We start from the raw sequence: 71,657 nt of genomic DNA on the forward strand, positions 1-71,657 counted from the left end.
TAATCAATTTCAGAAAAATAAATCATAGTTAAAGTTTTAAAAATCAAAACCTAATTTTTTTTGTGTTGTAGAAATCAATCTAAATCATAAACAAAGTTGAAGGAACAACAAAAATGATGAAAACCAAAATAACTTACTCTTTACTGTTGATGATGATGAACGAAACCAACAATGGATTCTCCCTCTCTCCTACTCGATGCTCTCTCTCTCTCTGTTAGGTTTCTTTTGGGTGTGTTTAAGATAAGAGTTTCCCTCTCTCTCTCTTCGGTTTGATATTTGAGGAAAAGACAACTTTTTTTTTTGTTATTTTTTTGAAACAGAAAAGGCTACTTTTTTTTTGTTATGCTAAACGGAAAAGGCAAATTTTTCCGGGAAAAGAAAGTTTGTTTTTGAAGAAATAATTTAATGAATCTCTATATATTATGGTATCTTTTATTTTGGGTTGTTTTTTTAAATTAGGATAGGTTAGGCAGTAAAAAGAATAAGAGGATAGACATGTAATTTACGTTGAGTGGATTTATTTTTTATTTCAGATTATCTTTGGTCTCTAGACTCGTTGATCATGCGATTTTGGACTTAAATCCCATCCCCCGTTGTTGGTAAGACCTTGATTTGGGTATAATAAGAGTTGGTGTTAAACTTGCCATGATCTGCCGGTTTCCAGATTAGGTTAGCAGTAGGAATAACCTGGTTGATGTTAATACTTATAATCGCTGGTACTGTCTCTGAATTGAAATAATAGTTGATAAGCTGTGGATTCCATTTAGGGTTGTCTAATGAAAGATCTGCTACCAAAATATGTTTTGAGGTAATTCTCTTATCATGGTTGGTATTTCTGGAATTCAGGGATCGTACTTGATTTTAGCTGAAGACCCATCCCCTATTAACCAAATTACATTAGCTTGCATTGTATCCTTATTTTGTAAGATTGATTGCCACATTGGAGATGGTGACCTCGATTTAGAAGAAGACTAAAAATCATCATTTTGTACATACTTTGCTTTCAGTAGTTTAGCCCATACGGCCTCAGGTTGAGTCAATAATCTCCACGTGAGTTTGGCCATCAGAGCTTCATTGACTTCCACTAAAGACCTTGTCCCGAGACCCCCATTCTTCTTTGGGCTTGTAATAATATTCACTTTGTAACCTGTAAACTTACCATTATTTTCATAATGAGATATGAGGAGTAAGCGAGTCTGTGAGGTGAGGATAAAGAGATAGGGTGATGAGATAGGGTGATAATGGACACCCTTGTCTCAGAGCTCTAGAAGCCTGAAAATTCCCATGAAGTTGAGCATTGACCTTGACCTTAAAAGAGGTCGAAGTGATGCATGATATTACAAGATGAAGAATATGTCCTCTAATGCCTGTAGCCGAAAGGACCTTCTCTAGGAAGTCCCTGTTCCATTTTTTCTTGATAATTTTTAGTAAGCCTTAACTCTAGTAAAGGCTTCCATTCTTTCATTTGTAGACATCTTGCCGATGTGATAGATACTAGATGAGAAGTTTCCTCCTTTAGTTACGTGGAGTTTAAGTTGGCTTAAACACTTCGAGATGTGTAGCCGACTGAGATCCTTCTGGAAGATTCGGGATTAAGTCGGTAGATCGCCTAGCGCTGCTGCATCCCCAGTTCTGGGCGTAAGACATTGGCCGGATCTGCTTGGACCCCCCTTACTCCTCTGAAGACCCCAGGGCTGATCTGTCCATGAGGGTGTTTTGCAGGGTTGACCTCCCAGTTAGGGGAATGTTTGGAGGACCATCAGGGGATCAGCGGTCCTGCTACCTTAAGCCGGGTGGACCCAGTAGACTTCAAGTATCTTGACGACAGAGAAATATGTCCAATATTTAGACTTCAGGCCACTGTGGTCTAAATATTGGACATATTTCGGCCACAATAGTCTAAATATTAGGCATATTTCTATTACTTCGTCGGAAATATTTCCTTCAAATTTAATTTCATCATTTGTTCTGAGATTTTAGATAGAGAAAGAGATCTTCAACTATTTAAAATGTTTTATCTTTCAGTGGGTTGATTTTAAATAGTATAAAAGTATTTTCAACATACAAGCATTTTTAATATAATCTTTTTAGAGTGAATATATGATGATTTACTAACTTTTTTTGGGAAAATGTCTACTTACTAAAAGGACCAGTGCCCCTTTACTAATTGAGCCCCAATACACTAGAGAAAATCTTTATACTGAAGACCTCTAGAAATTACCAATGAGATGAATGATATTGATTTTCCATCGGTAACTAAACATTGTATGTTATTTTTCAAGTATTTATATAAAACATAAAAATTAGGCCGAAGACCAAGTTTTAGACTTTTTTAAGTTAAAAGACAAGTTATATTTTTTTTGGTTAAAAATCTAAAATTTGAATTTTTCTTTAAATAACTCAAATATATCTATTTTGTTTGGTTAAAAATCCAATATTTTATGCATAGTTGTTGAAAAACTGTTGAAAGGTGTTATAAAGTTGTCGCAAGGAGTTGCAAAACTGTTTCAAGTTGTTGCAGATTAAAAAAGTACCTATGATGAAGACAAAAAACAAATTTGACTCAAAAAAAAAAATTGACCGCATTTCCCTCCTACAAACTCTTACTTGGAACAGACCCATTTATATTATACTATTGAGTTTATTAAGTCCAGTTACTATAAATCTTGAATATTTTCGACAAAAAAAATAAAGCTTGAATACCTCCAAGTAAAGTGCTTTGCTCTTTAAATTTAACAAATTCCGTATATATATTTTCAAAAGACAATCTAAAGGGCGTGGGAAATGTAAGACTAAAAGATTGCAAGTTGTTAGGAGTTAAGGAATCAAACTTACACATTGCTTTACAACTCATTTATCATCTTGTTATAATAGTATGCTTTATTTTATTCTAACAAGAACAAAATGACAATCTCTCTACCTCACAAAAATGCAAAAAGCCTAGAACCCGTGTGGCAACTGTTTGTATTTTTCTTTTTCTTTTTCTTTTTTTTTGCCAAATTAACACCATCACTTGTCATCCATTAAGTCCCAAAAAGGGCAAAAACAAACTCATAAACAATAAGAATGAGGCATTCCTAATCTACCTCTCTAACTGGCCACTAACTCAAAGTCTAGCTTTATAATTTAGAGATTGCCTCTCTATCCTTTTTATGGAGTGTTTTTCCTTTGGGAATAATATTACCACCCATTTTAATTTTGATCTTCTGACATAGACTGCAAGAATTATTACAAACCATTAATATATCAACTCTTAAAGGTCATCCTAAGGAGCTTAAAACCCATCTACTCTGTCTTTTATTTCATTTATGTCTAAGTTCAATCAATTTTGAATTTCTGTTACCATAGAATCAAAACCTGTGACCTCCGAATTATGGAGTGGGTGTCAACCACTATATATCAAAAATAAAACTATACAACACATAAATTGTTTGAGATCAAATATAGAATAAGTTTATGTTAAAAAGATGATTTAATTTCACAGTTCGATCTTTGTAAAAAGGTTTAGTCATTTACCATTGGTGATATTAGTCAAATTAAAATAATAGAAAATGACTCATGCCTAATGAGTATTTACACTTGGAGGTTCCAACACCTTGAACCTGTTATTAGACACTCCTTAACGTTACATGTATGGTAGTTAATCTAAAAGGCTCTAATTGAGTCAAACAAAGAATTTGAAGATTTGTAACACCGTACAAAGCACTCGTGGAAGGTCCAAAATATGGATCCTAATAGCACAATAAGTTCACTGTTAACACAAAATAGGTCAAAAGTCCAAACAAACATAAATTTTCAAATGTACCGAACAAATCATTTTTTTGCATATTTCATTTTTTGGGATTCACCAAAAAAAATCATTTTTGCATGATATTGTTATCTTATTGCATTAAACAAAACGTAAATAACCCTATACATCTTACTATTGAACTTCACGCAATTTAGTTTGTGTTACGTACAAAACAAATCTATTGGTACACATTCACAAAACAATCAACACATCAGTGATGCATTTATGTATTTGTACGAGACAAAACAAATATACAAAAATACGAATTTTTGCTTATTTAATATTAAGTGTGGACCTTAAACCTAATTTAATTTTTATATTGGACTTTTTGCCTAAGAGACCATAAACCATATACTCTTTGTCTGCCACAATTTTGAACTAGTGGCATTGTAGTGATTAGTGAAGGGAAATACTAATGGGATCGAACATTCATTTAAAAGTTGATTAGAGTTTGTATCATAAACCAAATCTAAACTCTCTATTTACAGAACCCGCCATTTATTTAAAGGGACTGAGGAGATCACTGAAAAGAAGAACAAGAAGATGGAGAAGATGATGAAACTCTCTATTCTAACTGTTTGTTTGCAGTGTGTATTAGTTGTCTGTAATGGGATTGAGACACCACAATTTACAGTGATACATACTGAATCTGATTTCGAGATCAGACTCTACAAAGATTCTTCATGGTTGTCTGCTCCAGTTAGTGAAATTTCTTTTGAGAAGGCCACTAAACTAGGATTTCACAGGTATTCCCTACATGGGTTATTATTATCATCTTTGTAGAACTCTAAATCTTTCAATTTGAGTTACAAATTGTGAAAAGCTTGCTCTTGTCTTATCGTGTATTTGATTCGTGTGAAGGGCTGAGCCAGATTGATTTTGGGTCAATCTGAGTTAGACATAAAATAGCTTTGAATAAAAATTATATCACATGAAATGAAATAGTCTTGGTCATCCATCTACTTACTCATCTTACTTCTTTTCTTCAGGCTATATGAATACATTCATGGTGCTAATTCTGATTCTGCTGAACTTATTATTACTGCTCCTATCTTAACAAGCATCAACACTAAATCACATGAGCCAGACTACTTTGTGAGGTTCTATATGCCCACGAAATTTCGTGGCGTGGCTCCTCGTCCCTCTCCAGATCTTAATTTGCAGTTTGTAAAATGGAATAGTCACTGTGTAGCAATTAGGAAGTTTCCTGGGTTTGCTTCAGATAATAATATAAGCAAAGAAGTTGATGCTTTGGTAACAAGCTTAGGTAGATTTCAGTCAAGTTACTCGACAACGGCCGTAGAGGAGAAACATTCTTACTCTATTGCTCAGTACAGTGGCCCGTCTGTCTCAATAGGACGGTTGAATGAAGTTTGGATTGATGTTTCTGGTTTTGCCTTTACAAAAGAGGGATGTCGTTCTAACTATTGAATAACTTGGGTTTATTAAGTGTGTTTAGTAGTCTATGCCAAGATGAAAACTTCGAATGTCTGAAATAACGAAGCAGATTGTGATAAGTGTCAAATTGTGTGATACTTTTTTTTTTTTTTTGTTGAAACAATTGTGTGATACTAATCATCAATAAACGATTTGTGTGTTTGGGTGTTTGCTTCTATATAATATTGATATGACACATCATCTCGGTACGTGGTAAGAAAAAACATATCTATATAATAAAACAAAGAGGAAAATGTTGAATGGGACAAACATCATTTCTTAATAAAAGATATTGTCTAGAGACCCTTTGATTTTCACAATAGAATCCTTTTCGATTATTTTGGACAGATAAACGGTCTAAATCAAATCTATTACACAAAACGATGGATACCAATTTCAGACTAAATCTCCACCATCCGATTTCTTGGATACCATATCCCACATTAATACCAATTTCTCATAATTATATCCCTTAACACGGATTTCATTAATAACTATTTTTAGTTTTGTTCTCTACACTTTCTATCTTTGTTAACTTCCTGAATTGTTATTTTCTTCACAATGGAGGGAAATTGATGGAGACCATCAAGATGGGCCTCACGGCCGAACTAGTTAGAGGGCCTCATGGCCGAGCCCATTAGGGTTAGAGTTTAGGAGTTTCCATGTTTTAGTATTTTCTACTAAGTCTAGGTTTAGAAGTTTCTATGTTTGAGTATCTTTGATATTTAGGAATCCTAATTTGAGTCTATCTAGAAGTTTCTAAGTTCCTATAAAAGGAAGTCAGGTCTGTCCTTGTAATTCAGATCAGAGAATATTATGAATCAAGTTTATCGTTTATTATTAATCAAGTTTATCGTTTATTATTAATCAAGTTTATCGTTTTATCGTTATTTCATCAGCTTTATTTCATTAGTTTAGTTCAATAACAATGGTGAATTCCATTACTTTTACGCTTCCGCAACAATCTACATCAGCTGGTATTCAGAACTTTAAAAATCTGGGAACAAAAGATGAAAATTTTTTCATGGATACATCTCTCCTTGAGTGTTGGAAAATTTTTCCACGTTTAGATTGGGATCCCTTTCGAGATTCAAAACAATTTTATGTTGATCGAAAATATGAAGAAAAAATTAATACCGTTTCTAAAATTCCTCTATTTGACGGTCAATATCATATAAATTTTTGGATTCAACATATGGAAGATTGGTTCATAAACCAAGATATTCATGATGAAGATAAGGTTTTTCTCATTGAACAACATATGTCCGAAAGAATCTATGAACAATTCAATGCTATGCAATGCAATGGAGACTCATTAATCAAGGGAAAAAATTCGTCGACGATTGGACTACATTGAAAAACATCTTTAGGTATGTTTTTCTTCCTTTAGATGAATATTTTTCATATGTGGAGACAAAGATTGAATCCAATAGACAGTTCTCAAATGTTATTTCGGTCACCGTGTTCGATGGTATTGAAGAAGAAGTTCTTGACAAAAAGAATAAAATTTTCTCAATGACGGAGGAAAAAGAAGAACAAAGTGAATTATCCTCTTTTAGCTTGAAAAGGTCAGTTCATTCTAGTTTAGATTTAATTAAGCCATATTCGAGTTTGGTTTATAAGCAACACGAAGATGAACGTGGGAAGATCGTTCAAGTGAAGAAATTCAAGGTTAATTTTTCCATAAAGTATTATGTGGTGTTTGTGGTCTTCTTCATCAAATTAAAAGATGATGGGATGTTGCAATTTGTTGGAAGTTTCTTTCCTACATTTATTTTTGCAAGATTCTTTGCACTATGAGATTGAAGCTAGTGATTTCGTCCAAGTGGGCGTCCTTCATCCCCAATGCACTGTTCGCTCGAAGTGGAAATTAAGGATTGCATTGTTGAGTCTCACTTGAGGGCAAGTTCGTTCTCGGTCGGGGAGTATGATGGAGACCATCAAGATGGGCCTCACGGCCGAACTAGTTAATGGGCCTCATGGCCGAGCCCATTAGGGTTAGAGTTTAGGAGTTTCCATGTTTTAGTATTTTCTACTAAGTCTAGGTTTATTAGAAGTTTCTATGTTCGAGTATCTTTGATATTTAGGAATCCTAATTTGAGTCTATCTAGAAGTTTCTAAGTTCCTATAAAAGGAAGTCAGGTATGTCCTTGTTATTCAGATCGAGAATATTATGAATCAAGTTTATTATTAATCAAGTTTATCATTTATTATTAATCAAGTTTATCGTTTATTATTAATCAAGTTTATCGTTTTATCGCTTTTATCGTTATTTCATCAGCTTTATTTCATTAGTTTAGTTCAATAACAATGGTGGATTCCATTACTTTTACGCTTCCGCAACAATCTACATCAGAATTCAATCTGTAAGGGAAAGTTCCTTCTTGCTATCTCATTAATTTGTCCATCAAATCAATTTCTCCATAAATTTGCGTTCTTAGAGAAATTAGTTAGATCTGTCTGTTTACTTTTCCCTCATCCTCTCGATATTGTTGTTTTGGAATTGTGGTTGTTTGGCTTTCCTGAATTTCTGGACTTGCATAAATTATTCTTTCTTTCTAACTTGATCCAACATCAAGATTATAGTTCATAGATTGATTGTTTTATCATCTGATAAATCAATATTTGTTCAAGAGTATATCAAATATTTTGAAGGTTCAAACGCTAAAATAATTTAAGTAGCGTTAGTGGCATAGCCACGGGTTTAACCAAGTATATTTAGGCCACGGCTTTGGGGAATAAAGAAAAATCTTCGGGGAATAAAAAATTACGTCAATAAAAATTGATTTAGAGGGAATATTCTTCTTTTAATCCAAAAATTGACTTCGTCAAACATTGATCCCTAATCTTCATCTTCTCTCTCTCTCGTCCTCCCTCTCTCTCTCTCCCTCTCGTCCTCTATCTCTCTCTCACACACCATCTCTTTCACTCTCATTGACTATCGCTTTATCGTTCACACCCTAGATCTTTCTCTCTTTCATTGTAGATCACTCTTATCCCTCTCGTTGTAGACATATCTCTCTGTAGAATAATTTTTCTTTTTTTTTGTGTCGTAGTTTTTATCTCTCTTCCTCGCAGCCTCTATTTGTTCTCTCTCTCTTACAGTATGTATAGATCTCTCTGTGGAGATCACAGAGTTCGTGACCACGAAACATTTTGCAGCCACGAAACGTTTTGCAGCCACGAAATGGTCAGGGTCACAAAACGTTTTGTGTCCACGAAATGTTTCGTGCCCACAAAATACTCGAAGGGTTTCGCCAAAAACCCTCCTCGAGGTCTGGTTCTGGCGAAGGGAACACTTCGCATCGTCGGAGCAGTGTTTGTATTCCCTTCCCCGGAACAGTGTCTGTATTCCCTTCGCCGGAACAATTTCTATATTCCCTTCGCCAGAACAGTGTCTCTATGTAAGAGAGGGAGAAAAAAATAATGAGAGATCGATCAAGAAACAATGAAAGATTGAGAGAGAAACAGTGAGAGATCGAGAGACATAGATAGGGAGATCAACAGAGATAAATAGGGAGAGAGAGAGAGACTGAGAGAGAGGATAACAGTAAGTGAAAGAGGAGAAGAAAGGAAAGAGAAGAGGAGGAAATGGTAGTCAAAATGGTGGTAGTGAAAAGTTATGGTGGTGATGGTGATGGAGAGGATGAAGATTAGGGGGCAATGTTTGATCAAGTTAATTTTTGGGTTAAAACATAATATTCCCTCGAGAATGTACAGAAAAACATGAATTTCCTAAATAATTTATTCCCCGGAGATTATTCTTTATGTCCCAAAGCCGCGACCTATATTTATATACACACAAGCATGTATAAAAAGTATTTACTTTGTATTTCTCTATATAGATGAGTTGAGTGTTAAGTGAAGGATTACAAGTAAGAAAATATATATATGCCGATGAAAGAAGACAAAATTTACTTCTTAAACAGAACATTTTTTTTCTGATGAAGTTCTTAAACAGAACATGGTAGGCCTTGATAACATTCCGGTTAGGATAGAATAAAGACATAATTTGACATTGAAATATTTTGCAATAACGAAGAATGCCTCCTAAACTGCTCGCAAAAATTTACTAATGGCACATTAAATACACTGAGAGGAAGTACTTACTAACGACGGTTTATATATAAATTTGTTAATAATGATCTACTTCGATGGTTACATTTTCATACGATGGGAAAGTATTTCCTAGAGTGTATAGTTTGTTTCATTTTTCCCCAAAAACTTCAACGAAAAAATTTGTTTCGACGACTCTTTAATGTTGTGAAAATGCGCAACATAAGCCATAACCCAAAACTAGTGTTGCTTATCAGGTCGTGCCTGACTCGACCCTTCTCAACTTTTTTTCCCTTAACACTTGTAAGCATCCGTAATAAAATTGATCAGTTATGCGCTTATAAGTATTCATGTCTCTTTGTTTTTTCAGAAAACTGATGATTTATGCACTTTTAAGTATTAATATCTATTTTGTTGCTTTTTCAGGACCAACCCGATAAGCATCGCTATAAGTATTTATGTCTCTTTATATTTCTCTCAATTTGGTTGAGATGTTTCAGACAAGTTTTAGTGATTTCCATAAATAAACTTTACTTCTGATATTCTTTCCGGGAAAAAAATATTCTGATCAATTCTCTTCCTTTAACAAATTTTAATGAAGAAATTTGAAGTTTTAAAGAAGAAACTAGAAGTTCTTTTACAAAAATCCAAATTTATTGATAGACCAACCAATGCCTCGATCCAGCTCAACCCTCACCGGCATGGGTTTAGTAAGCCCGGTTCCAGGTAGGACTGAGATTTCTAGTTCAATAGGCTAACACTCCATTTCAGTGGCATCGGGCTAAGGTATCTTGATCAGCCACGTGCATCTTAAGAGTTCAGTGCTAGGTGAACTAATAAGCTAAGCTCCATCATCATCCATTGACAGTGCGTTCAGCGTCGGGAATTTGCTACAATTTTTTGCTTCCTTTCTTCATTGGACGGGTTTAAAAAGATTAGAAGTGGGCGGAGCAGTGGCAAAGGACAAAGGATAGGAGGAACATTTTCTCTTTCATTACTAAAGGCTTTCGGCATGAAAATCGTCCCCTATGGACCTCAAAATAAACTGGGTTTAACATGAGCTATAGTTTCAAAATTGAATTCATATGTCTAAGTCGCAATCGTCCCCCTTCATACCTTGTGGAATTGGAAACGGTAGAAGGCTTACTCACTCGTTCCGGATCGGTGGACCAGCCACCTTCCTTTCATGGAAGGAAATGGGCTTTCTTATTTATCATTCATCCTCTGCATAAGTAGTTTAAAAACCGACCTCATAGGTTATGTTGCTTCATTGCTAGCTTAAAAGCTATATTTTTTTTTGGTACATTAAATATGCCCCTGATTAGTGCTCTATATCTTGTGTTTGATCTAGGATCAGTTCATGTTTCTAATTTCGCTTCAGATTGGGGATAAACTGGATCAGTGGATTCAGGAGAAACTGAATGGATTGGCTCTGCAGAAAAATGACCATATTGGTTCATATGGGGATGCAAATTCATCGAGTTCTAGAAAGAAGTAGGTGGGGTTGGGGCACATAATGGGAGTGGTGTGCATGGTATTGCCTCCTTTAGCTCTGGCTTGACTCCTTCCCCTTAGGATCAAGGGACTGACATGATCCTAACAAACCGACAAGTTAGCAAAGGTGGTAACTGGCTTGGGTCTAGGGGTGGGTGAAGAACGACTTGAGGAACAACATCTGTCACCATATTTGATTATGCCCCGCCACAAGCATAAGTTTGGTAGTGACTTTGAGAGGCAGCATTTGCCACAAGCCCCGAGCCTCCAACAATAAGGGAAGTTTCTTTTTTAGTGAAGCAGTTGCTCTTGCCTCCCAAAATTGGCTAAGGGGTAAGTGTTTCATTCCTCACGCATGGCATGGGGTATCTTTCTGTGAGAAGAGTGAGATGTGGCTTCAACCTCACTAGAAAGACCAATTAAAATTAAGATTTCATGCACAACCATCCACGTAGGTGGCTTCTCTTATCAACAAGAAAGCGTAGCGAGAGAAGACTATAAATGAGAGGGAAGAAAGGGTGGGACCTCAGACAGTTGAAGAAGATGAAGTCGAGCATATTGATCTAATCCTGAAAAATAAGTCTTCCATTTAACCTTTCAGGGAGGGTCTACTACGGAGTAGTTATTTTCAGATAATAGTGTATGTCACAATAAGGAATTGAAGTCCACAGTCGCTGCTTCTTCAAAGCAAAGACCTCGACCATGAGAGGGTTTGCCTATGAATAATGACATTCCAAGTTTGCATGGTAGAATTACTTTTTTTTTCGAACGCTATCAATAATTAGGTTTCAAACTTTGTCTCAACTTATCCCGCGGGTGTCCATTCACGCCTAAGAAAAAGGGGGCTTTACAACAGTTCCACAACTCGTGTCTCCCCCTTGAAGAAATCCTCAAGAGTATGCGTTGAGTTTGGAAGTGCTGATCGGTAAACACCGGAGAAGCGGAAAGCCTCGGCTCTATCAACGGGTTGTTCCAGATCATCGGTCAAGTGGACAAGTGGAATGGGCATCGATAACGACGACGTCACTCACTCGTGTAGGCCGTGGGTTGAAGCCCGGGCCGGCCCGAAAAGCAACCCTGGACCAAAACCGAAACACTTTCTTATCCCTCAATTTCAATCATAATTTCTCTCTCAATCTCTTCACCATCTTCCTCTCTCTCTCTCTCTCTCTCTCTCTCTAACACAATTTCTCTCTTCTATCCTCCATCTCTCTCTATCTCTACAATTCTTTTCTATTTCTGATCTCTCAGTCTCTTTCTCAATCTCTCGAAACTAGATTTTACTGGTAGTAAGTGGAGTTGCAGAAGAAACTGGTAGTAATTTTCTACCTCCTAATATTTTTCTCTGGAGTCAAAACTTGGAGTGGTGAAATTCATGACAGAGTTACCTTAGGTTACAAGAAGGTAAGGTTTTGTTTAAGATTCATGATTTTTTATTTATTTAACTTCTCTGGACTCTGATTCTAATCGATTGGTGTGGTGATATATGTATGTGGCTAATCCATGTTACCCCATCTATTTGATGCCAAGACATGGCTTATTAGGGTTTATACTTCCAAGTGGCGACGGATTCTAGGGTCAATTTCTCATCTCTTTTTGTATTGTTTCATACCCTTTGAGTTTGACACTCCTATTATCGAGTTTTGTAATGTTTAATCCCTACTCCTAAATGATTATATTGAAGGAATAGGTCAATTTCTAGTATGTACTGATGAATTTTGATAAAACCTTGTGGTTGTCATTAAAATGTTTAGGTTGTTAAACTTGTAATTACTGTTTCTGTTGAGGTTAAGTTTTACCATCTATTAGGTTTCAACTACACTGATTCATCTTGATCCTGTGGCTAAACTTCATAAGCTAAACTCCACAGCTGTAAATTCATTGTATAGATAAATTGAATTTTGTCAGTAAAGCTTTTTAAGAGGAATCGCACGGTCTTCACAAAATGTCGATAAGATCTTTGTCTACCCCTTCTCAGCTCCCAAACAGGTACTCAGCTTTTTCATCTTCTTATATTTTCTTTCTTTTTCTCGCCATTTTGTTTTACTACATCAAGAATTTCTGTTCCTCTTATCTTATGGGACCGGAATTATAATAGCTACAGTAATTAGAGTTTACAGTTAGGGTACTTGTCAGATTTCCTTGATTTTATCTTGAAATTGAAAAAAAAAAGGTAATAGCAAAATCAAGTAGTCAACCATTTTCGACGTGTCTTTTATCTATTTTATCGATTTGAAAAATGAGATACATGTTTGATTTGTTCTTGGTTCATGATCAAGAACTTCAATAGGGGAAAGTACAAGAATCAGTAAATCTGTTTTCCCCAAATTCGTAAAATTTGAGAAAAACAGAGATCTTTTTATAAAATCTCGATTTTCTGCTGCTGGAAATGATGAATTTAGAGTGGAGAAGCATGGTGTAGGCGATAAAGATGGTGTGATTATTGTCGATCATGGCTCAAGGCGCAAAGAATCCAATCTAATGCTGAGTATGAAAATTTGTTTTTTTTTTTATAGTTAATACCTAATTTCTATGTTGCTTTGGAGTATTAAGGTAGTGGTAGGATTCATCTTGCGGTTAGATGGGTGGTAAAGGTAGAACACTAAGATTTACTCGTTCCATAAAAAAGATCAAAGTTATGGCCATGCCTCTGAGATATCAGAATTGCCCAGACATTCATTCATTTAGTGTAGTTACGATGTCATTGCGTAGATCACATAAATCAATAGCTCGTGAACGAAGCAAGCAATCTTGTACTAAAATATCTATTTTGTCTTCTTAGGGGATTTTCTTTTTTCAACTTAACATAAAGTTGGAACTTAGCCGTGTAAGTTGCGAGTGGCCAAGTGTTTGTCTGAATCTGAACTCGTGGAAGTCTTACTTGTTAGAGTCACTGTACGAGTCGCCTAAGAGGGTGTTTGATTTTTGCACTTATTAAGTGATTTTCACCTAATAAGTGTGGGCCGGCAATTTTAGGCCGTTTGTTTTTTCACTTAATAATTGAATATCACTTGTAAGCGGGGTCAAAGTAAGTGTAAAAAAGTAAGCTCCAACTTGGAGCTTATTTTTTTGCACTTACTTTCTAAGTGCTAAAAAAGACATTTTTATCCTTCTCCGAATATAATAATTACCAATATGATTATAACCCAAAAGAAAATCTCAAACAATTGATAAGTAAAAAAAAATTTTTATGACTTTAGCGATGACACTTTTCCTTCTCACTCATCCTTCACCTAAGCTTCTCTTAAATTTTTTTCACGTCTCTTTCTTCATTAGTCATGAAACCACCCAAATTCCATGATGCAACGTAAGTTCTTTCTCCTTCATACTTTTTAATTATTTGAGGTTAATATTTTCAACACAAAGTATTCATAAACCGTAATCCTCTTGTATCTAAACTCGGGAGCACAATGAATTAGTATGAAATACTAATATGTAAATACTTAAAGGTCAAAATAGACAATTTCTCATTTTTATGACATTTAGAATTAATATAAAAACAAAAATCAAGCACTTAGAAGTAATGGAAAACAAACGCCACAACACTTACGAGTGATATCACTTACTAAGTGATTATTACTTAGTAAGTGGTAGCACTTACAAGTGCTAGAAAATCAAACACCCTCTTAAGTTTAACATGTTTTGGTTAGGGTCATAATAGTCATTTAGGCAATTCAAACAATGCGCTTTTCATTAGGAGTTGTTTTCTATCTGAGAGACTGAAAATCAGTCTGTGTCGGTCATTCAGGTGACTCAGATGCAGGAGTCAGGAGTGAGATAAAACAAACATTTTAAAGTCTGATTTAAGGCAATCTAGATCTCGAGTCAGACATCAAATCTGAATTTCTAAAAAACGCACACCTCCTTAATCTGTTTGGAACTAATTACAGGGTATTATTGAGTTTAGAATTTTTTTGGTTTTCAAAATTGCAGATGAGTTCGTGGCGATGTTTAGAGATAAGACGGGATACCCAATTGTGGAGCTTGCCCACATGGTAATGTTCTATACTCTATCCATTGCTTCATACTTGTATTGTGTTAATTTGGTTACACTCGTAGTTCCTTTCCGTTGCATGAATTCCTAAATTCTTCTTTCATGAATAAAAAAAATTTGATTGCTCTTGATCTCGATTCTCAAAGCTGATTATATAGTGTTCTTTTGGCAATACACCATAAAATTAATTCGAGAATTCCTTTACGTTCTATCAAATTTTTTATTTTGGCAGTCTTAACATTTTATTGAATGATCTTAAGATAATAAGATTTTTAGAGACTGAAACGTTGGGTTTCTTCTGAGCTCCAAACACTTGAGTTTCGTTCTTCTTGGACTAGTCTCTTATGGTGTTGCTAAAAGTCAATTTAGTAATAGTCGAAATGATGTATATCATATCTTTTCTTTTTGGTATTCTTAAAAACCAACAAATTCTCCGTTCAGCTTTGTACTTCCATATCTGTTTCTCGAGGCTAAGATGATGCTTTGGTCTCAAGCTATGCTGTTATGGCTACCCAGATCTCACGATTCCCATATTTCATAAACTAAGCAGGAGTTGGCAGAACCATCAATCGAAGATGCTTTCAATTTGTGTGTCCAACAAGGGGCAAATCGAGTAATTGTTAGTCCCTACTTTCTCTTCCCTGGACGACATTGGAACCAGGTATTTTCAACTATGTATACCATACACACACACACACAAACATGATTTAGATTAAATCATTTCTTTACGTGTTTTCTGATGAGTATGTTCCTAGCTTTTAGGGACTCATGTTGTGGGATAAGGTAGGGTAAAATAACTTAACAGAACTTTACGTGTTCTTTGATGGGGGATAACACTAAGGGGAGTTGATTACCTAATTAAATTTAAATTTTTTATAATCTTACACCATTTTTCAGGATATACCTAACTTAACAGCTGAAGCTGCAAAAAAACACCCAGGAGTCTCATATGTAATAACTGCACCTCTTGGTTTGCATGATCAACTGGTGGTATGCAATTTTTCTCCGTCATCTTATTCTTGTTTATTTTCTCGTTCTTATATTTGGTGGTGCTGGGCCTTAGAATGGGCTATGAATGTGAAAATTGAATTTCCGGTTTTCAGGATGTAGTCAATGACAGAATCAAGCATTGTATAAGCCATGTAGCTGGAGATGCAGATGAGTGTGACGTTTGTGCCGGAACGGGCAAATGTCGTCTTTACTGTGTCGAATCTGAATGATCTTTTCAAACTTTCCCCTTCATGTATAACACTTCTGATTAATATTCAATTGGTTGAAATCGTAGTCTGGTATGTGAAGCTCTAATAATCAACAGTGTTAAGCAGATGGTGGTAGCACCAGGTGAGAGGGAGAGGGATCCTATGGTAGCATTACAATAACCTATTCGGAAATATGTTTCAGACACTGATAAAAGAGTCAATGACTTGTATGTGGAAATGACAGAATTGAAAAATGGTCGAGGGATCAACAATGTAGGATAACAGGACAGTTGGGGGATTTTGGTTGGTTGCCGATGGTTCGACCATAGTATAACTGATTGAGATTTTGGCCGAGTTAGTTTAGTTTGGTTGGTTGGTCGGTCCAACTAATTCGAAATATTAATTGTTTTAAATGTTACCCTATTAAAATTTCTATGATGCAGTCACCAAATTAGTTTTCATTCTCTTATCTGAAAAGGCATCTTCCTTACAATACCAGTTTGGTAGTAAAATGTGTAAACAAGTTTACTATTATGTAAAGGGAGGATGGATTTTAAGTCCAAAATCGAATGTGCCAATTTCATTAAATCTAACTGGCTTACCGTCCCCTACCCGATCTAATCCAGACTTAATTCCCTGGCCATCAAACTCTCCAAATGGAACAAGGTGGTTTTCGGTAATCTGGAGAATAATATAAAGCAGCTCACTCGGAATCTTCAATTGATTAAAAACGCAGAGGTGATCAAAAACACGTATTCCCAGATCGAAACTCTTCTACTCCAGCAAGAGAGTTTATGGAAGGAAAAATCGAGAATAGCTAATATTAACTTTGGGGATAGAAACACCCAATATTTTCATGTCAGGGCAACAACTAGACATCGTAAGAATAAGATTCTTTCCATTAAGAGGGAAGATAATACTTGGTCCAGTGATGAAGTGGAGATATCTAATATCTTTTCTACTCATATCCAGAAGATTTCCACTACAGCGGGCTTAACGATGTCCTCGAATATTAGAGAATGCTTCTACCCTCAGATCTCTTTTGCTCAGAATGAGTCTCTCACAGCACTTCCTCAGTATGAAGAGATTCGGATTGCCACTTTCTGTCTCAAGCCAGGCGCAGCTCCTGGCCCTGATGGCTTTCCGCCCTATTTCTACCAATCTAACTGGGATACTGTGAAGGAAAACATCCAGCTTATGACTTCCTCCTTTTTTCAGAACTTTACCTTGCCGGCTATGTCTAATCACACTCACATCTGCCTTCTTCCCAAAATCAAAACTCCCCAATCGCCGGCAGATTATCGTCCGATAAGCTTGCTGAATACCACGTATAAAATCATTACCAAAATTCTAGCCAATAGAGTGAAACCTATACTAGCTGATATTATTTCTTCGTTTCAAGGAGCCTATATTCCTGGTAGACAAATCACTGATAATATTATTATCAGCCAGGAACTCATTCATTCTTTCAAAAAAGTTAAGGGATCCAAAAGCTACTTTGGTCTCAAGCTTGACATGTCTAAAGCTTTTGATAGAATTGAATGGAGTTATCTGGAGAATGTTATGAGCTTGATGGGCTTTTCGAGTACTTGGATCAATCTCATCAACACATGCATCTCTACTAGTTCAATGGCGGTTCTCATCAATGGGCGTCCGGGCCGTATTTTTAATGTCAGTCGGGGTATTAGGCAGGGCGATCCGCTTTCTCCGTTTCTATTTGTCATTGCCATGGAAGGGCTTAGTCGCATGTTAGAGAAGAATTTCAATGATTCCTCTTTTATAGGTTTTCCCATTCCTCACTCGAACATCTCTATCAAACATCTTCTTTTCGCTGATGACTGTATCATTTTCGGGCAAAACTCTCTTCAAAATATCTTCAACCTTAAACAAATTCTTAAGGAATTCAGTGAGGCTTCTGGCCAAATGATCAACTATGCGAAATCGAACATTTTCTTCTAAAAGATTTCGCACCCTAAATTCAAACGCATGATTATTAGAGAACTTAAGGTCCATCAATCGTCTTCTGGTGACAAGTATCTGGGCACTATCTTCTTCATTGATCGTAATAAGTAACAGGCCTTTAACTCTCTCCTTACTCAGATAAAAAACAAACTTGCCAAATGGCAAACCAATCTCCTCTCGCAAGCTGGCCGCTCGGTAGTTCTCTCCACTATCGCAGCGGCTGTTCCCCGATACCAAATGCAGTGTTTTGCCCTACCCAAAGGCATTAGTGACAGCATTGAGTCTATTCAAAGGAATTTCTGGTGGGAAAATCCAAAACATTCATACCATCAACTGGCAATCTATATGCAAACCTCGCAAACTTGGTGGGCTCGGTCTTCGTCTGCCTCATCTTGATAACCAAGCTTTTCTACACAAACTTAACTGGCGCCTCATCAATAACCCGAATGGTATCTGGGTTCAAGTGCTTAAAGGGAAATATTTTCATAATTCCCATAAACCCAAACCCCCCAAAAACCATCAATCTTGGACGTGGAAATCTATCTCTAAACATTACCAACAGATTGAGACTCTTATCTTCTGGAATATAAACAAAGGCGAGAATATCAATATATGGACTGATTATTGGATACCAAATCATCCACCCCCCGTTACGAACCATAGCGGCTGTACTTTGGAAAAGGTATCTCAACTTATTACGGATGGAATGTGGAATTTAAATGTCATTCATACTTGTTTTAATAATGATATATGCAGTGCCATTCTCAGCATCAACATTAATCCTGGCCAAGAGGATAAAGCCATCTGGACGCTGACTAAATCTGGTAATTTCTCACTCAAATCTATGTATAACTATTTAAGAACTAATATAGTGTACACGATACAAGATCACATGGACTGGTTCTTTATATGGAATATGAATACACTTCCTCGCATTAAACTATTTCTATGGAAATGTTGCACTAATAGCTTACCGGTGAAAGCAAAAATTGGTAGATTTATTGATAATAATTACTCATGTGTTAATTGTAATGAGGATGAGACTCTTGACCATGTGATGCTACATTGCATTTTTGCAAAAGCAATTTGGTTTCACTATCAAGTTAGAACGGATCATATTACTACTACTATACAGTGGATTCAACAATGGAAACCTCTAGAGGAAGAAACAATAAACCTATATGCTAAAATTTTATGGTTTATTTGGAAAGCACGATGTGAGAATTGCTTTACGACGAATAAGTAAAATCCCTTACAAATGATCGAGAGAATTAACAATACTACGACCACACCACTCAAGAATGAGTCCAGTATTACAACTAAATGCAGAGAAAAAACGAAGATTCAAACATGGAGTCCTCCATCGACACTATTCTTAAAGATCAACGTCAACGCCTCCTTTGTTAGTCTCAATGAACCGGCTGGGATTGGATGCATTATCCGAGATGCAGAGGCAAACTTTATAATAGCGGCAGCGGATACCGTACGCGGACAACACGCAGAAGAATGTGAAAGTTGGCTATATTATCTGGTCTTTTATGGGCGATTCAACTACAAATATCTCATGTGCGATTAATAAGCGATAATCAAGCATTAATTCTATCTCTAAATGGCAATGGAGGAGGGATTCACTGGCAGTCACAAAGAATCATCCACCAGATTAAAGACATCAAAGACAAATTCACAGGAATAATTTTTTCTCATGTGTCTAGAATTTGCAATACTCAAGCAGATGCTTTAGCTAAATGGGGTCGTACGCATTGTCAAAAAAAATTTGGAATGATGTTCCCTCTTTTATTTCTGATGTTTAGTTGGTCTGTAATTGACGTTTTTTTAATGGAATTTCTCTTCATCAAACAAATGGGTCTATAACCCAAAGATAGTCTGAAATAGAAAATAAATTCACTTATAGTAAATTACATGTCTAACATTTGGTTTTTTATTACTACCTATCCTAAGTTAAAAAAAATTATCTAAATTAAAGATTAACTAAATTATTTCCTCAAAGAAGAAATGTCGTTCCACAACAAAAGTTTCCTTTTTCGTTTGTAGAATTGACGAAGCTTTTAGTATAACCTTTTTCAATACAGATTTTTTTAACATAATATAATTTCAACAAAATTGTGTTAGAATAAATAAGATGCTAGAGAAATATAAGTATTGCAGGAGAATCAAAGAAATTCTAAAAAAAAAAAATGGTCCTTCTTCTTTAATAAAATTTTTAGAAGGTTGTTAGAATCGATAAGAAGCTAGAGAAATGTAATCCCAATTTCAGAAGAACTTATTTTTGTTAATATATTATTGAATTTTTAAAATAAATAAAATGCTAGAAAAAATTTGAGAATTCTGTTATATATAAGAATGTTATTAGAATCAATAAGATGCTAGCGAAATAATAAAATGATTATTAACCTATTTCTAACATATTCACAACAGATGCTAATACAATAAAGAAAACTCTAGTAAAATACTGAAAATGTAGTAAAAACAAATTCAGTCTATATATTTTTTTTATGAGAACAAGATTATAGTATAGAGATTTCAAAATTTACTATGTACGAAGAAGTGTTACATTTTAAGTTTGTTGTTATAATAAAATAATTTTGTAACAAGATTCTAAGTTTAATCGACATATATACAATTTTCAATAATTTCCAAGGAAAAATATGTTTTAGAGTTGTAAATATCGAGGTAGAGATAAAAAGTCATCCACAAATTCACAGTTTCTTCAAGTTCAAAGAATATAGAGTTAGAGAGAGAGAGAGAGGGAAACTCGTTTTAGGTAAATCAAGATTGTTTTGGTAAGTTACTTTAGACAAATATAAGTTTTGAAAAAATATTGACAATAAATATTGACAATAAATATCCACCATAAATATTTCTCTTATAATTTATGGAAAGAATAAATGTATTAACTCAACTATTAGACCCTTTGATTTGCCAATGGTTAAATATATAATTATGAAAGAGTAAGAATGAGAGAAAATAAATTGTTCGAAGCATGGGGTCCACTAAATAGTAAATTTTTGGACTTATTTTCCATTTTCTGTTTATTTTGGTTTATTTAGGAGTGGATATATGACTAATTACCCCCCTATTTTTAGACTTTAAATTCAAAAATCGTTATGTAACGGTATTATAAAGTAATAAACATATCATTTTATACTAATTTAGAAAAAATGGGCCAAAGGTCAAAAAACAAGGCCTTAATAGTACTAATAGTTCACTCATCTCTCAAAATGAATCAAAAGCCCAAACACAAATTATAAACTCACATCTAGTCCAAACACGGATCTCAATGCACTAAATCCCATCTGTAGGAAATATTTTTTACTTCTTCCAACTTTACCTCTCTTATATATATAATTCTGCATACATTTTTCAGAATTATGGTACATTTTTCAAAATTATGGTACATTATTCAGATAGTTTGTACAATTTTTAGAATGCCTGTTATAATTGTCTAGTGATTTATAATATGTACATTTTTCAGAATGTCTAAGGAATGATAATACAATGTATTTTCTTCAAACTTCTTTTATATTTTGACCATTATTGTCGCATTGGTTTAGTTATACCATACATTACATACAATGTATACTTTCATTTGTATTTTATAATTTAACCATTACTGTAACATTGCATAAGTTGTACAATACATTACTTATAATGTTTTTCAAGCATTACTTATGATTCTCCATGCATTTTTCAGAATTATTGTACATTATTCACATAGTTTGTACAATATACCAGATACAATTACACACTTAAAAATGCATTGTACAAACTACCAGATACGATATACCAACATTAAATCAGAAATGCATTATATCTAAGATTTACACAAAGTCATTTATGCATAGTTTGTAACTTAATTTTTCAGATGCTAAGAACCTAAATCAATAAACTAAAATGGATTACACATTAATTTTGAAATGCATTGTACAAACTACCAGATGTATTATACGAACTACCAGATGTATCATACAAACTACCAGATGTATCAAATCTGTTAACTGAGGGTAGTTTGGCATTTTAGACAAAAGACTAAAAACTTATAGATCTTTGTGGGTAGATCTTGGACCGAATTTTCTCAAACTTTTGGACTTCCAATCCATGGCCCTTTTGTGACATAGGATAAGTCTTCTGGGTTTTTAGTACCTAAATGCTCAAGCTGAAGTCAAAAGTAAATGAATGTAGTTCGGTTAGGTTGGTAGAAAAACGTCTAATCTGGTTTGGTTTGACTGCCTCCTTTTTTTCACCACTAACTACAATAACTAATGCATATTAAAATTGTATCTTACCATGTAAGTAGACTTGGTTGGGATGCTAAGAGGGTGATTGTCATATAGTGTATTAATACACAGTGCTAACTGATTGATCACGCAAATGTCAAAACACAAAAAAACTACTTCCTAGGCTATTTTACTGAACCAAATACTTTTCTCAGAGTTTGTACTTGTTTAATTTGATATATCTTTTAAATCGACAACTGAATAGGCTCAGTATGTTTTTATTGGGTGGATTCTTTGGGACATAATGAAAAATCTCTAGGGAATAAAGACTTAGTCAATTAAGGTTGACTTAAAAGACATATTTGTTTTTGGTCCAAAATTAAATCTGATTGTACTTTAGCCCTTAATCTTCATCTTCCCCACTTCCACCCACAACCACCACCACAATATTTCGATCCACCGCAATTACGACCATTTAATTCTCTTTCTCCTCCTCTCACTCTCTCTCCCTCCTTCCCCTTTTCTTTCTCATCCTTTCCTAGTTTCCCTCTCTAAAAAGCCTATCTCCTGTCCTGCCATGATGAAACGAAGAAGACGAAGGGGAGCCCCTTCGTCATGGCTGCAGCAGAAGATCTGCTTCCTTCATTGCCAGATTGAAGAAGGGCTCGGGCTGATTCCAAACCAATCCTCGAAGCCATCAAAGCCCTCATTTGTTCATCTTCCAGATTTATTTCAGTGTCTTTGGATTCCTCAAAAAGAGGGCTTAACAACTTCACTCATCTTAAAAGATATACATCCTCTTTGATACAATCTGGATGTCCAAAATTTTGTCTTACAATTTAAAAAGACAATTAATTTATCCTCTTTGATACAATCTGGATAAATTAATATATCCTCTTTGATACAATCTGGAGTAATTCATTTGTTAGTCTTTGTGATTCCTTCATCTTTACAGTTAGGGCACAAAATATAACTAAACTTTTTAAAAAGGTTCAAGACCTAATACAGATCCAGTATAAATTAATTTTAGTTGATATAATTTTAACTTAGATTTCAAATTAAAGAATCTCCATTCAAGCAACTCTGATGAAGATATTCAACAATGAAAACTAATGTTAAATAAAAAGGGGGGAAATTATATGTGCATACCTGGATTCGTTGGTGAAGATGAAGATAAAGATGAAGGATTAGAAAGTAATCAGAATTATTTCTGGACCTAAAACAAATATGCGCCATAGGTCAAATCTTATTGACCAAATTCTTTATTCCCTCGAGACTTTTCTTTATGCCCCAAAGCCGCAGCCTTTTTGTTGCCTTTACACATACAGGGAGTTGCAACACAACCAGAGCATCAACCACAAAATGCAGACTAGTAGACAGAGAAGCAATGGTCCTCAGAGAAGCAGTCAAGTTGGCCATTGCTGAAAACATAAAGAAGGTCAATGAGTATCTTAGCTCATCTCAAGGGTCAATCGAATGGTCGTTCTCAAACACACTGGACATTACTCATATTTTAAAGAATATAAAGTCATTGAGAGCTTCTCTTGTATTTTTTGTTTTTAATTATGTAAATAGATCCTCTAACATAGAATCAGACGAGTTGGCTAAATGATCCAGGAAATATAATACTGCTAAGTTTTGGTGTCAATCTGATGTCTTGTTTAGCGACAAAGAACACCAATATAATGATATTTTGAATTAATCTCAATGCAGTTTTTTTTAAGTTATTCAAAAAAAAAAGGAAGAAATGAGGGAAAAGTCCAAAAAGAGCCATGCTATTGTCGGTAAGTTTTGGTGCCAATCTGATGTCTTGTTTGGCGACAAAGAACACCAATATAATGATATTTTGAATTAATCCAATGCAGTTTTGTTTGAAATTATAAAAAAGGTTTTTTTTAGTTTACCCCCTCAAAATTAATTGGTAATTGAGCTTACCCCCTTCAGTAATTGGTAATTGAGCTTACCCCCTTAGACTTACTAATAGTGACAAAAACACAAAAGTTATGTTTGACGTACGTGAAATAATTGCGACTACCAAGAACAACTATTCTTCAATGTGATTCCTAGTAGAGATTCTACCTCATTTTATTGTTTGATTTGGTTGGGAATATGGTTAGTAAAGTTTGATTTTGTTTATATCTTATTTACTTTATGATTTTATTATCACATACCAAGCATATCCTTAGTAATTTTGACAAAATATCTAAATCACAGGGGGTAAGCTCAATTACCTGAAAGGGGTAAACTCAATTACCAATTAATTTTGAGTGGGTAAGCTCAAAAAACTCTTATAAAAAAAAGGGAGAAATGAGGGAGAAGTCCTAAAAGGGCCATGCTATTGTGGGTAAGATCCACCCTAATTTAGGATGAGTTGCAGGTCCAACTCTCAATAATTTGTGGGTCCAAAAATAAAAAGTACAGCAGGTCCGGGTGCCCAACTTTGTTAATTCCCCTACTACCCTTCTTATCTGAACTTCTCTTATATATGTCCCATCTTTATCTCTCTAAAAAAAGTTATAGCGTTTTGTTCTTTCTCTCTCTAAAAGACTTAATAGTTGATAAAAAACCAGATCGTTGATGATTTTTGGTGAAGAGTTAGTTTGATGATTTAATGATGACTTCGAAGTAGGTTCGATCGTAAGGTAGATTATAATGAACCAAAAAATAGTCATCCGTTGACTACGTCTATAAGTCTAGAAAGGACTAAAAGGCCTACGTGCCAACCCGTATCAAGTCAATAGGGAGGTTGAATCTGAAAGAGGTATGTCACTCAAACACAGAACTTGGGGGTTGGTACGATCATCTTAGGCGCCTAAGTTCTGCCTTGGCTCAAATACGACCAGGTTTGCCCTTGGATTTAAGAGAAGACTAGGGGCCCGCTTAAGTTGAGCTGATACCTCAACCCCGAAACATTTGGGATAGAAGCGTGCCTAATGCTTTACAGACTTAATCCTGAATCCTATCAAAGATCTCAGTTGGTGAGGATCTTAAGTATTTATTAAACTTGGGCTTCAAGAGTCCCTTCAGGAGGAAACTTCTCCTAAAGAATCTACAAGATCGGAAACAAGGTCTATCAAATATCCTTGAAATAGGTGACTTGTAAATATCAAACATATGGGATAATTTCAAATCAGAATCCCAATATCTCACAACTAGGAAATAGTAGTTCCAATTAAACACAATGGATCTCAGATGCCTTATCAACGCCGCCTATCAACAGTCGGTCTAAGCAGTCTATAAAAGATAATCAAATCTCCTCGAAGGAGGCACGAGCGAACATACTCTCTCAGCGAACCAAATCGACAAGTAAGTCTGCAATCCATAAACTCGAGTTAGCTCAATACTCAATATCTTAACTGCAAGAGAAATCTAACTGTCTGAAGCATCACAGAGGTTTCCGAGTTCCTTGCAGTTTTCGCCCCCCAGATAGTGAGGAGCAAAGCGTGATTCAACGTAGCATTCTCAACACCTTGAATGGTTCCAGAAAGATAAATTTTAACATCAGCAAATTGATGCTAGAAGGAGGGTTGACTCTAGCAAAATCACCTTCTTTCTGTAACCTGAATCGATCTCAAATTCGATTCCTAGAGGGGTCACACCTTTACTTTAGTTTCAAAATTACTTAGAAACCGACAATGGTTTCGGACGAAGAGTTAGCTACTGAGCGGAGGAACTAGCTATTGAGGTTGAACGCCTCAAAGCAGAGAACTTGGGGGATATGGAAAATATGCAAGCTTTACAAGCAAGTCTCCGGAAAGGTCAAGAGGTGGCAACTTCTTTGAAAGGGACCAGAGAGGCTGAAAAACGAAAGGAAGCACTGAAAACTCTATCGTGAAAGTTGTTCTGACACATGCTAGCGCACTCTCACCACGCCCTGACTGCAAAATAGTCCCGAAGCTATAAGGCTATTTCTAAGTCGAAACAAGGAAAGGAGGAAATAAATGCAGGCCCAAATCGAAAAATTAAAGGCCTCTCAAGGAGAAAGTGTCCCCTGACCTAAAAGGATGACGCAGAAGTCATACCGCGCCCCCCAACATCAGGGGTCTAGAATGACATCTTGATAAGCGATTTGGTCATACATCAGTTGTCAGAGCTCACTCGGAGGATTGAAGAGGGAAATACGTCGACAAAGACGGAAACAGTCTCGCCTCTGCTAAGCTCCAAAATACTCGAGACACAAAGGCCAAAAAATTTTTAAGTGTCCTCACTTAAAAAGCCATGATGGCTCAGGAGACCCAGGTATGTTTATCCGAGGTTACATCTCGATCATTAGCTTGAGTACCACAGATATGTCAAAATGGTGTTTGGTCTTTACAACAGTCTTAAGGGACCGACAAGATCATGGTGCAGTGCTCTTGGGGTTGGCACTAGCCATTCGTTCGACGAGCTTTCCTTGGCCTTTTGCACTGCTTTTCAGCGCAGTCGAATAATGGATAAACCGAGGGAAGATTTGTTCAACATCATTCAAGGTAAGGGAGAACCGTTAAAAAGCTACTGGCAGAGGTTTTGAAACGAGACGGTCGAAATACCTCACCAGAACTCTGAAGTCATTCGCATGGCCTTGAAAAAGGGAGTGCGACAGGACACCATACTTAGAGAAATAGATAAAAACGAGCCTCCAACCCTGAAGGGTTTATCGAAAGAGTCCAATCTGTAGTACAGACGGAAGAAATATACAGAAAGATGAAAGAAATCACTTAGCTTTCGAAGGAAAGGGAACCGCCAAAAAGAAGGGAAAGAGAAGATTGGTGCGCCAGTGAGCAGGACCGAACAAAAGACTCGGACCAGAGTACGAGTTCTACACTCCTCTGACCAGGAAGAAAGGGGAGATATCGGAAATTCTAGTGTTGCGATGTTTAGAGAGTTGTGGAATTTTGGTTTTCCTATTGCAGATGAATATGTTGCGTTGTTTAAAGATAAAACAGGATACCCGATTGTGGAGCCTGCTCACATGGTGATGTTTTATATGTTTATCCATTGCTATATACTTATTTTTGTGTCAATATGGCAACAATTTTGTACCATATAGTTGAGATTCGATAGCGATTACCTAACTCGCATTAGATTAAGTAGTTCAAATACTGTTGATTTCAAAACTCGTCATGGACTCTTAATTGTGAATGTTACCGTACAATTAAAACGTAAATATCTTCAAATAATTAGGATTTTTTAGTAAACGAAGCATTGGTTTCCTTTAGAAGTTGAGCACTTCTTAGATTTTGCAAATCTTAGGTAAACATGGAGTTGCTGAAAGTTAAAGTAGAGATGGTTGGTCGAGATGATGTGTGATATCTCATTTAGATATTATTTGGAAAGTATAGACTCTTTTCTTTTTCTATATACTTCATTAATGAGTCTCACTAACAAGACTTGTTACAAGATGTTGAGAAATATTACAATTAATTGCATAAGATGCTAAATTGTGGGATGCAGAGTGACATTCGCGAAAACAATGGTTAAATATAGTCGAATGTAAGATGATGCTTCTGTGTTGTATGTCTCTTATAAGTAGAATAATTGTCCAAGGAAATTCAGAAACTGGTCCATTAATGGCTTGCACGACATTACTTGCATCGCCTTCGATGATGACCTAATGGTACTGGTACCGAACGGCGAGATCTAAACCTAGTAGGAAAGCCTGACATTCATCTTTCTCACTTGAATTTTCATTAAGTGTTCTAGTAGCAATTTCTAGGATGGGGCCTTTTGAGTTGCGCGCCACTGTCGCACATGCCAAGCCTTGAGGAGAAAAATCCAACATCTACATTTATTTTGACTTGATATCGGGCGGCGGGATCCATATAGCTTGGGCTCGTTCGATATAGTTCAGATTCCTGTGAGAAGAAGATGATGAATTCAAAAGTTCCAGAAGTTGGAGATCCATAAAATACATATGTTGTATCGAGGAAATAGATGGCCATTTATTGTTAAAGATCCATAATATACCCCTAGCGTACCCAATACTCACATGGTAGCGTACCGCATACCGGAGCGATCTGCGTACCAGGTAACCTTGGTTGGGAGAACCATCTATTAAAGATGCATTCAGTTTATGCAGAACGAGGGGCTGATAGAGTGATTGTTAGTCCATTCTATCTCTTCCCTGGACGACATTGGAACCAGCTATTCTCAATTGCGTAACATTTACTATATATGTTTAGTTGGTTGAGTTTTCTTTAAATGGTCTTAGATTTTATTCTTTATATTGATGAATCACTCTCAATGAAACTCACCATAATCCGTTAAAAAGTGTCTTGAGTATGAGTTACTATCGAACCCGAAGTGCAACATGATGATGTTTAAGCCGACACAAAAATGCATGGGATTCAGTTACATTTTTCAGATAAAAGGGCTCGCCGAGAGTTTCAGGGTGGAAGTAGAAGAAACTCTTGTGAAACCTACGTAATCGTGTTATTCTTACATAGCCCTCGATTAGATATTTGCCACTGAACCAAGTAAACTATTGTGTTCTTCTGTGTGGTCAATTATCTTCTTTATATCTTTTTGGTTTCTTTCGATTGGTTGATTTGGTTCTAACTTCTAACGTGATCTTACACTAATTTTCACAACATACCTAAATAGAAAATGAGAGATGTACCATCTAGGTGTATCATCTTGTTGACTGTATCAAATAAGACAAGAGGTAAAATGGTAATTTTGCATGGTGGTAAAATAACTTTTTACTTCTTGTCTTATTTAATACGGTCAACAAGATGGTAAACCTAGATAGTAAGTCTATCGGGTTTGTACCTAAATATGCGGCTAAAGCTGCAAAAAAGCATCCAGATGCCCCTTGTATATAATAACCGCACCTCTTGGTTTACATGAGTAAGCAATACTTTTTGGGTTCAATTAGTTCAGAGAGTGAAATTTGACTCAAACGTCTAAATCGACTCGATTCAAATAACAAAATGTTTTGTTTTGTCGGACTCGTCCGAATGGCTGTTTCGGGTTGATTTGGGTTTAATTGGTTCAGAAGAGTCAAATGAAACAACGAGAACACCACCTTACACATTGAAGATACCTTAAAACACTTTAGAGTCACCAACGACGATGAGTAGAGACAAACTAGAAGAACTATTTGATGACAGAATATTATTTGTGTGATGGTTAAATATATTTTCTGGCATTCAGGATATAATGGATGACAGAATCAAACACTGCGTAAGCTATGTTGCTGGGGATGCAGATGAACGTGAAGTTTGCACTGGGACAGGAAAATGTCGCCTTTACGGCGTAAAATCTGATTGATCTGAATAATCTTCTTTTTCTCATTCAAATCCCCTTCATGTATTAGCTTCTTATTCACACTAAGGCAGCGAAATACATGAAAACTGTGTAACTTCGCTTGTTTCCTGTGAGTTGTTGCAACTCCCTAACAGCAATAAGATGCTCAGAAACATGCAAACCGAAACATGCAAGCCGCCTACTCCGTTTATCACCATTTCAGTATTTGAGATGCAGATAGTCCTTTTATATTTGGTGATATAGGTAATGGTAGTTTTTCAGAATTTTACGTATAGGTGGCTCCACTCGGGTTAATTTTAGGATATTCGTTATCTGTTTATGTTAAGTCGAATTTGAATCAGATATAAAGTACATCTGATTTGAGAATCCATTTTATGTTGAGTCGAATTTGAATCAGGTATAAAGTACGTCTGATTTGAGAATCCATTTCTTAAAATATTTTGACTACATCTTACCGAAACGGATTATATTTTAGACCTGCAATCACTGTCCTGCCTTAGATATTTGCAAGGCAATGACTGTCCTGCCTTTGATATTTGCAACACTACTTTTGACAGATCGATCTGCAATCGATCCTACGCAATCGTGTGAAAATTATTATTTTTCAGAACTCTCTGAGTTCACCAGTGACAACCACATATGTTTAGAAAGCGATATTACAGGCTGCAATTTACTAGTTACAGTTAAACACTAGGAACGCCATGGTACAATCTCACCAAAATAATCTCACCAAAATTTGAGCTGAAGCCTGAAAGTGTGTTTTCCGCTGGCTAAATATGAGGCTTCGACCTCAAATGTGCTCGAAATCGTAGTTTGGGAGTTGAAACTAATGTTCCAATGTAAAACCATCATCATATAAATACAGATATACTGTCGTAGTTACTGCATTTGGAAAACATTACAGTCCTGCAGTTCTTATACAGTTTTTGCAATGTTGAGTATAATCATAATAAACTTATTTGATGGTTCTCTCTCTTTTATTCTTTTTCATAGTTGAGTCTATTACTTAAATCAATCTCGAACTCATATGTCATTTGACGTGGAAATCAGAATTACATCTGTGGTCTGGTTTGTACAACATATATCTTACCTTCCTTCACAACACCTTCAATGTCTTGGGCAGATCCGTACAACTCTTCAATAGCGTGTCCTGCACGAGCTATGCTTGAGAGGATTGATAGTTGGAAATTACTGTCATTTATGAGTGGATCGGTCGAGTAATCTACAACAACCTTGTCTTCTTCGTCCATCGGTACACTGTCAAAAACAAAGTATCAGTATAGGCATAACAGCGATTGAGGTGCAAATGCAATTAGATTTTAGTACAATACTTTCAGAGTTTTCTAAAGTTGGGTTCTGTAGCTGCTAGCTTTCATCAGTATCCAGCGAAAGAGATAAATTGCTTTAAAAAGGAAAGGGACTTAGTCCCACATTTCTTTGAAAGAGTTTCTAACAAAACACTGTGTCTTACTAGCCTTTCTGGGCCCAGCTAAGCAGTCGAGGATGGGATCGGGTCGGGATTGGCTAGCCCGCAATCCTGATCCCTCATAATAGGATCATCTTCGAACCGGTTTCCCTTCAAACTATGCATTTATTTTTATATATAAACAAATTATAAATAATAGCTGCAGAACTATTAAAATAGTTGTACAGCAGTCTTCTGCATGACTCAACCTCTCAAGTGGGAAATTCTTGACTCGGGGGGATCAGCATGGGATCCCCTCGGTCTACCCCCTTTTGCTGTCCTGATCTGATCCATGAGTTGCTGGGCTGGATCCGGGGATCCGAACTTTATTGGTGCCTTGATTGAGAAGCCTTGGAGGGATGCTGGATGAAAACTTTGTACCATGTGGAACTAGTGGGCCTAGGTGGAGCGGCAATATGACTGGATTATACCCAAGAGAATTTCATACGTTTCATACGTATGTTTTTTCGAGAAACGCCGAAACAATGAATTCTAGGTCTCATTCTTTGCTGATAAAAGTTGAGGTTGGTTCATAGTAACAACAAATAGTTTACCTATCATATAGTCCAGCACCTGCGTAACCTTCCAAATCTTCACCATTTGAATCCGATCGGAAGATAATTGACCGTCTTATAAAGAGACCAATTGGTTTGCTTGGGTATCCCAATAACTGAACACGAACAGGATAATTGACGTAAGTGATAAGATTTTCATTAGTTATTACGACTCTAAATTACAACACCACTCATTGCAGTAAAATATGATTATTACTCACCTTTGGGGAGTTAAGATCATTTTTCTTACATACAAAGCTTAAAGCACGACCTGGGTAAGCTCCAACTAGGGTTTCTCCAAGTCCTTTCACTACCTATACATTTGACAGAGATAAATATGCGGGAATAAACCTTATTCGTGTTTACTAAAAGCAAGAATAAGACATTAAGACGAGATAAGCATGCAAAAGGAGTGTACCTCGGTGTATATCTCTGATGAATCTCCGGATGACGGGTTGGTAGTGTGGATGACAAATGCATAATCAGCATTTATTATTTCTTGTACTAAAACAGCCATGCAGAGACAATCATGATCTAGTTTTACTTTCTTTGTGCTGTAATATGCTCTTTCATTCCATTTCGAAGCCCATACCTAACATTTATGAAGTTTCTTCGATTAGAGAATTTTGTGACACAAAAAAGAAGAAAACGAAGTAGAATTGTAGAAGAGCGCTGTAAATGTAGTTAAGAAGCATTTTATCTCATCCTCTAAGCTCCAGTAAGTTATATTTCTCATAGATAAATTCTTCTTCTATAATTCTTACCTTCTTTATTGCCATCCATGCTTGCTCCCACCGTTTCTCCCCTTCATCACCAGGCCAAGGCATCCTAGAACTTTGCATCTTGTTCTTCAGCTCTTGCACCTGATAAAAGCTATTTTTTATGAGATTCAATTACTTTCAAAGTGACCATTATACGTTGAAGCAGGTCTGTCTTAAGAGCATATCCGTACTGCACCAAAAATATACCATCTACTTTTTACCGAAGTGTTGCGTTGGGTAGGTTTTGGATCATTCTAGGCTTTACACACTCAAAACAAATTGTTCAAGGCATGTCATTAATTTTCCATTGCACTTCGGTAGAAAAGCTTACCAACTGAGGTGGTGCGACAAGCTTCAAGACAGTCTGACGAATCTCAGGAAGTGTGTCAATCTCTCCTTCCGCCAGCCTTTTCTTTAGTGATTGTAATGTCTCCGCAACTTCCTGAGATTAACAAAAAATAAATAATATTTCTTAGATGAGTCAGAAACTCTAACAATTCGACCGGATTTTTAACTACTTCTGTTATGGACTTCGATATCTTGTTTTTGGATTAAAGATAAGTTTCGTTTCCTGTATAAAATAAAGAGGTTTTGCTACCAATCTAATAGTCATGACTCATGGCGTCATGGGAGAAAAGAAAATGTGAAACAACATAGCTGCAAATAATGTAATGAAGCAAAACAGACGAGTAAGAGAACCGAGGCTAGACCTTGTTTAAACCATCTGAAAGAACCTCCTCAAAAGTCCCAAATGGAAGGGCGACTGATGTTGGAATTCCTACCCAGTCCGGCACCTTTCCTTTTAGATATGAAATATTACGGGATTTGGCTCCAACCTAAGACAAGAACACATAAGTCAAATTTTTGCATGTGATTAAGACTTCAACACCTTCATTTGCATTTCATCATCTTTATGACTTCTGACCGTCCAAATTTTCCGAAGAACCCAAAACATAAAGGTTGTTGTACATAATAACATGGTAAAAAAAAGTCAAGTTTAATTTGTAATGTTTACCAGTTCATTGGTAAACTCGTCAGATGAAATTGCATATTTGCCAGCAAACTGCTTTTTAACTAAAGAAATAGAGGGCACAGACCCATCTTCCTTCAAATCCGATGTACTTGCACCAGATAGTTCACTGTCATTGACCTCACTGGAGTTACAGAAAAAGGATAATAATTAAATGGGAGTTGTTAATGTTCAGACAATTCGATGTAGTTAGGGATAAATGCATGGATATGATCATTCATGCCATGCATAAAAACTCTACCCTTATCTAAAATTTTTACTGTACAAATGTGTCCTCATTTAGGATTTAAAACATATGAGGAGAAGCAATAAAAATGTATCGTGCAGCTTTAAATTTAGGAATACATTACCTATAGACAACTTCGGCAGATGTAGGTTTAAGGCGTAATAACTTCCCTTCTTTTGCTTGGAGGTCAGCCAAAATATTGGGGTCGAAGCAAGTAGCAAAACAAACCTATCACAGGAATTGAGTTTGAACTTTGAACGTTACTACTGACTGAGAAATTAACCTGTTATCAGCATTCAAAGATCATAATAAATTTCAAGACACAGGTATGGGTAATTATCACCTTGCTGTTTCGTGCTCTCACAGAAACATGAGATAGAACATCTGGCATGTCAGGAGTTAGCACAGCGACGGTTCCATCAGGAATTTCTTCCTCTCCTTTTACACTTTTAGCCACTAAAATTGTTGGCTTGTCATAAGACTTGTTCTGAACGGAAAGCAATTCATTTACAACTTCCACATACCCAACAACTTCAATTGGGCTAATAACCTGCCAACTGTTCGAGGCCAGCAAAATAGAATTAGATAATGGCCAGTATGATATACCTCCAGTATGCAAGGGACGATTCTATTATTATATTAGTGTCAGAAGCCCAAAGATTGGAAATCTTTGACGGCATCATATCTTAAGGTTTTCAGTATGAGTTCACAATTTCGTAAAAAAACTGCTTCAATTTTCTTGGATTTCAACCAAGACCAAATGAAGCAGGAAATATTCCACATCACCAACCTGCCCAAATTAGCTGTCTTTCGAAGAACAGGATCGAGTCGATTGAGAAGTGAGGACAAGGACGCAGCAGAACCGGCACGAATGATTTCTTCAGTGAAGATGCTTACCTGCGTCAGGTTACAATTGCAAAATCTAATGTCTCTACTAGGTTCATAAATAATGTTAACGCTTTCAATAAAAACATACAGGTAATTACTTACTGCCCATTGGTCGAGACCAAGCAATGATCCGAGGTACTCGGCAGACGGTTGTAGGATTTGCTGGTAATGCTCTGCCTTGTCAGTCAGAGCAAGACGTGTCCGGTCAAGGACTGATTTTGCATATAATGCCCAGTTACTGTCTCCACCCTTGGAGAGGTTAATAGCATGATCCCACCCCTGGATAACAAGCAGTGTGTGATGCATTAAGATATGAGATAACATAGGAAATTAGGAATAGACCACTCCTGTTTTAGACAAGCTTTTTGCTAAAATAAGGAAAAATAAAATCAGGAGAATGCTTCAAAATAAGAGTAGAGCAACCTTTAGCTTTAACAACATGTTAGGGATCTCGGAATGTGAGAGGAAGGCAAACAATTTATATATCAAAATTCTGTGGGTCTAACAAGTAGTGGACTTGTAGTTACCAAGTGAATGCACAGATATATAGTTAAGAGATATCATATAGTGTCATCATTTACCTTTAAGCAGTAGATGAGATCCTCATTATTATCAGATGAAAGTGCAAGATTTTCGAGAACAAGAGAGATGAAATACATAATTTTCTGTAAAAGAAACAAAAAAATGGGATGAGTTGATAAAATTTTAGAATTTGGATTTTCAAATACATCCAAAATTACTTAGCATTCAACTAGAGCCCTTAAAAAGTATTACAAAAGAGAAAATACTCGACAGGCCATCCTAGGGCAGATATGAGGAAATAATGAAATATAAGAAGAAACACAACAGAGCCTAGCCTGTCTACCACTAAGGTATACCTCTGGGCTCGCGTTATTGAGCTCCTCATATCCCCTCTCAATGGCTGTCCTAACAGTAGAATCAAGAGCAATATCCAAGAATAAGAGATCCCGTAGCCGATCATGTGATTGAAGAAGAGAAGGTCGAAGCTCCTGACGAGCCTCCAGCAAACCCTGCATTTCAGAGAATTTAAATACAAACAGGTAGTGTATTTTATCTATAAAAGAAGAACTGAAACACCTCAAATGAGAAACTAATCAGTGCGCACAAACCTCTAGGAGAGGTTCAACATTCTTATCTTCGACGTGACTTAGAACAAATTGCAGTATATCCTGTGGAAGTATGAGTCAGTCGTAAACATACAACTGCCTTGTTTGCGGTGGTGACACACTGTTGACTATCATGATGAATAATGAGTCTCAAAAAGGTTACCGGAAATCCAGATGGCAAGCCGGAGATTGGATTTATCTTTACCCCGACCATAAAACCTTGCCCCTAAATGAAAACAGAATCTAGTCAAATATGATTTTCCAGAAAGAAAAGAGGTGTCGCTTTTCTCAAAGAAAGTAGACGGGTGTGTGTCAGAGTGCATATATATACATATTTAGAAAGGTAATATAGTATCCGTGTCTCGAACCCGAGACCTGGTGGGTGGAAACCAACTTGGTAACCACTCCAACCAAGGGTTTTTTAATATGTATATATATATGAGAGAGAGAGAGAGAGAGCATATACAGATAACGAAAAGAAAAGACATTCTTAGTTTTGGAGACTCCAACATACTGTAAGAGTAATACCTCAGCCTTGTACCCCATGCAATTTGCTACAGCAGACTCGAGATCCGCACCTGAATGAACCGCCTGAATGATCAATCAGCAGAGACCGTAGTTAGGAGGCCAGTTTGATGTTTCAGGAGATAAGAATGTAAAGTGCCAACTGGACAAAAAAAGAGCCAACACGACCTAGAAGTGTGCACTACATTATTCCGTTTCTTAGAAACATAAATGAGCTTATTACCATGATATGATGATCTATCGAATTACAAGAACAACAAAGAAAGAGTCCATAAAAACGTAGCTTTCAATTTTCTTTATGAAGTAACCAGAAAAAAAATCAAATAACTGGGGAAGATCTCCGAATAAGATTTCCATCAATGTCTGTCTGACTTGACACTAGGTAGAAGATGTCCACATTATACAGAAACATTCAGGACAATACTGTAGCATTTGTTGAAAATTTAATTCAAACGATTTCTTCAGCAAACCTTTAAAGTTCTCATGTAATTTCCTAGATCACGTAAAAGGCCTTGCTTCTGTCCCTGCCTAAAGCTCGGTTCGGAATGAATTGCACGATCATAACTTAGAAGACGTTCTTTCGTTATGCCATTTGAATTTAAAGTTTTCCAATAAACACTGATGTCAAAGTCACTTTTGATATAATCCATAAGCGCCTGTGAAAAAACCAGCAAAATTAGTTCTATCCGACACCGGTGAGATGAGGTCCAGCAGAAGTTGCAAATCAAATACCTGACATATTACAACGTCATCAGGACTAGTGTTGTTATGGAGCTTCTGATGCCATTCTTCCATAATTCCTCCTTTACAATCATTATTTCTCTACAGATAACCAATCACTGTAATTCATACACCACTTTCGAATATTTAACATTTGAGGCAAGAAGTCATAGGAATGTCAATAGCTACCTGGATGACCAAGATCTCATCCCGGATGCGCTGTCCCACATCTCCTTCACCTCCACGACCAACAGTTGACAAGATCATACGCAAAATCTCCCGATACTGAGGGTTACTTTTGTATATATTCTGAAGCAAGTCTGTAAGCCTATCCTGGGCCTTGCTTATTTCACTGTGCTTGTACAGATATGGGTTAGAACTTCCAAAAATGGCTAAATAATTTGTTTAATAAGATACACCGGAAAAAGGTCTGTTTTATAAACTGACATCCGCTGCCATTTAACAGTTCAGAAGTTTCACTTCTTATTCTAAAGATGTATTTTGTGAAGTTACAACAAGAAGATAAATCTCTAATAACATATTTACCGTGGTTTCACGTTGTAATTCTTATTCCATATCAGCTGTCTTGTAGCCATGAATCGCATCCATACAAGAATCGCTGAAAAACCCAACTCCCCAGCATCTTCAGCCCACTCAACCAGATCCGCAGCAATATTAAATCTGAGAGAAAAATAAATGATCATTATTGTTGCAAGAACTATTCAAAACATCATTGTCGCAGCAGTATAAGAAAGAACATGAGTAGACAATCATGAATAATTCATGTCAAAGTTCTTTGAAGCAATAGATAGCCATGTTAGTGAGTCACATATGCGAATGAAAACACTTGACAGAATTCGCAAATGGAAACGTAATAATACGATATGGTGAAAAGCTCCTAAGATCAGTAACAGAAACTACTGACCGATGCATAAAAGACTTCTGTGCCTCACTCTCCATCTCTGCTATTTTATCTAATAAAGACTTCGCAGTTCCTTTTCCATCACCAGTATCCTTTCATGAAAAGAAATTGAGAAAAACTGAGAATATAGAATGTAAAGTGTAAACTTATATAGGTAAACCAATTAAAGATCTAACGGAGAGACCAACCTGTTTAATCTTCTTGGGTTTAATTGCGAAATCCACATAAAAATCAGATCCACTATCCTTCATCCAGTTTTCACCGGATAAAAGGACGAATGGCAACCCGACATAATCATCTTCCTCAATCTCTATTTCTACGGATTGCAGCTGAAAATAGAAATCAATAGTTGACGATAAAATCAAAGTTATGGTCCCATCTTTTGCTATTTGCAGGCAAATCTGAGATAAACATCAGTAGTGTTCAGGGGAGCAGATAAAACGTTTTCTGGTTTACCTGGTATGGAGGATCACTAGAAGAAATCTCCCTAAATTGCGTTTCACTAGCTTTATCTAGCAACGTTGAACCCTGAGGTAATACATTTAGAGGTGGTGCCTGCAAAACATGTCCTCATTTTTTTTATTATTTACAGTCGCTCAAATGGTAAAAGAGTGAGACACAAAGATTTAACAATATTGATCGACTTCAACAAATGGAGTAAGGCAAACCATATGCTGGTAGTAGTCTAACTAGTATATGATCTATGTTGATTTCTCAACAGAGGTAGAAATTATCTCCTCCATGTGACCTTCGGAATTCGGATAGGCTCTAGCTATTGACGGGATTTGCATTTCATCTTTCTAGGCCTACCCGATTTATCGGAGATTCACATACTCATTTTATGGTGTTTCTTATATGTAATTTTTTTAAAGATTGTATAACCTACCTGCCACTCTCCAGCTTTCTTTGATAGAGCCCAGTGAAGAGTAAGTGGTCCATCAAAATCCGTAGCCAGATAAACTTTTGTCTTCCCAGAAGGCTTGGTAACCAGTGCCTAAAACATGTGACAAGAAAGTTTACAGGTTAGATTGGGTTAGGGTCACGTTTCCTTCATAAAAACAGATAGACAATAACGAAGATTATCTCACCAGAACTTTTTTACTGCCAAGATTGAAGATTTTCTTACTCAGAATGGAATCCCCGTACTGGTCTTCTTTAGCCTTTGTGAAAAGCTCAACTTCTGTTAGGGATCTCGGTGCAACAACAATGTTTTCTTTCACAGCCTCAGCAACATTTTTGTTGAGAAGATTCATAGGGTCCCGTTTTTTTCGCTGAATTCTTTCACTATTAAAATGTCTTTTAGTCTGTAATGGCTTAGAAACTTTTGACTGGATCTCTCCTTTTGTTATCTTTTTCCGTATATCTTCAATGGATGAGCCCTTATCTAATTCAATTTGGACATCTTTTCTAGCTTCCTCAAACTCTTTCTGTTTAGACGGCATTGAGCATGTCAAGATTCAGTATTAGAATATGATGTATACCCTTGTAACATATGGAAAATAAACTAAACCAATAGGCTTTGTAACTGTACTTGAAAAGAATATAAAAGAAAAAAGTGAACTTTACAAGTTGTTCATCTGGAGAGTAGTCTGGTTTTCCTGCCTTCTCCCACCGTGCGTAAGCCTGTAATTGCACAAGATTATCTGGTATTTTTGTGTTGCCATCAGGAACACTACTGCTCTCTTGTGTTTGTCTTTCAGAACCATTTTTTGTAATATTTGCACGGAGCTCGTCTACAGAGATTCCTCTTTCCAACTTCTTTAATAGTTCAGTCCGAGCAGCCTCATATTCCTTCTGTATAATGTAAGAGAAACGGCGGGACATGATATTAGGAGACATATATGTAGCTTCTAACAGCAGCGTGGCAGTAATATCCTAAGATTCCTTTCACTTATTCTCACTAAGCAAGGAAATATCGAAAATAGAACATTAATCACATTGTCAAGCATTTTTTTTGTTAAACTCCAGATCAGATCTTCCCGAAGTTCCTACAAAATGATTACAATTACGTATTCTATAGTTCATCAAACAAGCACAGAAGCCTTCTTACGCTTATGTAACGCCCCAAGCCTTAGCAGTTGCCGATATTGTCCCCACTTTAGCCACCTCACACAGGTACGGGGTTTTGTCCTTGGCGAAGGCACCACAAGCCTACCCAAAAGGCCTCGGTACTTACTAAGCTTGAGCTTACACATATAGCCCAGTCTCTGGACACTCTTGTGAGCAATGTGGGACTATTACAATCCCCCACCCTCAGCGAAGAGCCGTCCTCGGCTCTGATACCACTTTGTAACGTCCCAAGCCTCAGCAGTTGCCGATATTGTCCCCGCTTTAACCACCTCACACAGGTACGGGGTTTTGTCCTTGGCGAAGGCACCACAAGCCTACCCAAAAGGCCTCGGTACTTACTAAGCTTGAGCTTACACATATAGCCCAGTCTCTGGACACTCTTGTGAGCAATGTGGGACTATTACAGTCCCCCACCCTCAGCGAAGAGCCGTCCTCGGCTCTGATACCACTTTGTAACGCCCCAAGCCTTAGCAGTTGCCGATATTGTCCCCGCTTTAACCACCCAGGCCCAAGCCCACACGGGTACTGGGTTTTGTTCTTGGCGAAGGCACCACAAGCCCACCCAAAAGGCCTCGGTACTTACTAAGCTTGAGCTTACACATATAGCCCAGTCTCTGGACACTCTTGTGAGCAATGTGGGACTATTACAATCCCCCACCCTCAGCGAAGAGTCGTCCTCGGCTCTGATACCACTTTGTAACGCCCCAAGCCTTAGCAGTTGCCGATATTGTCCCCGCTTTAACCACCTCACATAGGTACGGGGTTTTGTCCTTGGCGAAGGCACCACAAGCCTACCCAAAAGGCCTCGGTACTTACTAAGCTTGAGCTTACACATATAGCCCAGTCTCTGGACACTCTTGTGAGCAATGTGGGAGTATTACAATCCCCTACCCTCAGCGAAGAGCCGTCCTCGGCTCTGATACCACTTTGTAACGCCCCAAGCCTCAGCAGTTGCCGATATTGTCCCCGCTTTAACCACCCTGGCCCAAGCCCACACGGGTACGGGGTTCTGTTCTTGGCGAAGGCACCACAAGCCCACCCAAAAGGCCTCGGTACTTACTAAGCTTGAGCTTACACATATAGCCCAGTCTCTGGACACTCTTGTGAGCAATGTGGGACTATTACAATACTTTGTAACGCCCCAAGCCTCAGCAGTTGCCGATATTGTCCCCGCTTTAACCACCTCACACAGGTACGGGGTTTTGTCCTTGGCGAAGGCACCACAAGCCTACCCAAAAGGCCTCGGTACTTACTAAGCTTGAGCTTACACATATAGCCCAGTCTCTGGACACTCTTGTGAGCAATGTGGGACTATTACAATCCCCCACCCTCAGCGAAGAGCCGTCCTCGGCTCTGATACCACTTTGTAACGCCCCAAGCCTCAGCAGTTGCCGATATTGTCCCCGCTTTAACCACCTCACACAGGTACGGGGTTTTGTCCTTGGCGAAGGCACCACAAGCCCACCCAAAAGGCCTCGGTACTTACTAAGCTTGAGCTTACACATATAGCCCAGTCTCTGGACACTCTTGTGAGCAATGTGGGACTATTACAATCACTAGTTACCATTACGATATTGGATAACTTGGCGGACCATGATCTTGAGTTTCGTTAATGGATTGAACTAAGACTGGTTGGCTCGACATGTGGGTCGATTGCAAACACGGGTTTGTCAATTTGATATTGGACAACCTAGTGGACCAGGGGCTTGGGTTCTAATATAGATTGACGGTTGTAATCCATAGGTGGTTGGCTCGGCAGGATGATCGATGCAAACACAAGATCATTCTTGTGGACCACATACTTCTAGTGTGAGAAGTAATTACCAACTAGAGGCTGGCTCGCCTCCTGCTCATATGTAAAGTGCTCGTGTTGCACTGTGCTCGTGTTGCACGGATTCCCTTTTTGGGTGGTTAAAGCGGGGACAATATCGGCAACTGCTAAGGCTTGGGGCGTTACAGCTTATGACCAGTTGACATTCAGTTATGCAATTGCAACAAAACTGCTAGAGGACATCCCGAAGTTTACCAGTACTTCTAGATCTTTAAGAACAATTAAGACTCGGGAGACTTCTCGTTCACTAACTTTCAGGTTTAAAACTTCTTCAGTGTTTAGAAATCTTACAAGCTGTGGCAAGGACACTTCTCTAACAATTTGACATGTCCCGGTGCTATGTCAAACACATGCAAACTCATTGTCCAACAAACCTTAATAAATTTTATAGTGTTTTGGTTTGCTTTCAACCACAAAGAACGGTCCTATCATTATGGAAACGGAAGAAGACAAAAGTTATAGAGAACTCATAGATGGGAAGAAAATGGATATAATTTGCAAGCAAAGCTTTCAGGGACTTTTAAATAGTGTAACAATAGCTGCTTGCCTTCTCTTGCTCAGGAGTATACATCTGTTTACCCATCCTTTCCCACCTCAAGTACGCTTGAACCTGTACCAGATCTTCAGGGACTGAAATACTTGTAGTCGACTTGGCCCTTTGCGGCAAGTGGACAAGGAAGTTGCGACCATTATCTTTGAACCTTCAGCATAACAAAAAGAAAAAATGAGTTCGTCAACAAATTCATGTTCAAGTAATAACCAAAATCAAATACTATCACCAACCATTTATTTTGTGCCTCTTCAACTACAAGAAACTCTATAGCTTTTATTTGTGGATCATCGATCTCTATTTTCACAACGGAGTTGGAACCAGCCTACAGGAAAGAGGAAATTGGTCAGTCGGTGATGTAAAGAATATAATAACCAGTCGTAAACCAAATTGATAAAAGCATGTATACCATTTTTACTCTAAGAAACTTACTTTTACAAGAGGAGTTCTTAAAGCCTCATTATTGTATGTTTGTGTTCCATCGGGCCGACAAGAAGGTAGCACCCAATTCCTTATCGAAAAAGAGATATCAAATAAGGCATAGAATAGATACACACGCACAAGAAGGACCAAAAAGGAAAAGAACAAAATTTTCTACAACCACAAACCTACTTACTTTTTTCCATCATGAATGCCACCCCAGTGAAGAATCAGAGAGTTACTGCTATTAGTGACTTGAATGGTTACTTGCACAAGAGATCCTGAAGTAGGTGGACTAACATCTATCTGTGCAGTTCCATTTGTGTTAATAAATGAAATTCTCTGAATCACTTTTAAGTTTAAGTTCAACTTGCAGCAAAATACATACCAGCAACTCAGAATTTCCATCAAGGTTGAATCTTCCTGCAAGCTGTTACAGGACAAAAATCTTAAGTTCATAGAAAAACTAAGTTAAGAACCTACAATCTGGGAATATATCGAATATCATTTCATATTTTTGCTGAAATTGTAAATTTACGATACTAAGCAAGTTGGCTCTCCCATAAAGTTGTAAATTTGGTATTTGGTTCTTGCCCATGAACATGTCGTAATTGCATTCTGACTTCATGTCATGTATCACTTACATAAATCAGTACTATATGTGAGAAGTGTGTAGCCTAGTAACCAGACGGTTCCTTTGGATCATTAATGTAATCTTGCCATTTAAAAAATAAAATAAATCCCTATAACTCCAATTGTTCCGTTGTCATATTTTCTACTTATGTCCTACCTAAACCAATCACACCAGTTACTCTTTCTGAATTACCTAAAGAAGACTAGTTCTTAAAGGCAAAGGAGTGAAATTTCGGTTTTGGGTGGAAATTTTAGTAGACATGGAAATTGATATATTTCGGGTCATTTCGACCGAAATTTTTCGAAATTTATTTCGCTGACAAGGCATTGTTAAGATTAACTTAGTTAAATTTCGGTAAATTTCAGTTCTGATGGAAATTTCGGTAGGCATGGAAATGTTCGACCGAAATATTTCGAAATTTAATTCTTTGCTAAAAGGAACTCCAGATAAATGGGGTATAAAACCCAATATTTTTCGAAGTATTAAAAAAGAAAAATGTTAGACCTACTTAGCACAGTAAGCTCGCGTTAAGAAAGACGAATTTTCTAGGTCATGTTGATGATTGCATTAGGTTAGGTCACTTGCTCTATGATCTAACAATTAAATATTCTCGAAGACAACTTTTTTATCAGTAATTATATGATCAGTTGTATTACACACCCTGTGATCATGAGAAAGTCATAAATAAAAAGAAGAGTGAAACTACCTCAGAAGCAGGATTTTGAGCTAAAACAGCACAAGGAACAATAGGATTCATCTTACGTCTCTGCTTAGACACTTCAGATTTTTTCACATTGAGACAATTCTCACGGAAATTAGTAGAAATGAGAGGCTTCTTGTGGATAGTTCCCTGGATTTTTGATGAAGCTTGCACAGACGAAGAATTCGCAGAAACCCCAGAATTGGATTTTGTCTGATGCTCTAGAACAGTGAATCGGTATTGGTGAAGCAAACTATTTCCTAGGGTATTGCTCATATTCCTTTCCCAAAATTTGGTATAATCTGAAGAAGAAAGACAAGAATCAAACTACATTTTTAGTTAAATTCCACAACAAGCATTTTCTTAAACCATTCAAATCTCTCTTAATCTTGATTAACTCAGTAATTAAGGCATCTCAAAAAATCAAACAACGACTAAAAAATGTCATTCAAACACCAAAAACTTCAAATTAAACTGGAACATCAATTAGAATATGAGTTCAATTTGACAACGAAATTTAGAAAGAAAAATGATGGTGAAGGGGAAAAAATGTATGAAATTAATCACTTCAAACTGATAAAGGTATCAGCTACTATCAATGTAAGGAAATACAGAGAGAAATCTGTAGAGAAGTACCTCGAGATTTGAGCTTTTATGTGAAAGTAAACAAATAAATGAAGATCAGAATTCGTGATCAAAATCTTTCTATTTTTGCCCTAATTCTTAATAGAATCTGAACCAGTTAATATGAAGAAGGCCCGAGGGCTTCAATCAGTTATAATCTGTCTGTCTCTCTCTCTCTCTTTCTCTCTCTATCTTTCTTGTTAATGAAAGAAAGATGAAAAGATGAAATGGGCGAACCAGGTTTATGATTATGGGACTTTTTATATACGTTATCATGACACGTGGATATGTATGGAGTACCTTGGGACTGATAGTTTGGTCACGTGCGAGTTGTTAAGAAACTTATAGAGATCTGCGGAGGTACAGATATTTTAACACAGTTAATGGAAAAGCCCTTGTTATTCCAAAGATTAACCGATTTGCCTTCCATGATTTTTTTAGGGGAGCCGCTAAAGGCCCCAAGTCAAAATGCTATTTTCACTCGGGAGAGGTCCTCAACACTTAAGCCATGATTGACGTGCGGGAATGGAATGTGATTCCTGGGAATTTAAAGATAATAAATAAATATCTTAATAAAAATTTATCTAAAATAGAATTTTATTCGTTAATCTAAATAGGAATTTATCTAAAATTAAATTTTGTTCATAAACATAAACAGTACTTATTAACACCAAATCCTATAAAAAAAATAAAATTGGTAATTCAATATTTTGTTAAGGATATATTTGTCAATAAATAATAATATATGTGATTCCGGGGGAATGGGAATCACAAACCCACCTCCCCCTAGGTTTGCTATTACCCCTTTTTTAGGGAATCACATTTCCGAGCCCACACCATTTCCGCAAGCCAAACAATGATCTGGAATGTGATTCCCGGAATGTGATTCCCGGGAATCACATTCCATTCCCACGCCATTCCCGCGCGCCAAACATGGAACAGTCTGATTGGTGAGTCTCAAGGTTATAGATCGATCCGCCCGAAAGTAAGACCTGGGACTAGAACAGTCTGATTGGTGAGTCTCAAGGTTATTCGAGTCTGAGACTAGTCCGAGGATATTTTAAGGTGGGTGATTTGGAGAAATAAGAAAGTTATTCAGGGTACAAATTTTAAAAGGGTAAATTTGAATTTTGACGAATTTTTTAGGGTGCAAAAATTTAAAGAGAAACAAGCCATTTTCTTCTTCTTCTTCTTCATCTCTTTACTCCTCCCTCTCCATTTCTCTCTATACTTCTCCTTCTCCTCTCTCTCTCTCTTTGTTTAATTCGGCGAAGGGGAGGATCCCTTTCGCTAGAAATGCGGATCTGGGTAGTGATTTTGGGTACTCCCATGGATGACCCCTTCACTAAAAATCGCAGGAAAACAACCAAATAGTAAGAGAAAGAGAGAGGGAAGAGAAAGAAAGAGAAGAGAGAGAAGGAGATGAAAAAAGAGAGAACAACACTTCACTCAAAATGGTCTCCCTCTAACCACTGAAAAAAAATGAGTCAACTAAAATTGACTAATTTAACTGAATTTGACTAATTTTTTAGAAAGTCTTTGCACCCCGAATACTTTTCTTATTTCTCAAACTTACCCACCTATTTTAATGGTGGTTGTGGTGGTTTTGGATTTTTAAAAGAGGAGGGTTTAAATTCAACGCGTTTTTCTTTCTCTAACTCCTCATTATAAATCAAGGTTGGTTCGTGAGAAGATCAAAGCCAACGTCATTGCACCTAGATTCATACCGTCGAAAGATTAACTTGTAGACATTTTTACGAAGCCTGTCGGTTCGGATCTTTTTCACAAAATTATTGGCAAGTTGAGCGTCATTTCTTTGACCGCTCCAACTTGAGGGGGAGCATTAGGATCCATCCGGATCCATGGATGACCCGTCGACTACAACTCAACCGAGACCCAGCTCACCCGGTCAATGTGATTTTTTTTTGTTTAAAGCCCGATCAATGTGATTTGTTTGGATAAATTAATATTGTATAGATATTGTATCTCTGGTAACTATACTTGGTTTTCTTGTATACAACTATATAGGTGGCCAATACGTGGACAACCGTTTTTCATAAATTGACAACTATTTTCGGATCCGGTGTCAACTATACTTGACTTAGTTGACTTTGATTTGATAAGGGGACAACTTCATAAAGTCTTAAATACTAATTATAAGTAACTTGTGGACCATTAACAAAAGTAATGATAATTAAATTGATTCTTGACGTCTATGTTATCTCCAAAAAGCAGGTTGTTAGCGTTTTAGGAAAACAGGAAGGATCAAGATTTGTAAGCTTAACTAGAGATTTTGGGATGGCCACGGCTTTGAGGAATAAAGAAAATTCTCCGGGGTACAAAGATTAAGAGAGCATATTTACTTTTGGCCCAAAAACTTACTAAGTTGTATCTTGCTCCCTAATCTTCATCTTCATCTTCCACTTACCTCAATCCCATAAATTCCGATCACCAAAAATTCAAGCCACTATTTTCATCTTTATCTTTCTCCTCCTCTCTCTAGAAACTATTTCTGAGTTGAAGAAAATGAAGAAATTCTAGCTCCCTCTTATCTTCTTCACTTTCTTACTAATTTTTTGGTTTCCTACTTCTTATTATTTCACTGTTTTCGCCCAAAACGATCAAATCAAGAAAATTGCTGATTTTTCTTCCTCTATTAACTTCCATGTACTAGACAGATTTGTTCAACAATCAAATCAAACAAAATTTTTAGATGTTTCTACACAATGTCATTATGTTCTTCAAGGAGTTCGTTTAATTCAATCTAAATACTTAAAAACAAAAGGGTTTCTTCTTCCTCCATCAAATTCATGTTAGAATGCATACTAAACCATTATCAATCAACTCTCACCCAATTTTGATATCACATCACTCTGTAGGTTTCAAACTAATTGGATTTTTGAAGGTGTATGAATATTACTTCTAAATCTCAATTTGTAACCCTAATTCCTCAATCTTTATCTCTTGACAATAATTCTCCATGCGCTTTATGTACAACTAGTTTATTAAGACTTCAAGCATCCTATCTTAATGGTGATCAAATTGGGAATATAACAGAGGTGTTCAATGTACCCAATCATCTACTTTGTTGCTCTCGTAAATCCCTTTAGACCCTTTAAGAATGGTAACACAATGTGTTAATTTTCTCTTGATTTATCCTCTCTACCCGGTTCAATCAAGAAGAAAAATTCAATCTTATTCAGGATTTGATTTGTAGTACTATTATTGGGTTTCTTGGATTATGGTTTTTAGAGAGAAGAAGAAGAATATAAACTTAGTGGAAGATGAAGATTAGGGGAAAAGATACAACTTTGTAAATTTTTGGCCCAAAATGTAAATATGCTCCTTTAGTCTCCGGAGAATTTTCTTTATTCCCCAAAGCCGCGACCTTTGGGATTTGCAAGTGGCCCATATTGGAATATCAAGCTAGTACTACCCACCTGACTTGAATACTAGCCTATCATGCTGATTAGACCCTTTATGGTGCGTAATTATCGAGCTGCAACCCCTGATCCTGTAAACCTTTAGTATTACACACAAATAACATGTGATGTGCTTGCTTTGTTAATGGATTTTACCATTATTTCCTTAGTTACCATTATTTCATTAGGGTTTTGAAAATTTTGGTTTCTAGGTTTACAAGTTGTGTTTTAGGGTTCTTACCTTTCTCTTTGAGAAGATCATTCAACAATTTCCTTCCTTTTGTTTGATGCCATAATCAACAATGTTTCTCTAAAAATTTTCTCTCTCTAGAAATTTAGGTGTTGATGATTAAGAGAAAGTAGTAGAAGAAGACCAATAGAGAAAGAAGCAGGTCTTCAAATAATACATCTAATTCTAGGAGGACTTGAGTGAAAATAATAGAGAGTTGTCCCCTTGGAAACTGATGTCCATAGAAAAAATTAAGTTTTTGGGTTGTCTACATAAGATAGTTGTCCATATAAGAAAAATGGTTATCCACGTATTGGCCACCACTATATATATTAGTATTACTTCTACATAAAATAACAAGAGAGAAATACAATTATATCTTCTCTACTCGTCTCTATCTCTCTCTCACTCTCAACTTCTATCTTTCTCTATCTCTTTCACCATTAACCAAGCTCGACTTACATTAATCAAAGAGGGTTATACCTCTTCACAAATATTCATCATTGTTGCAAACATGAATCATTGCACCACAGTCGAACCACCTGTTAGAAGTTTTTGTTAATTGTTGCGGTTATGTGTAATTTAGTGGTAACCCAATCTACAATTCAGTATACCATAACCACCATGGATTCCTCATTTTTTTTATTTTAATCACATCCGCAGAGGCGAAATTATTCTGACTATTAAGTAGTTGTCTCCAATCACGTATGTAGCGACCCATTTAACCATAGTGAAAGCAAGCTTTACATTTCTTGTATGTAAGTGTTTAGAATTGAACTTTTTAAATCTTTTTTCTTTTTTTTTTCCTTTACACTATGTTGCGTTTGGTTACAGGGTAGAAATCAAGATTTTTTTATTTGTTTGGCTACCAAAAATCCTAGAACTCTTGAATCCTAAGGATTCCTAAGTCCAAAATTTGTATTTGACCAAAATCCTACCTTACCCCTTACGATTTCCTAGGATTTTGGATTAATAAACTAAAATTTAAAACAATCAATTTTTTTTCTCTTATGCACATATTTTTCTACACAACAATTATTTTAATTATTTTTCCAAAACTCGTTTTTCTCCCAAAAACTGTTTTTCCCGAAAATCATTTTTTCATGAAAATTGATTTTCGAAATTCGTTTTTTTCGGAAGATCGTTTTTTCCCCAAAACACGATTTTTCCGGTAACCGTTCTTTCCCCCAAACCCATTTTTCCCCCAAAACACTATTGTTTCCCCGAAAATCTTTTTTTAATACCGAAAAAATTAGTTTCCTAAAAAAAATTACCGAAAAATCATTTTTTTTCCAAAAATCGTTTTTTCTCGCAAGCTTTATTCTAGAAAACCAATTTTACCCACAAACCCTTTTTCCCGCAAATCTTTATTTCCGAAAACATTTTTTTATCTTTAACCGAAATTTCTTGAAATATGTTTTTCATCAAAACCGTTTTCCCCAAAAAAAAGAGTCCCAGATAAGCGTTTGTTTTCGATAACAAAATTTCCTGGAAACTTTTTGTTTCACGGAGACCGTTTTTTCTGAAAGCCTTTATTAAGGAAAAGTTTTTTTAGGGAAAAAGAAAAAAAATGATTTTCGTGAAAAAACAGTTTTCAGGATAATTCAGTTGTCGAAAAAAACGGTTTTACGGAACAAAAATGTTTTTCGGGGAAAAGGTATTTCGAGTGAAAAATGGTTTTCGGGAAAAAAAAACAAAAACAATTTCCGAAAGAAACAACTTTTGAAGAAAATGATATTTAAAAAAAACAGTTTTGACAAAACGAGTTTCAAGAAAAGGATTTCTTCAATTCTTTTTTTTTTGAAGAAGCGTTAAAAAAACTCAAATAATAATAAATCTTATGATTCTTGTTAGGTACCAAACAAACAAACAAACAAACAAAAAATCACTTGCATTCATAAATCCGTGGAACCATGGATCCGAAGGACTTGTAAGTCATGTGCTCGATCCATAATAGAATAATTCTTTTGCCATAACTGAAATTTTTTCCTATAATTATCCCAAATAGGTGGGAGTTTGGTAATAATCACTTCTACTTGGAAAGACACACGGAGTCCGGAAGGGTAATATTAAGATCATGAAGTAAGTTGATTTACAAGAACTTGTAAGTTATGTACTTTTTTTTTTTGTTAAGAGTAAAAATATAATAAAACTAGGGAACCATTGTAGCATTACAATACATATTTAACAGAAAAATACGGAATACAGTTCCACTCTTTCGCTCTCTCTTTCCTCCGAGCCCATTTCGCGAGCTTGCCTGCCTGCCTATTTAAGTTCCTTTTGATGTGACTGAATTTAACAGTATGGAAGTCACGCTTGATGTTTCTAATTTTGCGAATATGAACCATAGATTGCCATTGCACCTGGTGTCTGGGATTGTGAGATGCTATATCAGATTGATATTATCGCCTTCAACTAAGATCTGAATTTGATTATTTTCTTTTGCCCATTTGAGATGTGGAGAATGGTTATTGCCTCACTTTCCTCGTTCTTCCTGGCTCGATTTGTATCTACTTTTGCACAGACAAAATTCGATTGGGAATCATGAACTATTAGACTGGTACCTATAATTGTCTCAACGTTTGTAAATGATGCATCCACATTAATTTTTACATAGGGATAGGGAGGTGGTTGCCACTTGGCTATGCTTCCTGAAAGGAGGCAGTTGGAGTAGAACTTGCCCTGGGAAAAGTTCGGATTAGCTCAATTACCGTTCTACCATTGTATAAGGTTTGCTGAAAACAGTGATCACATCTCATTTTCCATATATGCCATAAAATTGTGACAAAATGTATGTTATCTACCGTACAACTGATTTGTTCCGGTTTTTGCCACGATAGGATCCACTCTGATAAGGAAGTAATATTAGTTGAGATGATGTTAAAGTGGAACCATATGTTTTTTGTCAGAGGACAGTGTAAAAGTGCATGTTCAACAATTTCTATGACTGTGCAATTCGGGCAATTGAAAGTATTTCCGATATACATACCTATCTAATTCCGAAACGGCAGAGCGTTCGAACAAATCTTCCAAATGAACATCTGAATACGTGGGATGGTGGGGATTAACCAGATAAACTTCCAGTTTACATCTTGTGGTGGAGTGGGTTGTGAGCTGCAACTTAGGTGTTGATACATAGATCTAACCGAATGATTATCAGTCATATTAGATTCACTATATTTCATAGTAATAAATTTATCTGTCTGGACATTATTCATTTTGTTAGAGCATCTCCAATGCAAAACTCAAAAAAATCTTTATTCGTCTTATTTGTCGAGTTTCAATTGAGATTCTCACTCCTAAGTGGCGAAAATAGAGATCCTCAATTTTTGTATGTCTCCAATGAAAAACTCTAAACTTTTTTATTTTACTTATGTAGCATAGTTATTTTTGTAGAAAAATAATAAGATATTTTGGAAATATACAAATATTTGATTTCTATTGGTTGAAATTTAAATATTGATGAGTTGGACAATATGAGATATCTCAATAGGACACTCTAATTCTAGAGTGTCCTCTTGAGATATTTCTATTCCACCCTCGACACATTATCTTTGAGATCTTAGTTGAGTTTTGCACTGGAGATAAAATTTTTAAGAAAAACTCAGAAAATCTTATGTGGCACTCCAAATTTCTAAGATTATTGAATTCATGCAACTTCCTTATTTCTCTTGGTGATACGACGGTGGTAAATAAATCATTAATATGTCTGAGAGAGTTCAATATGTGTGCTCTACAAATGACTTCGTCCTCTTCACGTTTCTTTTATTGTTCTTAAGTTGATCAATGTAATAATCACATTTAGTTCTGGAAATGGTTGACGTGCATGATCCAAAACATAAAATTTTTCCGGAGAGGTCAACAGAAAAATTATCTTATCTTACCGAGACCGAACGTTCCTGTTGATATCAGATATGACGGTAGTGATACTATAGGCGTGTGCTCCTTGCACCATTACCTCCTATTATGTGGTCATGCATCAATGTACTCGAAGATGTAAGAAAATTCCAATTAGTATAATAGAGGCTGGCCAAGCAAAAAAAAAGAGAGACAAACAAAACAAAATAACAAAACAAAATAACAAACAAAACAAAATAACAAACAAAATCGACAAAAGAGAGACAAACAAACAAAAAAAGGTTGGACAAGCAATTCCATGAAAGATAGTATTTCTTTTGAATCTTTTGAGGGGTCTTTTGTTTGGTTAGGAACTCATTTTGAGTGGTTAATTTTATTTGGGTCGAGATTCGCTGGGGCCTGCTGGGTAGGTAGTGGATGACAATCGAGGGTTAGGAGGTATTCATCATAAAAGCTAGTCGGTCGATCTAAATTTCCAACATTCTTCCAAATACGCTAGCATTCTACAATTCAATTTTTTTACACACTATGGTGGTGCCTGTTTTAAAGTAGTAATTTGAACTATAATACGTTTATAATTTTTGTTGTTTTATTTGTATTTTATCACTCTAATAGATACTAAAACAATCTTTTATTAATTTCATATGTTTTCATCTACCAAAATAAAGGTATAGAAATGACTCAAATCTATAAAAGTAATTACATATAACTAAAATTCATAAATTGATGCCGAACAAATGCAGACTTGTAAAATTAAAATCATATAGTAAAATTTAATTTATATAGACAATATATTCTAGTTTGTTAACTTCTTTTTTTTAGTTGATAACCAAAACTTATTATAAAATTGGTTTATGCATTAGTTTTTTGTTGAAGATAATATGTAGGGAGATGTTAGAATTACTTACAAGATGACATAATGACCTGGAATTCACTAAAAGACAAGACTTTTTCAAAGTTTGACTACAGTAGGGATCGCTTTTGTTTCCAAATGAGGAAACATGTCATCCTCTAAGTACCAAATTCTAAGCCACTATCATTTCCCTAATATATATTACTAAAACTGAAGACTACGATAAGAGTACATGTGAAAAATAAAAGTCGAAATGTGTTTTCAGAATCTATTATTTTGCTTACTCCTGGCTGATTTTGCAAATTTGCCCGCTAGATTATCCAGCTAGATTACTGTGCGTTTTACTTTTTTTTTTTTTTTGTTGAGATCTGTGCGTTTTACTGATGAACAAGAATTTAATGCTTCTAAATTGATTTTTTTGTCATGAAATTGTACCAATAGCTTTGCCTTATAATAAAATAAAATGTTGTACCAATAGCTCTGCCTTATAATAAGATAAAATTGGTGGATCCATTGGTCAAACCCAATGATGGATCCAATGCAAACTCATTTAAACAGTCTCCTTCCCTTCAACAAAAAATTTAAGGGAGAATTTGACATACACCCCCACTACTATATGAATATTAGGACTACACCTCCACTTTTTGAAAACTTTTGATATACACCCCCCCTTGGACGGAAACCGTCAACTCAAAGTTAAGTTGGGTGTGTGCGAAACACACGCGCGCAACCATGACGATTTTACCCTTTTGTAGTTGTTGAAATATTTTGAGAGATTTTGACATACACCCCCACTATTATATGAATTTTTGGACTACACCCCCATTTTTTGAAAAAAACAAAATTTTTCAATTTGCCCTCCAACGATCATCTTTTACCTTTTGTCTTATAAATTTATTTGAAATATCAAACTATTTGAAATATCAAACTATAGAAAAGATGGGAGGAACTATTTGGGATATCAAGCGAAAGAATTTATTTATCTTATATGGGAGGAACTTATTTATCTTATTTGACATATAAGATAAATAAGTTCTTTCGCTTTGATCTTTTAGCTTGTCTAAGATAAATAAGTTTATAAGAAAAAAGGTAAAAGATGATCGTTGGAGGGCAAATTGAAAAATTTTGTTTTTTCAAAAAATGGGAGTGTAGTCCAAAAATTCATATAATAGTGGGGGTGTATGTCAAAATCGCTCAAAATATTTCAACATCTACAAAAGGGTAAAATCGTCATGGTTGGCGCGCGTGTGTTTCACACACACCCAACTTAACTCTGAGTTGACGGTTTCCGTCCAGGTGGGGGTGTATATCAAAAGTTTTCAAAAAGTGAGGGTGTAGTCCTAATATTCATATAATAGTGGGGGTGTATGTCAAATTCTCCCAAAATTTAAACAGTCTCCTAAATCTCCTCCCTTTGCTTTATTGTGAAACTTCACTGTTTTCAATTCAACATAAGTCGGCACAAAGTACAAGGCAGTGATGCTTTGTCCAGAGGTAACAGATTTAAATTCAGGAGAGTTCTATAGGCACCCATCCACATAAATCTCTTACAAATTTTCCTTGCATAGGGGCGCTAATTGGGGTAATTTGGGTACCTATAGAAAAGCTTGTGTGGGAGGTCGACTAAAATAGAGAGTAATCCTACCTAGGCCCAAAGATACAATTGAAAAGCTTGTGTGGGAGGTCCACTAAAACAAGAAAAATGACAGAGAGTTGTGGTGGAGAACAAGAAAAACTATGTACACTTGCGAGAATAGCCCCCCCATAGGTCATCTCTATACATTGTCAATTGGTTTTGAGTTGGATGACCCACACACTTAACATAGTGTCAGATACATACATGATAGGCTTAAAAACCACACGTGCTCCACGTTACCTTAAAAGAAAAAACTCACGTATTAGTTTTAAAAGAATGCCACACGCGAGGGGGCGTGTGAGAATAGTCCCACGTGGGAGAATTGGTATCTCGCAACCAAGAATATAATGTCTAGGTCCACTCCACTCATAGGATTCTGATCAACTTAACAACGAATAACGACAAACCACATAGAATTTCTGTCTAGAATCTACATAGTTTTTCTTGTTCTCAATCCTTACTCCTCAAATAAAGACCCAATAGTGTAACCCTTTAAATAAGTTAAAAAATGTGTAAAATGTTCTCAAATAGTTAAAAATTCTTACCATTTTTAATGTTTTGAAAGTTAAAGGCGAAGGGCAGAAAGTTAAAGAAAATTAGTGCATTTTTCAGAAGTGTCAACTGTATTATATACACTACACATTGTATTTGAAAAAATGTAGGCGGAAGTTACAACGTCAGATTTCTCATTCCGTTTTACAATTTGTATGTTGTAGTATAGGATTTATAATTTGTATAGTTGGAGATACATCTATTATATAAAACGTAATGTTTATGCTAACCGGGACAAACCAAAGACAAATCCTAGCCGTTTTAGTGTGTACTTCCTCAAATCTTGATCATTAGATCTATTACTTACCTTAAAGAACGATCCAAATCAAATTTTCGAAAACCCATCATCTTTCTTCCAACTTTTTGTTGCATCTCTTTTCCCTCTCGACTGAAATCCCAATGCCTCACTCTCCATCTTCAATTCTTCAGGTACCTGTACCCAACCATTAACACCCTACAATTGTAGTATCTCATTTAATTTCAGTTACCAAACTCTTTCTTCTTCACCTGCACCTCTCCACTTTCCACCATCTCTCTCTCTTTCTTTCTATTATGTAGGGTTATCATATTCAGGTAAGTAACATTTTAGATTTTTGCACGTTAAAAATCAATGAAATTTTTTCTTCTCCCTCAGGTTTTCATCAGTTCTTATTTTACTTATTCCACCTTTGTTTTATTCTTTTTACATTTTAGGGGTGTTGTTGTTTTGAGTGTTACTAGGATGTCGAAGGTTCATTATTCTAGAGTTCAATTACTTTTAGTTTAATAGTGTCTGATTGTATTTTCTTAAATTTAGGTTTCGGATGGTTCATTACTTTAGGGTTCGATTGCTCTTAGGATGTCGAATGGTTCATGTTATGGTTATTCACCTTAAGAATCTCTGCTTGTAATTGGTTGGTACATATAACATTTGCTTCCTGCCCGCAGGTAGTACCTTTTGTTTATGATGGGTCATGAAAATGTCCCATCTGAGTCGTTTAATTTAGCCGAGTTAGTTCGTTTCGAGTCTTTATTATAATAAAATGGTTGGTTTTCTTGATTAGGTGTGTTTTGCGGAGTTAGGTGTGAAAATGGTTAAAAATGAGAAAAATATACTCCCTTCCTATTTAGGTTGTCATTGTTTTATTATTTTCAAAATCAAATCAAATAATCAAAAGGTGGTGTTGATTTAAGATTTAGATAAAATTACTTGTCCCTTGGAACGATTTCCCGATTTACAAACTTTACTATAACTTGATCCCTACACTTGGGGAATAGACCTTTTTTAGGCCTATCAGTTTACTTTGTGGTTTGAGTTTGAAATCCATGGTTTGAGATTGTAGTTTGCACTCTTACATCATGATTTATTATCTTTTTCCAAAAGATGTAATGTTTTGCAAATTTCAGCTTTATCTATAACTCAATATGTTTTATAGAATGCATGATGTGTATTATAAAATTGTCTTTTGACACTAGAAGGAGACCGTCTTGTCAATGAAATAACGGATAATGCAATGGTTCTATCACAAGATGAGTTTGGGTATGTATCCCTATTATCCCATTTCAATTCACACAATTTAAATTTCAAAAGCCTATTTTGTTATCGTATTTTTCGTTTTCGAAACTAAGTAATTGAATCTTAGGTTAATATGAAGATAAAATACATCATAAATAGTCTAATGAGACAACTCAGAGATGTCGAGTACCTAGCATTCCTACATCATAAATATGAAGGTAAATTCTTCATTGCATTCCTACATATGTGCCACAAACAATAACGATGTTGAGTACCTAGCAATACCCTCGCAATGGCGTCCCCGATAGCAGATTCTTGATCAGTAAGAATCACTTTTGGTTGTTTATCAATCATTGATCTCATCCATGTTTCCATTACCCACATAAAAGATTATTCTGATTCATTATAAAGTAATGCACCACCAAACAATATTGTTTGATAATGATGGTTGATGCCAACAATTGGGACAAAATGCATGCCATACATGTTAGTTCCATACGTGGGATCCTATCAAACAACGTCTCCAAAGTAATGGTAATCCATCCTTGATCTAGCATCAGTCCAAAAGAAATTTGTTATTTGACCTTCTACATTAACTTGGATTGAATAAAAAAATGATGAATTTTCCAAATGTTGACGTTCAAAATAATCCAGTAAAGCTTCTGCGTCACCCTTTACATGCTCTTTTTTTCTATTTGCTTATCGAATACACTAATTACTTTGAAATTTTGCGAGGAAGAAGATGAAAAAATAATTTTTTTCTATAGTTAAAGTTTAAAATTTTGTTGCTATTTAATCTAGCAGCTGATTTTCCAATCGCATATAGAGTGACTGAAGCACGGGGAGCTGGAGATCTCATTACAGATTGAGTAGCGGGATCCCCTGCATCAGTAGCAAAGACAAAGTCAGCAGGTTATTGTTTTTTATTAAAGAAACTCTCTAAATAATATAAGAGAAGAAACATAAACTTCCTAAATAATATAAGAGAAGAAACATAAATTCCCTATATTAAAGAGGAAATAAAATTTCAAATTATATATAGAAAAATAATATGTTGCAAAAAATGAATAAAAAAAGTAACTAATAGATATGATTGTGTTGGAAACTTGTGCCCTTTAATTGATTCAAGTGAGATGGAAAGAGGAAGACAGTGGAAAGAGGAATACCGTGGACAGGTTGATTGTGCCCATGGATTAAAGTAAATGGCAATTGCTGTAAATAAATGAACTTATATGGCTTATTTCATTTCTTCTAATGTTTCCTCAATTAACTCTGTGAAAGCAAGCTGTCATCTTTCCAAATCTATTTATCCTTGTTATTATATACGGTCAGGATCTCCAGCTCATACATTGAGGTATGATCTCGAGCTCAATGAATCAATTGCCTATTTGTTTTACAATCTATGTAATAAAACAGAAGGGAAAACGATGACTGGGACAAACATCCTTTTTTAATTATGCATATTGTCTAGAAGTCTTTCTCAAAATTTAAAATATAGTCCTTCGTAGAAATAAAGTTACCTATTTAAAAAACAATAATCTTTTCCTTGACAAACATCCTTTTTAAATTATGCATATTGTCTAGAAGCCATTCTCAAAATTTAAAATATAGTCCTTCGTAGAAATAAAGTTACCAATTTAAAAAACAATAATCTTTTCCTTCTTAGAAATAAAAATCTTTTTTTAATAAAGGATATTGTCTAGAAGCCCTTCTCAAAATTTAAAACATAATCCTTTGTAGAAATAAAGTTACCTATTTAAAAAATAATAATCTTTTCATTCTTAGAAATAAAAACTTAATTTAAGAAAAAAAGAAACAAAATAAATTTCAAGAGTTAAAAAAAGAAATTAAAATATTTCTCTCTCAATAAAATAATAACTAATTTAAGAGAAAAGAAACAAAAAAATAATAACTAATAAAAATCTCTCTCTCTCAATGAAATATAACAATAAATTTCGTAGCATTTGATTGATACAAGTGTCTGTACCCTAGGGCACGAAAGATACCCTAGTTTCAAATAAAAATAACTATGACCAAGTTTGCAAATAAGCTAGGTATTATTTGTTCCTCTCATTGTATCATTTGCAAATAAGCTAGGTATTAATTGTTTCTCTCATTGTATTACTTGCAAATAAGTTAGGTATTATTTGAATCTGAATAGTCATTGAGATGCACTTCATAACTATGACCAAGTTTACATAGAAAGAAAAAATCAACTTGTATCATTTGCAAATAAGCTAGGTACTATTAATTGTTTCTCTAACTCGAGCCAATGCAGATGTTGGGTCAGATCCGACTAAGAAGAAAAAAACACCACTGTTGTTGAATTTTGATTTGTCATCAATCAAGAAGGATCAACATGGCCAATTCAACTCAGTCTAGAATGGTTGCTAAGAATCAGGTTGGGCAGTCTTAAGCCCAACTTCATGTAGGTTTGGGCTTCAACAAGTTTCATTTCTAACTGTTGCTAAGAATCAGGTTGGGCGTGGTTCATAATAGTTATAGCTATTTTCTTCTATCAAATATAATTGCCTGGACTAACAACAAAAGTAGTGTTCATAAGGAGGGATTTGCTCTGCAGCGGAGGGATTTTAGGGATTGGTGGCGCAACCTCCTAATTCCTCTCCCGGAGAAGTTATTGGCGGTTTTTGTTTGAAACTTTGATTTTATCCCTACAATTCCTCAAACCGACTCCAAAATCTATCCCTGGTTTTCTGTTTCTATACATTTTCTCAGTTAATATTCACTTTAAACTTCATGATTCGACAGAAATAAGTTCCAAATCGACAACTCTCCATCAAAGGTTAGATCCAGTAAAAGAGAATCGATTTTTGCATCAGTGTTGAACGAAGATGAAGATGAAGATGATCTTTAGAAGATTGTGTTTGGGGTTAGATTTAGAACAGGATCAAGGAATTCAAGAGATATTTTGAAGTCTGATTCCAAAGATTTAGTATTTTCCTCCTCGGATGGCATATACAACATCCCTCGGAGATGACGGTGGCTTTTCCGGTTATGACGGCAGTTTTCTGGCAGTGGTGGCAGTTTTCTGGCGACAATAGCGATTTTCCGGCGAATGTGACGGGAATGTTTGATTAGTATTTTTTTTTTGTATTATCAGTTGTTTTGTTGACCTTTAGGGTCTTTTCATTTGTGATCTATAGGATCCTTCATCTTTTTTCTATCTTTCTTCGTCAGAGTCTAGTCCAATTTCTTTCTTATTCACGAGGTACTTTGCATTTAAAGGTATGCAACTCTCATGAAGTTGGAAGAGAGAAATAACAATTTCATCCATGTAAACAATGTGATTTTATCACTTATGAATGGAAATCGATTCCCGTGGCTTCAAAAAAAAGAACAGTAGAGCTTCAGACACACCCATTTACTGAAGGCGCGTATTTAGCCCATAAAATAGCTTCTTTCAGGTGCCCTTAGAATTCCTCTAACTTTTTTGGGCTGATGATAAAAAAGAAGGATAATAATGTTAGAGAGTGGGATTTAAACCCACGCCCTTTCGGACCAGAACCTCAATCTGGCGCCTAGGACCAACTCGGCCATCTCAACACATTTAATAAGTTGCTCACCAAATGATATTTGGACATATAATTTGGGGTTTCACTTGGGTGCGAATATATACTTAAATGATTTTCTTTTTGAAAATACAGTAATTAACAAATATTTATATTCATTAACTATATTTATACATCAACAATTACAAACGCAATTGACCTCTACGAGAGTTCATATTTCTAAATGTTCGCATAATCGATTAATTGTCAATTTTACTAAAAACATCTTTTTCAATAAAGACTACTAACCTATCATTCAGCCACGGATTACTCGTCTTGTTTCTTAAGCGTGTTTTAACTAGCTTCATAGCTGAAAAAGCTCTCTCAATGGAGGTCGTTGCAACCGGCAAAGTTAGTGCTAAAGTGATGAGCAAATAAATTAAATGATATGTCTTATCTCTCTTAGTTTGCACCAATGTTCTAGCAAGAGCTCCAATCCCATCTAATTTTGAGAAATCATCATTCTGCCTCATATCTTAAATGTAGTTATTAAGTTGGGAACTTAAAAGCATAGTGTCAAGACTACTGAAATCAGACGGATAAAATTCAATTACTTTTGTCGAAAAGAGCAAAACCTCTAGATGGACTCAAGCATTCCATACCACGGAGTAACTCGATATTCTTATCAGTGAAACGAGAATTTAAGCAAGTTTGGGTTTCGAGAAGGAAACATGTCCTCAAAAGTCTATCACCTCGGCAGGATATCTATGAAGTATCATTGAACTTAGGAACTTCAATTTATCCAAGATACGAGGTAAACCTACAGGAAAACCCTAATTACGAATAGGGGAAAACTTCCCTAAACGGTGGATCACAACCGTCTCATCTACAACGTCTATCACAGCCGGTATAATTCAGCCTATAAAAGGGCCCCCCATCGTCTTTCACAAGAACGCGATGACTTACAATCATAATCATTGAGTAATCACAACTCGCCCCTAAAAGGTTCAATCAATATTCAATCCTTTACTGCGAAGACCAATCTGAGTGTCTTGTGCGTCAGAGCGGTTTTCGAACCCTTTTTAGGTTTTCCTCCCAGGTTTCTAAGGAGCAAGGAACGTGGAGCAAGAAGAAGGAATCTCAATCGACCTGACGGAATATCCTTTCATAGCGGACGTTGTCATGCATCAAGCCCCTCTTTCTTAAATGATTAAAGGAATGTCATTTTTTGACATCAACAATTGGTGCTAGAAGGAGGCAGACTCTAGCAATACTATCAATTCAGTAACCCAAATCTTTACTCATTCTACAAACTAACAACTTTTATCTTTTCAAAGCAATCATGTCTTCGGAGGACCGCACTCCCCACGGATCTCAAGCTAGGCTTCCCTCTTCGGAATAACTCTTAGTTAAAATTGAGCAGCTCAGGGCTGATCATGTGCAAAAAGAGGAACAAATGCGCCAGCTTCGAGAAAACCTCTGAAAAGTCGAAGAAAAAGCGAGTTCAGCTCAGAAGGAGTAAATGGTGAAAGAGAAACTGGAAAGCATAAAAAGCCGAGCTCGCAAACTTTTCTCCACGCCCGTCGACGTCTTCTCATCTCGGTCGGATGCCAGCTCTGCTAGTGCCCTCGACCAGCTGTACTTAGAAAAGGAGCTAGACGATGCGGATATGATGGACCCGAATCGAACTTACATCCCCTAACCTATGGGCACTGCGCCAGGATGCATGAGCGACCCAGCCATTAGAGATATCCTCGTACACCAAGTAGCAGAGCTGACTAAGATGTTGGAAAACAAAGAGGCTTCAGCAAAAACAGTGGTAAACCTCTCGCCTTTTAGCACAAAGATATTGGAAGCAGAGAAACCCAAAAACTTCAAGGTTCCCAACCTCGAGCACTATCATGGTGTAGAAGACTCGGTAGTATTTATTAACAACTACGTCTCGCTAATGAGCCTCGACACGCTTGACCAGAACGTATGGTGCGTGATCTTCATTATGGTTCTGAAAAGATCAGCTCAGGTGTGGTACAAAGTCCTGGAGGCAGGCTCGATAAAATCCTTCAAAGAGTTAGCAGAGGCTTTCTGCGACGCCTTCCGAGGCAGCAACTCCATCAAAAGAAAAACTAAAGACCTGTTCAACATAGTCCAAAGAAGAAAAGAGTCTCTAACGAACTATTGGCAGAGGGTTCGAAATCTTATGGTACAAGTCCCTGACCTTAATCAAAAGGTCGCATTCGTCGCTCTGAATAGATGCCTCATACAGGACGACATCGTGTTGAATATTTCAGCGAACGAGCCCAACACCCTCGGAGAGCTTGTGGAGAGGGTGCAAAAATTCATACGGAAATAAGAGAATTATAGAAGAATGAAAGAAGTGCCTAACATCCCGTACGGGGCCGACCCTCTTAAGAGAAAAGAACGGGACGAGGTCAGGTCGTCAGGGAACGAGAACGGAGCAGACGAGAAAAGACCCGGCTTTGCTACCTTCACTCCGCTGACAAAAGGAAGGGAAGAGATCCTGCAAATCCTTATCAGAAAGGATAAAGTACAGTTGCCTATACCTAACGACGATATAGAGGAATTTTCTCCCAGAGACATGACAGCCTGGTGCGAATTCCACAACGGATACGGGCACAAAATCGATGACTGTTGACACCTCAAAAACTTGATAGAGGAACTCGTAAGAAAAGGAGAGCTCGATAAATAATCAAAAGGAGCAGCAACCTTACGAATACAAAAACAAAAGACCCGCCAGCAAAGGGGGAGTCGAGTCAGGACTCGATACCAACACCCATTCCACCTCCGTCAAAAAATTGCCAAAGAACCCGAGGAACCAAAGGGGGTAATAGGAAACATTAACACCAGAGCTGGAGGACCAGCCCTCAATGGAAATACCAAAGGCGAGCAACGGAGATACGCTAACGAGGCAAAAGCGTCACCGACTCTGTTTACAAAGTCTAACGTGGAAGCACCGCCTACAGTATTCACAGATGACGACTTGCTAGGGGTGACCACTCCACATATCGATCCATTGGTGATAACAACCGTGATAACCAACTGGAACGTCGGGCGAATCCTAGTCGATACAGGCAACCCAACCAAAGTCATCAGCAGGACATGCTTCAAGAAGCTCGGGGTAAGTTCTCAGCACCTTAAAACTTACAAATCTTACTTGACAGGATTCAGTGACAATCAAGTTGAAATCGATGGGATCATATCATTACCCATGTCGATCGGAGATGGGGTAGCAAACAAAGTCATGATGCGCAACTTCACTATAGTTGAGAAATTGCTTACAACGTTATTTTGGGAAGAAACTTCCTGAGAGAATCTGGGGCTATCGTCTCCATGAATCACCTGATGATCAAATTCCCAATCCCGGGAATAAACCTGGTGGGGACGGTTCGGAGAAACCAAGAGATTGCTCGAGAATTCTACTTAATCTCGACAAGAAACTATAAGAAAGACAAATTTACCCCCATCTATGTTGGAGAGAATTGAGTCTTCTACGACGACCCTGCTGATGTAAAAAAATGGCCTTCCTTTATATCAGCATGAAACAAGGACTTGATGCATGACAGTGTCAGTTATAATAGAATATTCTGTGATGTTGAGTTAGATTCCTTTTTCCTGCTCCTTGCTCTAGCTCCTGCTCCTAGCTCCCGTTCCTGCCCTTAGCTCTTGTTCTGGATTCCTGGAGGGAAACCTTCAAAGGGTTCGAAAACCACTCCGACGCTCAAGACAGACAGGTTTCTCTTTGCAGTAAAAGATTGAATATTGATTGAACCTTTTGGGGGCGAGTTATGAGAACTCCGTGTGTATTTCTTCGATGTCTTGTGGAAGACGATGGGCCCTTTTATATGCTGAAGTAGGCCGACTGTGATTAGACGGTCTAGATGAGGTGGTTTTAATCCAGCGTTTAGGGAAGTTTTCCACTGTTCGTGGTTACGGTTTCCCTTGAAGTTATCTCGTATCTAGGATAAATAGAAGTTCCTAAGTTTAAAGATCCTTCGTAGATATCCTGCCGAGGTGATTGATCTTCTAGGAGATGTTTCCTCCTTTTAGACTCTTAAAGTCCAAGCTTGCTTAAACACTTACGATCTTTAACGAACTAGGATCTTATAGGGTGATTCTGGGATTGAGTCGATAAGCTGTTGACGCGCTTATGCCTCCCCAGCTTAGGGTGTGAGACATCAGCCTAGCTTACATGGACCCCCCTCATTCCTTTAGGGATTGCAGAGCTGGTCTATTCATGCCTGGAGCGAAACAGGGCTGATACCTCTTAGCTGGTCTCAGCCAACCTCTCCATTAGGGGTGTAGGTGGCGGAGCGTTGAGGGTTTAACTATTCTATTACCTTAAGTCGGGTTGACCCGTTGGACTTCAAGTTTGTTCTTGACTCTTTGACGTTAGTCAACACCTGGACAATTTATGCATCATCATGAGTCCACAACAGACATGCAAGTGTAAGATGAAAATTTTTCAGGTACGATAAGCAACCTTTATAGTTACTTTCATTTTGATTACCTTTTACAAATAAGGTCACTAGTCCATGATGTAGCGCTAAAGCTACAATATCCATCAATAAATAATGTTTTTTCAAAACAGCTATCATCCAAGGAGAAGTCCTAGTCAAAACTAGTCATGCTCAAGTCAACAAAACTGCCCTAGTAGCACAAGCCACGACTAGGAGTTAAGGAGAAGTCATAGTCTAAACTAGTCGTGCATGCGCTCAAGCCGACGAAATACCTCTGATAACGAAAGCTACAACCAGGGGTCAAGGAGAAGTCCTAGTCTAAACTAGTCGTGCTTAAGCTGACGAAACTGGCCTACTAGCCCAAGCCACGACCAAGCGTCAAGGAGAAGTCCTAATCTGAACTATTCGTGTTCAAGTTGAAGAAACAACCTTAATAGCGAAAGCTACGACCAGGGGTCAAGGAAAAGTCCTAGTCTAAACTAGTCGTGCTCAAGCCGACGAAACTGCCCTGGTACCCTAAGCCACGGCCAGGGGTCAAGGAGAAGTCCTAGTCTAAACTAATCTAGCTCAAGCCGACGAAACTACCCTGATAGCGAAAGATAGTGCTCAGAAGAGTGTTGGTAAACAGTCGGACCAGGAAGATAATGAGGATAGGTGGAGTTTGAGATAGGCACTCAGGAAGAGGTCAGACCTCAGATAGATGAGCAAACTGAGGAAGATGAATAGGAGGAAGTTCCTTACAGCGTTGCAAGGAACTGGGGAAGGAGAGACATTCAGACACCGGAAAGGTATGGAATGACAGATATGGTTGCATTCTCACTTAGTGAGGGAGAAAGCATTGATGGAGGTGAGTCATGCACCTATGAAGAAGCTATGAGGAGTGATGAATCGAGGCAATAGTCTTTTGCCATGGCTGAAGAGATTGAATCTCTTAATAAGAACTGGACTAGGGAATTAGCCGAGAAGCCTAAGGGTCAGAAGATTGTTGGTAGCAAATGGGTTTTCAAGAAGAAGGAAGGAATCCCAAGGGTGGAGGATGTACGGTATAAAGCACGGTTAGTAGCTGATGCATCCGAAAAGGTTGCACAGCCAAGCGGAGGTATCAATTAGTAACCGGTAAAACCGGAGTCGATCCAAGGATAGGAGGGTAGCTCGAATATCGAAGGTCTTATCCCTCGGTCTAGATATTAAAGGCTTACTTAGACAAAAGCGGAAATAAACGAAGGTAATGTGAGGTTTATAATCGAATAAGCAATAAGAAAATAAAGTAAGTAAAACAAACTAAAATATCAATGTAAGAGGGCGAGAGAGATTTGAGAGAAGAGTTCGGAGGAACACGAGTCGGGGAACAACAAGTAAGAGAGGTGTCGAAGTCCAAGAATCCGATGTGGTGGACCTATAACTATGTACGGTCCAATCGAATGGATTGATGTAAATCTAGTCTCGATTCCTAAGGTGGACGTTCATAAGCACTACGTATGTCCGGAGATAATACTTAGTCAAACAAACTTCCTAAACGATTAAAACAGAATCATCGAAAATATCGTCTAGTCGCCTAACTATGTGAAGTGCATGACAAGACACATGAAATTTGAATCTAGACTACGATCGATATCGATCACTTTGCCTAATCGATTAACTATGCGAAGTACTTGATAAGACACATGAAAAACGATTGAAACAAGTAAGCAAAATAAGAAAACATCAATTTATCATCAAAATATTAAATCATATTAAACATAATCACGAATTCATCACATTTCATCTCATATAATCGACACACTAAAGTTAGCTAAACATGGTGATTGACTAAGAAATGGAAAGAAAATGATGAGAGAATCCCCCTTTTTCGACGTGGTTCGAGGCTAAGATGGTCGTAAAATATGAGTCATTAAGGTGCAGCCGATCTCCCCTTAGCAAAATTATGGGTTCCCTATATCGACCATCATCATCTTCTCCGTTTAGAACTCAACCTCCATTAAAGCTAAACCCTAGCTTTCTCTCTCTAGCAATCTTTAGCTCAAAATCAAATCAAACCACATGGGAAGCAAGACAAGATGATGGGGAATAAAAGCCCTAAGGTTTCCGGCCAAAAAAGTGGCCGGAACACCATGAAAAGTCCGACAAAAGAAAGACATGAAATCCGGCCAAATCATGGAATCCGGCCAAAAAAACTTAGATCCGAGCCAAAGGAGTGCTTCCCGAGTCAGTGCACGCGTCCTTGGCCGCATCCCGAGCTGCAGTCGCATGTTCTCGAGCTTGGAAGCTGCTGCTCCGTGCTGTTGCTGCTGTGTGTGCCGAGAGCTGCTCCTTTGTTGCTGTTTCCGGTCGTGAGAGCTTCCCATCCCGTGCTTGCTGGTCCCGGCTGAGAAGATGAAGATTCGGACCGCAGCTGCTGTTCCTATGCTTTGCGCGTCCCAGCCGAAGCTCCCTGGCTGCTACCCGAGCTGCTGTGTATGCCGGCCTAGCTTGGCCGGTCTTGAGTGCTGGCCGGCCAAGCTAAGGCCGGCTCCTCCTTCCTCTTGCTCCCTCTTCAAACTCTTGAAACCTTAGTTTCTCTAGAACCCTTGGTGAAGAACCCTAGCCTCCTCCTCTCTCCCTTGCTTCTTAGTGAAGAAGATGATGAATAGTTCATTCCCTTGATTCCTTTTTCTCACTTGTGTATACACAACCCTAGACTTAGTCAAACTTGACTAAGTCTTGGACCATTTTGACTTGGACCAAAAATGTGCCCATAGAATCTCTATTATTCTCTTCCTCTTTGGGCTGTTGGGTTGGGCTTCTTTCTAAAGCAAGGGAGTGTCTTCATCTTGTCCCTACATTTAGAATCAAGGGGGGTGCCTTCATAGAATCCTTGTTTCAAGACCGAACCTCGGCTTCTTTCATTCACAACTTCTCCGTCCCAACTCTGAATCAACTTCCGTTTTCATCGTCGGACTCGTCATTGACTTCACTTGTTGTTTGACTTCTGATTTTGACCAAAATGACCAAAATACCCCTGATGCTCTTTTCTTCCCTTTTGCCGCATAAGATGAACATGTGATAATTCGCTCTCTTTATTCCGAATTACACGCCAAACCCCAAATAAACTACCTAGCAATAAAAACACATAAATAATTAGAAATAAAACTCGAAAAGAACTAACTCATCAAAGTTAAGTGACCTAAATGTGGCATTTTCACGCCACATCAACATCCCCAAACTTAGAATTTGCTAGTCCTCGAGCAAACAAACAAAACAAGACAATAAAGTAAACCTAGCTCACTTTCGGAGGACTCCCGGTTGCATTTAGCGTATGCAACAAGCCTTTAAACCCTTAGGTTACCCCTAAAGGACGAGTTTTGTCTCGTGAGGGTTTCCAGTGAATACACCCACAAAGTTCTAGATTTCCAAGAGACATAAGGGTTCAATTATCGATGCAAATAAGGTGATGATCAACAAGTGAGAGACTTAAGTATGTCAAACATATGAACCAAACCAATAAACACAAAAGCATGCTAAGAGTCTCCTCACTAATAGTTTCATACTCAAGTGCAAATGTCTCATCATCATGAGTATCATCCAAGGCTAAAGTTACAAAACCTTGTTTCTTATCATAGCACATTTCGCCTCGACTTTAGCCTCACGGTCATACGCTCTTAAACATGAAATACTCAAAATCGAATTGTAATGGTTCACTCTCATGTGTGAGCATGGAATAAAGTAAACTCAACACATACAAGATTAAATGAGGATATCAAGTTCTAAAACGAAATGATCTCTTAGAAATGGAAACAACCACTAACGGAATGGGGAAGCTTACTCATCCTTCTCACGCACTCTACCCTCTAATAATGTCTCCTAAAGGTAAACAGATACAAGTGATGGAATTGAAGATGATGAAATCTCGAGAATGTCGACGCCTTCAATGATAAAAGAATACTCAAACAACCTTTAAACTTGACTTTTTGCCTTGAATACTTTATTTTCCACAACACTTACACAAACACAAAATAACACATATAAACACTTTCTTTCTTTTTTTTTTTTTTTTTTTTTTTCGTTTTTTCCTTTTTCACTTTCTTTCCCTTTCTTTTCTTTTTTACACACATACCCAAACACCAAAACAAAAATACAACTAGTATTCTCAACAAATTACCATTATTTCACATTTTGCTTTCACATCCTTTCTTCTTTACTTTTCATGCCTTCATTCTCGAGAGTAGTATGATGAATGGATGGTGGAGTATCCGTTTCCCTAAAGTTGACACCATTATCGGGCTTCATGGACTACAAGAGTATGGTTTATTCGCTATCCTGATGTCACTCCTAGTGGTTAAGGAAGTTGAGCTCATGAGATCGTCTAAGCTCTATTGAAAGTTGCGAAGTTGAGTAGCTTTTCATTCTACTCGGAGTTAGCGCGGAAGAGTACACTCAAAGGCAATAAAAAGGCTCAGATATCTCACATGGGTTTAAGTCTCCACTAATGACTATTTTAGGTCACTTAGAAGTGTTCCTTCTTCCTTAAGATGATACTCACATGATAGCACACGAACACTAAAGGACTTAACATTCATGAAGAGACTAAGAGCATGCATAAGATTTATCGTGAAAGATACACATCCATCAACATACTTAAGAAAATCACTAGAATCATACCAAATCCACCCAAAAAAATTCAAATTTGGTCGAATTTGTTGAACTCTCTTGTCTTTTGAAATCTAAGGTCATGATGTCATGCGACCAAAAAGTCGTATCCCCATCCCCAAACTTAAAACTACATTGTCCTCAATGTTCTAAGCATATACTCACCAAAAGATAAGAGGTACAATAAGTTAAAGACAAGAGTGGAAGGATATTATCATAGCCGACGGAGATAAAAATTTATACTACCAAGACTTGTGTATTCGAGTTCGAAGTTGATGATAAGCCCATCGCCATCCCCAAACTTGGAACGAACCACGTCCCAAAAGTATACAAAGTGAGAAACACTCCTAACACATCAATATAAAACATAAGAATGAAGCATAAGCATGACCACATAAAAATAACCACTCACGCGGGATCACTCGATTGCATCAAGCTATGCAACTAGCTTTTGAGTCTCTCGTATGCACGAGAGCACGAGTTTTGCCTCGTGGAGGGTTTCCAGAGATGATACCCACAAACATCAAAGTCCATCTTAATCGGTTCAACGATCATAAAGCAAAAGACGAAAGATTTGGGGATCAACCCAAAGAAAGATATATACAGGTGCTAATCGTCTCACAATAATATCAAAGTAAAGAAGTGCACGTGAGACGACAAACGAAAAGAAGCCATCCCCAAACTTAGTGGGTGCACAATCCACTAAGTAGGCATAAATACAAGAAGCGACAACTAAGAAGTCATCTAAAGGATCAACATACATGTGTAGGGTCACGAGGTCAGTCGAAGGTAAAAAATCATCTGCAAGCTTAGTAGATAAAACATCCACTATGTCTATAGACGTCTTCGGGAAGACGTCTGAAATGTGCCAAAAGGGATCAATAATCGAGTCTGAGATTATGTGGAAGGTCAGACTAGGCTCTAAGGGTAATGCAGTAGGTTCGGGGACCAAGTTAAGGTCCATGATTTCCTTAGGTAAATGGTCTGACAAACTATCCAACATGTCTCTAACTACTACGTCATCAATATCCTCAAAGGCATCTAGAGCCTCGCTGCCAGTTATAATATCAAGCCTTCCTAACATGGCATCTAAGACTGACTCCTTACAAGTGTCAAAACTCGGAAAGTTCAGAATAGTGTCATTCCCAAACTTGCTCATATAGCCATCATTTTGAACATCGAAGTCTAGTGTAATCCTATCATGGTGAGACGATAATGGTCCAGGTAGCGAGCAATAAGGGTCATCGAATAATTCATGCTCAAAGGGTCTACCAGGAGCATCTTCGACATTTAAATTAAGACTAGGGTTAGGTGTATTATCCTCACCATCATTCCTAGTCTCCTCTTGAGTTTGGGTGGGAAAACCTCTTCCTCGTCGACGATAAGCTCCGACTCAATTCTATCAACAATTTTGAGCATCCATTCCGTGATCTCAGTTACATCTCGATTAAATCTAGTCTAGTACTCTAAAAATGCTTGAAGACTATCTTCAGAAGTCTCCTCGTAATGAGGCACATGAGTATAACTAGATGAAGACTCTCGCGGAACACGGATCATGGGACAATACTCGGTTAAATGATTTAAGCTCGCACAAATGGCACAAACCGAGTTAATGGTCTCCATGATCCTTTCTTCCCTACCTTCATGTAAATACATAGACTCGACTCTTTGAGTGGAATCATCGAGTCGGGAATTTCCATCGCTAAATGGACCGTTCATATATGTTCGTCGAAAATCACGAAGACTTCGACGTGGTCGATCAATGGTAATAGAACTACGGTCATCATTAAATGGAAAATTCATATATGAAGGTGTGGTCATCCCAAATGCTTGTTGATAGTCTCGAAGACTCCTACGGGGTTGGTTACCCTCATACTCATAATCCCTAAGACCATATTCATTACTAGTCTGACCGACTCCATACATTTGTCGATATTCGCCCATGGTCATCCTAGGTCGGTCAAGCTCAACTCGCCTATTCCTATCACTAGTCAGACCGTGCCTATATGCATGTCTACTGTCTTGGAGACTTCTAGGTGGTCGACTAGTATTAATGGCATGGGGATCACCGATGTAGTCACCATCCTCATCGTAAGGCCAATCATTATAATAATGTGCCATTTGTTCCAATGAGACGATACTATGAAACTATGTTCAATGATGATAACACATAAGCTATGAATGAAAACTAACACTTTCCAACCAATTGAACACAAGTACGAAAGAGAGAATAGAATACGATACTAGCGAAGGCCTCTTGCTTCGTTCCGCTTCTCGCTTTTCTACCCTTCTTGATTCTTTCTTTTCCTCCGTTCCTTGTGTCTTTTTAGCTCTTTTCGATAAAAAGGTACCTCAAAAGAACAACGAAAAGTAAGAAACTACGAAAATAAAAGAAAGTAAAACGTCTAAGTAAGAAAACAACACTAAACTAATGAACAAAAACAAACAATCGATATCCAAATTACTAAATCTATCCCCGGCAGCGGCGCCAAAAACTTGATGCACCCGAAAAGGTTGCACACCCAAGCGGAGGTATCAAT

General features: G+C 36.9%; 4 protein-coding genes and 1 non-coding gene across 10 annotated transcripts; 3 read left to right on the forward strand and 2 right to left on the reverse strand.

The window, feature by feature from the left end:
* Nucleotides 1–4,232: 4,232 nt before the first annotated feature.
* Nucleotides 4,233–5,405, forward strand: LOC147567609 (uncharacterized). The gene is made up of 2 exons (XM_086669815.1): nucleotides 4,233–4,536; nucleotides 4,780–5,405. Exons 1-2 carry the CDS (start codon nucleotides 4,334–4,336, stop codon nucleotides 5,219–5,221), a joined length of 645 nt encoding a protein of 214 aa, XP_086525941.1. The 5' UTR covers nucleotides 4,233–4,333; the 3' UTR covers nucleotides 5,222–5,405.
* A 5,964-nt stretch (nucleotides 5,406–11,369) lies between these two features.
* On the forward strand, nucleotides 11,370–16,055 carry LOC147567610 (sirohydrochlorin ferrochelatase, chloroplastic-like). 6 transcript variants are annotated; one of them, XM_086654198.1, is made up of 7 exons: nucleotides 11,370–12,181; nucleotides 12,667–12,766; nucleotides 13,057–13,265; nucleotides 14,711–14,772; nucleotides 15,322–15,432; nucleotides 15,669–15,761; nucleotides 15,875–16,055. In XM_086654198.1, exons 2-7 carry the CDS (start codon nucleotides 12,723–12,725, stop codon nucleotides 15,989–15,991), a joined length of 636 nt encoding a protein of 211 aa, XP_086510324.1. In that variant the 5' UTR covers nucleotides 11,370–12,181; nucleotides 12,667–12,722; the 3' UTR covers nucleotides 15,992–16,055. The 6 variants fall into 6 exon arrangements, with proteins under 6 accessions (XP_086510324.1, XP_086510323.1, XP_086510326.1 ...); XM_086654197.1 differs by having other exon boundaries at nucleotides 11,868–12,181; nucleotides 12,587–12,766; XM_086654200.1 differs by having other exon boundaries at nucleotides 11,881–12,181; nucleotides 12,686–12,766; nucleotides 13,180–13,265.
* A 10,409-nt stretch (nucleotides 16,056–26,464) lies between these two features.
* LOC147567611 (sirohydrochlorin ferrochelatase, chloroplastic-like) lies at nucleotides 26,465–29,418 on the forward strand. Its single transcript, XM_086657448.1, has 3 exons — nucleotides 26,465–26,636; nucleotides 27,060–27,121; nucleotides 29,302–29,418. The coding sequence occupies exons 1-3, from the start codon at nucleotides 26,465–26,467 to the stop codon at nucleotides 29,416–29,418; spliced, it is 351 nt and encodes a 116-aa protein (XP_086513574.1).
* An 829-nt stretch (nucleotides 29,419–30,247) lies between these two features.
* SEX1 (Pyruvate phosphate dikinase, PEP/pyruvate binding domain-containing protein) lies at nucleotides 30,248–44,692 on the reverse strand. Its single transcript, XM_086654202.1, has 34 exons — nucleotides 44,475–44,692; nucleotides 43,845–44,140; nucleotides 42,893–42,934; nucleotides 42,701–42,810; nucleotides 42,517–42,595; nucleotides 42,318–42,409; nucleotides 42,082–42,235; nucleotides 39,200–39,427; nucleotides 38,722–39,060; nucleotides 38,520–38,627; nucleotides 38,090–38,188; nucleotides 37,822–37,962; nucleotides 37,637–37,725; nucleotides 37,258–37,392; nucleotides 36,901–37,063; nucleotides 36,724–36,813; nucleotides 36,462–36,647; nucleotides 35,995–36,057; nucleotides 35,630–35,692; nucleotides 35,470–35,529; nucleotides 35,218–35,370; nucleotides 34,921–35,004; nucleotides 34,442–34,618; nucleotides 34,242–34,348; nucleotides 33,795–34,008; nucleotides 33,576–33,679; nucleotides 33,211–33,349; nucleotides 32,906–33,031; nucleotides 32,527–32,637; nucleotides 32,199–32,297; nucleotides 31,853–32,026; nucleotides 31,656–31,748; nucleotides 31,435–31,550; nucleotides 30,248–30,672 (listed from the first exon to the last, which is right to left on the reverse strand). The coding sequence occupies exons 2-34, from the start codon at nucleotides 44,112–44,114 to the stop codon at nucleotides 30,468–30,470; spliced, it is 4,413 nt and encodes a 1,470-aa protein (XP_086510328.1). The 5' UTR covers nucleotides 44,115–44,140; nucleotides 44,475–44,692; the 3' UTR covers nucleotides 30,248–30,467.
* Nucleotides 44,693–59,989: 15,297 nt separating this feature from the next.
* TRNAL-GAG (transfer RNA leucine (anticodon GAG)) lies at nucleotides 59,990–60,071 on the reverse strand. The gene has a single exon. It is a non-coding gene; the product is annotated as a tRNA-Leu (tRNA).
* Nucleotides 60,072–71,657: the final 11,586 nt, after the last annotated feature.

The sequence above is a fragment of the Eschscholzia californica genome, unplaced genomic scaffold (genome assembly GCF_041429995.1).
Source record: "Eschscholzia californica isolate CP2 unplaced genomic scaffold, dmEscCali1.0.p SCAF_1, whole genome shotgun sequence".
In the NCBI taxonomy this organism is placed as follows: Eukaryota; Viridiplantae; Streptophyta; class Magnoliopsida; order Ranunculales; family Papaveraceae; genus Eschscholzia; species Eschscholzia californica.

Coding starts and splice junctions, on each gene's coding strand:
- LOC147567609 (XM_086669815.1), top strand. CDS start 4,334: ATGGAGAAGATGATGAAACTCTCTATTCTAACTGTTTGTTTGCAGTGT. Junction 4,537..4,779: donor ACTAAACTAGGATTTCACAG/GTATTCCCTACA, acceptor TCTTTTCTTCAG/GCTATATGAATACATTCATG.
- LOC147567610 (XM_086654198.1), top strand. CDS start 12,723: ATGTCGATAAGATCTTTGTCTACCCCTTCTCAGCTCCCAAACAG. Junction 13,266..14,710: donor AGAATCCAATCTAATGCTGA/GTATGAAAATTT, acceptor TCAAAATTGCAG/ATGAGTTCGTGGCGATGTTT. Junction 15,762..15,874: donor GTTTGCATGATCAACTGGTG/GTATGCAATTTT, acceptor TCCGGTTTTCAG/GATGTAGTCAATGACAGAAT.
- LOC147567611 (XM_086657448.1), top strand. CDS start 26,465: ATGGTGTTTGGTCTTTACAACAGTCTTAAGGGACCGACAAGATCATGG. Junction 26,637..27,059: donor TTTGTTCAACATCATTCAAG/GTAAGGGAGAAC, acceptor TTCCTATTGCAG/ATGAATATGTTGCGTTGTTT. Junction 27,122..29,301: donor TTGTGGAGCCTGCTCACATG/GTGATGTTTTAT, acceptor TCTGGCATTCAG/GATATAATGGATGACAGAAT.
- SEX1 (XM_086654202.1), bottom strand. CDS start 44,114: ATGAGCAATACCCTAGGAAATAGTTTGCTTCACCAATACCGATTCACT. Junction 42,236..42,317: donor GAAGAGGCACAAAATAAATG/GTTGGTGATAGT, acceptor GTTATGCTGAAG/GTTCAAAGATAATGGTCGCA. Junction 38,189..38,519: donor AGAAAGCTGGAGAGTGGCAG/GTAGGTTATACA, acceptor CATGTTTTGCAG/GCACCACCTCTAAATGTATT.